Source organism: Muscardinus avellanarius (assembly GCF_963383645.1).
Source record: "Muscardinus avellanarius genome assembly, chromosome: X".
NCBI lineage: Eukaryota > Metazoa > Chordata > Mammalia > Rodentia > Gliridae > Muscardinus > Muscardinus avellanarius.
Window position 1 is genome coordinate 61110139 of NC_137792.1, and position 72089 is coordinate 61182227.

Below are 72089 nucleotides of genomic sequence, written 5' to 3' on the forward strand. Positions count from 1 at the left end.
GTATATTCAAATCCATTTCCCCTTTTTATTTGGGTTCCTTTTATTAGCATTAAGTTTTTAAGCTCTTTATATATTCTAGGTATTAAACATCTATCAGGGGGGTAGCTAATGAATGTTTCATCTGATTCTGTAATTTCAAGAGTATATTGTCATTAAGTATAGTCATCATATTTTAAATATATGTCTTAAATTTACTTCTCCTAAATGAAAATTTTTATTCTTTGTATTATATACATTTTCCAATATGCCTCCAAGACTTCTTCCTCTCATTTCTCTTCCAATCTCTTTCACTTTGAATTTTCTTGCCTATTTTAATTTTACAAAGAATCATTGCTTTGATTAAACTCTTCTAGGTTAAACTGTGTTCTAACATCAGAGAAGAAGAAAGGTAGTTTTATTTTACAGAGATGTCCCCAGTGCTTGAATGCTCAATGTAAAATATATAAAAATGTACTTATTCTAATAGTCTGAAACTATTAGTTGAGAGGATATTATGCTTTGGATATGAAATATCCCCTGGTCAAGCTCACGTATTAGCAACATGAAAATTTGCGGAAGTCAGATAATTGAATCATGATAGTTCTAAACTCATCAGTGGAAAATCCATGGAGAGATTAATAATTTGAATCAATTTATTGGGTGGTATTGTATACAAGTAGGGTATGGCCAGAAGCAGTAGGTCACTGGGGGTGTGGACTTGGGGAATATATGTGTCTCTTGCCCCTTCCCTTTGCTTTTCTTCTTCGGTAATCATACCCTAAGAACCTATAGCTAGACCTTGCTCATTCTTAGTAACCAGAGTTAAAAGGAATATGTATATAAACTGAAATTTTTAGAAATGTAAGCAAATAAATCTTTCTTCTTCTAAGTTGAAGTCATCACATATTTTTGTTAGCAACACTGAGGATGCTATTTGATACAGAAGAACTAAAACTTTCTCTGTGACTCTATAATTTAATGAAGCATTTCATCATTTACCTTACCATTTTGACCTAAAAAAGAATTTCTTATTTTAAATCCTTAGTGATTCTTTCAACAGTTACTTCAAATTATACACCATAAATGTCACTCCAGACATTCTTCACACATTGTCTGACAACTCTTAATCCAAGGAAAGTTTGAAAACCATTAACAACCTTAGGCTGACTGTACCTGCCTTTTAAGATATATATATATATATATATATATATATATATATATATATATATATATATATACTTTACATATATACTTTTTTGCGGGTCTGGGGATGGAACCCATGGGCATTTGACCTCCAAGCTACACCCCCTGCCTTATTTTTTATTCTTTATTTTGATACCAGGTCTCACTGAGTTGCAGAGGGCCTCACTAAATGTCTAAGGCTGTCCGTGAACTGCGATCCTCATTTCTCAGCCTCCCAAATGCTGGGATTACAAGCGTGCGCCACCACGCCCAGCTTAAATACATTTTCTGTGATACATATTTAAAGAGAGGGTATTGTATTTTTCTATTTATCAAAACCGTAAAGGAAAAAAATCACAGACCCTGATTAGTAAGCGGAGTGGTAGGTGGTAAAGATACAGTGGTCATGAAGTAGAAGTTGGGAGAACACTTCCACATGGCCTTTGTTGCTATGGAAACAATGCCTTTATGGGTACTATTTATATATGTTTGAAATAAATTTTCTTTGGACCTTAGCAATCTCATATTGAACCTATTAAACTAGGCAAATATCATAAGGGAATTATCTTAACAAATCAAAAATGTAAGAGGAGCCTGGGCCCCGAGCAGGATCGGTCAGGCCACACCAGACCCGCAGTAAAACCAGGGCCTGGGACTGGGCCCCAGGCAGGTGTTGCGTGGAGCATGCCAGATCCCAGGAAGAACCAGGGCCTGGGCCACAGGACCCTGGGCCCTGGGTGGGGGTCGCACGGGGCATGCCAGACCCCCAGAAGAACCGGGGCCCGGGCTGCGGTGCTAATGAGTGCCTGATCCCACAACCTCCTCAAACCACACATACTGTCTTCTCTTTTTAAAAAAAGGGAAAGTAAAAGAAAAAATAAATGAAAAGTATCGGAGAGTGGTCAACATGGCCACGGCAGCTGTCAGGATACTGGAGATGCAGACAAAACTTATCCAAATGAAATGGACCTTTTGGAAAAATTCCCTGTGAAAGAGAACTGCTACTTCTCTACATCCTTAAGAATCCTGGACATCATTGGATGGAGAATCTCTAATTTAAAAGGGGTTAAGTATCTGAACAAAAATTCAATTTAGGGCAACACTTTCTGTTAGCACAGTTAGCAGTAAACCATGAGTAATCAAATTATTTGCTCCATCACACATCTCCAAGTATGCAAATTGATTAGAACTGTTGTTTGAAGATTATAAATCTGTGTGGGGAAATTATACTTACAAGTTGTTTTATGCTGAGAAGAACTTTGAAAGAAGGAGGTGACCAGCTCCATTTTTCTGAAATAACATTGTCTACTCCTAGACACTTTAGACTAAGCAAATGTCTCCTTTTCTACACCTTAATAGGCTCATCCTGTCCCAGTGTCTCCTCAAGGAGGATTTCATGCTCCCTCTTCGTCCTCCTTCACCTCTTGTGGTGCTCCTTTTGGCAGGAACTAGCTCTGCTGTTGTTTGGCCCAAAAATAGTTTCCAGTGCACTGCCTGGCCCTTTGTACATGCCCTCTGTTTATTCTACCTGAAGTTGTCCCTGATTGGGAAATAACTAAGCAGGATGAAACATACCTAAAACACTGTGCAGAAAGAAGTTAAGACAGAATGTTGATGTATGGAAGCCAAACTGAGATTCTGAGGACCTGAGTTCTAACTCCACATACCACCCAATGTAACTGTGAGCTCTTATATGTACCTCTTGTGAGTCATTATGTTCTTATCTGGAAAAGTAGGGAATTGAGTGAAGACAGGGGTTTAAAAGACAAGCCTAAGAAGGTCAGGCAGGCAAAACAAATTATGGTGTCTGATGGACATAAGGAAAAGTAGCTGTGGAAGTGCATTGATAAAAGACAGTGGGAGTGAGGGACTCCCACATCACCCTGTTTCCAGCTCAGGCCCACTTGTGATACACACTGGCACTCACCTTAAGATGAGAATCTTTTGTATGTATGTTGGAGATGGAACCCCAGGCCTTATGCATGGTAGGCAAGTGATTTATCATTGAGCTACACCCTCAGCCCCCAGGTTGAGGTTTAACCTAAAAGTTCAGTCTGACCACAGATTCTGACTTTTTTTAGGGAGACTAAAGTAGAGATTTCCCTGTAAATCCCGTTTTTCCAAATATTTCTGCACTTTAAAAAGTTACCTTGCAGGCTTAAGAAAATCCCAAGAAAACTTGTCCATGAGCCAAATCTCAGGTTTGTGAACTCTGGACTGGATGGATTCCAAGAACTTCTGGTGGAAGGTTCTGGAGACCTGGTGCTCTACTTTACAAGCCAAAAGTTAGAATGAATACTTTTCATGTTAGTTGAAGGTACAGCTAAGAGTACATTAATATGCATTTTAGGCTACCCCATTAAAAAGTAAATCCATTATTTAAATAATATTAGCAGCTTTGGGTGCAAATAAAATACCCTATAATGTTTACATTTGGGAGGTTTTATTATATGAAAGGCATTAATTGAGACATTTATGTCAATGATAAATTCATGAATTGCTACCTTGTTTAGTTTTATTTGTTCATTTCAGTGCAGAGCCAATTGATAGCCCCAACTGCTCATAGCCAAGTGTAGGACACTGCATAAAACTCACCTCTGAATGTGTTTGAACTAGGACAACAGAAGAATAGACTGGTCACTCCTGTTGTCACCTCTGCTACTCTTAAGATTTATGGCTAGGAAAAGACATCACCCTGTTTCCAGCTCAATACTTCAGTCAACATTTTCCTGCAGCCTCACTTTGACCTTGTGGAAGGTGGACCCCAGAGCTCCATCTCAGAACAAATCTACTTTCTGTTTCCTTTTCCTTTCTTACTGCAAGCACAAGGGAATCTCCTCTCTTGCTGAGCTGCTCCCAAACAGTCCCTCTGCCCTCCCTCTCCCCCTCCAGATGCCTCCTCCTGCCAAGACTGGCCCCCGAGTTGCAGGTAGCCTCCTCTCCCTTTTCTTGGAGGGCCTGGATGCAAGCACACGGGTGTTTCTCTATGCAGCAGCTCAGTGTCAGCACAGAGAAAAAATTCAGTCGATGTTTGTAGATTTCTACTGGGAACATGTTTTGAAAGGGCCTCTGCCATTCTCAGAAATAAGATTCCTCCAGTGCAGAAATTAATAGCAGGAGTAGATAGAGATCTATGTGACTAGAATAGGAGACTTTTGTTGGTGACCCACATGGGATCCTATTTCCATTTGTAATCTTGATTGTTCAGCAATGCAACCATAATTTTTCTAAACAGTCAGATTCCTCTTTGAAAAATAAATGTAAAAATCTTCTCATTTAAAGACAAAATCTATGTAACTGCAAACATTATTTAAAATAACTGATTTCTTATTTGTGAAAATCATGTTACTCTATCCTTGCCAGTGATTGCCTATTCTCCCATTGCCAAGTTTAGCGAGGGTATACTTCCTGACTCTCATCCCAGTGTTTGGAAATTTGGAGACCACTACCCTTGTTTCCCTCCTTCTCCTGGAGAGCTTACCTCCTCCCCCCTCCAGCAGAGTATGTGAGACCCATATTTCACTATATGACATCTTGGCATCAAAAGCAACTGACAGCTCTTGATTCACTTTTAATTTAAAGGGCCTCAGAAGGAGGGTGTCAAGTCACATATGAAACTTGGATTGTGTCCTCTACACAAGGCACAAAGTGATTCTATTAGAATTGGGGGCCTTTATATGTTCATCAAACTGTACAAGACAGTAAATTGCTTCAGTAAATGTGAATATGGAAGGAATCATCACCCGCAATCCACCTTATACTTAAATATTCTTGTGTTAGAAGTATAGGCCTTATTTTAAAAAATGTATGTTCTGTAAAAAATAAAGCAATGCCCAAAAGAAAATATCATATGCATGTGTAAGCAAACAGCAGGAAAATGTTTTTATTGTATTTATTGGAAAGGTATATTTAAAATAAAATTTTTGATGCATCTTAAATGTTTAAGTGAGATAATGAGTTCAATAATCTTTAGCTGAGGCTAGTATACATTAGAATTGTTAATATTTACAAAATATAAACATTCAAAATATCATTAGTTGGTAAAAGAGAATAAAAACTATGAGAATGAAGAACGTTTACCTGATGCACATGGTTAAGTGCATAGTACGGGGTGGGACATGAGTGATACAGATGAAGACTGCCTTTTATGCCAGCACATATACTTTTGACTTTATGGTATTTCTTCTTGATATTGTGGTTTCCTGAAATTTATCATTTAATGATGACTGTGGCTACTGATAGACTAATTCGTAAATGTCAAACAGTGTAGTATTTATAGTACACAAAAAAATTGCTAGGCTAAGAATTGTGGCACACACTTGTAATCCCAGCATTGGGAAGGCTGAGAAAGGAGGATTGTAGTTCGCAGAGAGTCCCAGGTACTTAGGGAGGTCCTTTGCAACTCAGCAAGACCCTGTTTGAAAAAAATAAAGAAAACCAATAGGACTGGCGGTGTAGCTTGAAGGTAGAATTTCCCTGGGTTACAACCCCAGTACCACACACACAAAAACAGAAAGAAAACTGCTTGGTGGTTAAACACCAAGAAACCTTGGGGATTTACCTGGAAATTGTGTGTGGACATTAGTCCTGTTTCTGTCTTTGAGCTGATCATCAAATGGAAGCTTTATGTTTAGAGTTTAGAGGACATTGTAAACCTAATTTTAATCCAGGAATAAGACAGGAAGCTCTACTATGAATAGGTGTGGTGGGTATGTACAGAAACACTACTAGTGACTATTAAATTTCTAACTATTCTGTTTTTACTTCATCACATGAACAAAATAAAATAGCAAAAATAAAATATATTAAACATCAGCAGCCCAAAACACTTTTAATAGCACACTTTTCTCCCTCAAAATACTGATGTCCAGCAAAGGTTCTCAAAAATATCCTCGTTGTTTATGAGGTTAAAAATTCATAATGCTTTTGTCCCCGTGTCCTTTTGATATGTAGAATTGGAAATATTTCTTATTGCAAACTATTTCCATCTAACATGTGGCATTAAAACAGTTTTCATAGTAGGCATACTCACACAGGATCACACAACTTTGCCTTAGGCATTTCAGAAAAAAAAAAGTTAAAATACTGAGCTCTGTAACAACTGACCAATCAGACAACTCATGTTTAAGGAGTCAGGTTCTTTATAATGAGGGTGGAGATCACTTTGATGCATCTTTAAATATTCCAAATATGTAACGCCCGTTTAAGAATGCATTTTCTTTAAATAATGCGTGACAAGAACTGTGTCCTTGTAATCTTGATACTCTGGTACACACTACAGAATCTGGGCCAAGTTTCTGTGCTTCTCCAAGAGTTATAGAGTGAGTGATTTGATGGTCTTCATTCTTTGCTTCTCTCTTTCTAATGCACACTATTCCCAGGCTAATCCTCCAGTATAAGTAAAAAGCCCTCTGTTCTTAGGGGTGGGCCAGAGCAATTAATCTCCCAGATGTTATAAAAGGCATGAGAAAGCTGCTATTCCCAATTATTTTAATCAGTTTTTATCCATCCTATGTGGTACAGTATGCTTGTATAGGTTTTTCTGTTTTTTATTTTCTTTTCATTTCAGGGTGATGTCTCATTACTAATTGCAGGCAAGACACACACACACACACACATTCACACAACAAACATGTAAGAAAACACTTAGGTGTTGGCTTGTGAGAATCTAAATAAGTAGAATTAGTAATTACTAAACAACATTTTGAGTTCACCAAGAAACAGTTATACTTTGTGCTATGGTTTTAACTAGTGTCTCCCCAAAACCCATGTGTTAAAGGCTTGGTCCCCAAGATGATGTTACTTTGAAGTGATGGAACCTTTAGGGCATGGTACTTTTTACGAGGCCCTTGGGTCATTAATGTATTCTCTCAAAGGGGATTGTAGGACCCCATACCCTTCCAGTCTCTTTCTTTGCTTCTTGGCACATGAGATAAGCAGATTTTTTCCACTATGTGCTCCCACAATTATGCATCACCATAAACACAGGATCAAAGAAACAGGACTACTAAATACTGAACTGAAGCTTCCAGAATCACCAGCCAAAATAGTCTTTTTTTACAATTTAATTACCTCAGGCACTTTGTTGTAGTAATGGTAAGTTGACTAATAAACCTTGATAACTGCCAGGCATGGTGGTGCACGCTTATAATCCCCGTGCTTGGGAGGCAGAGACAGGAGGATCGCGCAGGTTTAAAGCCAGCCGCGTGCTGGCTTTGGAGACCCTGTTTCCAAATAAAAATGTAAAATTAGGTCTGGGAGTGTAGCCCGGATGTAGGAGGGCTTCCAGCAACCCCAGTACCACCAAAAAACAAAAAAACAAAAAACAAAAAACAAAAAAAAAACAACCTCGATAACATTTTTTCTTTGGTAGTGTTTACACAGTGGGGATGAAAATGGTGTGAGTGTGTTGTGTCTAGAGGTCATCCAAGCATTTTGGTAGGCCCCTTTTTTAATTTCTGCTGTCTGAGATAAATACTGGAAGAAGAAGCAAGGCTCCTCTCTTGCTCTCTTGTTTTGTTTGTTCTATTTTTTTGTTTTGTTTTGTTTTATGCTGCATGAATTCCTTTAGGGAATGGGATCAGTGTCAACCTGTTAGGGGACTTTAGGAGCATGCCTTCCCTATCCTTATCCTCTTCTCTCTTTTAAGTTTTTATAGTTTTATTCAAAAATAATACATAAATTGAATAAATTTAATCTTCATCTAAGATTGAAAGGCATAGTCAAAGAGATTTTGTGTACCCTTCATCCTGCATCCTGCAACAGAAAAAAATTTCAGAATAACATCACAGTACACTAGCAAAATTACACCATTGGCACGGATACAATTTAAAGTGTATAATCAGCTTGCACCACTTTTTAAAAGTTCCTTTGCCTATTGTAGGTCCTTTGCATTTCCATATTAATGTTATAATTATCCTGTCAATTTTTGGTCAAAACAACTTTCTGGGATTTCTATTTGGATAAGTTTGAATGTACAAAAGATTTTGGGAATAATCGACACATTGAAGGATTGAGTCTTGTAACCCATAAATTCATATATTTATTTTCTTGTATAATTCTGTAATGTTTTTATGGGTTTTAGAGTATAGATCTTTTATATTTTTGGTCAGATTTACACCTAAGTATTTATATAATGTTTGATATTTCTCTCTCTCTCTCTCTCTTTTTTTTTTTTTTTTTTTTTTTTTTTTTTTTTTTTTTTTTGGTGGTGGTACTGGGGGTGGAACCCAGAGGCTTTCTACCTCCGGTCTATACTCCCAGACCTATTTTTATTTGTAAACAGGTTCTCACTAAGTTGCTGAGAGCCTCACTACGTAGCTGAGGCTGGCTTTGAACTTGTGCAGTCCTCCTATCTCAACCTCCCAAGCGCAGGGATTACAAGCATGTGCCACCACACCCAGTTTATGTTTGATATTTTAAATTAGGTTGTTCTCCCTGGGCGTGGTGGCACATGCTTGTAATCCCAGCTATAGGGAGGCTGAGACCAGAGGTTCACATTTGCAGACAGCGTCAGCTATTTAGTGAGGCTCCTTGAAACTTAGTGAGACCCTGTTTCAAAATAAAAAAAGAATAAAAAATAGGGGTTGGGGTGTAGTTCAGAGGTCAAATGCCCCTGGTTCCATCCACAAACCTGCAAATAAATAAATAAATAAATAAATAAATAAATAAATAAAATTGTTCTCAATTTCAGTGTCAAATAAATCCCTTATAGAAAATAACCACACAGCCAGCTCATGTATTGATCTTATATTCTGAAATCTAGTTAAATTCAGATTAGTTGTAGAATCTTTTAAGATTAATTTTTACATAGATTCCATGTAGTCTCAAAAGTAAGACTTTTGTACCTTTTCCAACTTAATGCTTTTTTTCTCATGTCCCACTAGAAAGGAAAACATCAACCCTGGATGTACATATTGGCTTAGGTTGTAGTATCCTACATGAGAACAAAAAGAACACATTTCGGTATATGAGCACATGTTACTCAACACCCTAAAATACACACTGGTAAAATCCATGTCCAGCCAGGCGTGGTGGCAAACGCTTGTAAACCCTGCGCTTGGGAGGCAGAGACAGAAAGATCACGCAGGTTTAAAGCCAGCCTCGCTGGCTTGAGACCCTGTTTCCAAATAAAAAAAAAAAAGTATAAAAATAGGTCTGGGAGTGTAGCCCGGAGGTATAAGAGTTTCCAGGAACCCCAATAACACCACCAAAAAAAAAAAAAAAATCCATGTCCAGACACTACATTTAGGACATCAACACATTCCTCTGATTTGAAATGAGGTTAGAGTACACCATAGAGAAAGTATTTTTCCCCTGAAATTTGAAAAACTGGAGGCTGTGGTTTTAGACTTGAAACAGAAAAGTGAAGAGTTTTCCATTTGCTTTGGTGAAAAGCAGGTAGGATAAAAAACTTGCCTAGAAGTTGCCAAGATGTAAATGGTCTTCATGGAACAAAAAAATGGAATTGTAGAACATGGGGTGATTTACATCTTCACCTACACTTTAATGTGACCGTATTATCTAGGAGGAATTTTCAATAAACATCCAAATAGGTATTTCTGAGGGCTGGGAGACAATGAAATGAAGCAAATAACAGTGATGGCCATGCAAGAGGATTTGTGGGGAATCACTTTCTTTACATCATATGTATTTTGTGAATGAAACATGAGATGAGAAAGGATGATAGGTCAGTTTGAGACAGGTCTGAGGAGTGAAAAAGAAAACACTGACAGTGTCTGGTCCTCCCCCTTCCCCCATATCCTCCCCTACACTTGCAGGTGTCAGGGTGGGCCTTTGTGAGGTCTGAGAAAACCTAGGGCTCCCATTGGCTGGAGCCAAGCATGAGTGACCAAACAAAGTTGAGGGGCGTGGCTACTCACCCTCCCCCCCCCATATCCCACCCACACTTGGAGGTGTCAGGGTGGGGCTTTGTAACATCCAAGGCAACCCAGAGCTCCCATTGGCTTGAGCCAAGCCTGGGTGACCAAAAAAAGCTTAGGGGCGTGGCTCCTCACTGCCCTCCCTCAAGAAGGTTATATTAGAGGAGAGCAGGAGCCCTGGTGCGGACACAGGGAGGCTTAGCTTTAGCTAAAGACATCTCAAGGCAAGAGGATCTAGTGGAATACTGAATAACGATGGAAGAGGCATCACAGAGCTCCGGAGGGAAGAAAAAGGAGACAAAAGTGAAAACGGAGAAGGAAGCCACTGGAATGAAGGAGAAGGAAATTGCTGGAGGGAAGAAGGAGAAGGTGGCCACTGAATCGAAGAAGATTGGAGGGAAGAAGATGAAGCAGGCCACCGGAGGGAAGAAGGAGAAGGAGACTGGAGGGAAGACGGAGAAGGCCGAGTCTTCCCAACCTACCAAAGAAAATGAGAGGGTAAGATGACCTAAATCTATGTCCTTCCTCTTTTTCCCACAGATACACCCCCAATGGTTTTCTCCCCTGCCCTCTAATACAAATCCCTTCCACATCCATGCATTCTTATGAAGCTCCCCTTGTCATCCGTTCTCCATTTCACTAAAACATAATGGCCTCTGTCCTCTCTGTTTTCTTACCAGATGGGGAAAATGCTTAAAAAGGTAAACATGGTCCTTGAGGAAAGTTTCAACAAGCCCCAAAAGCCCAAGATAATAGTTTTATACTATAGAGGAATCAAGAAAAGAACTCCGAATGAAGAACCGGAAGAGCCAGGAACTTCGGAGAATCCCATCGAGCCAGAAAACACCCAGTGAATGGGCAGCCAGATTGTCTCCCTCGGAGTGGCTGTGGAGACAGAGACCACCATTGTGAAACCAATGCTGGCAAATAAAGCACAATCAAGCTATGAAAGATGTTTAAGTGTATTTCTTCATGTTCTTTGCGGATGGGAAGGGAACTAAGGGCAGATCCAGGTGTTTGAGAAAGTAGGGGCATGTGGACCAAAGGGTTGAATGAACCCACAGTTTCAACTATAAGGAAAATGTAAATAAATACAGGGTGTAAGAGTGACTCTCAAAGGCAAACTTCTTAAGAATTTTCATCTCAAAGAATAGTATTTGGTGTAGGATGTGTGTGTGTGTGTGTGTGTGTGTGTGTGTGTGTGTGTGTACGCACGCGCGTGCTCACCCGCCAGTGAAGTTGGGCAGATGGGGATATCCATAATGTCTATGTAGTGATAGTGACATACTTCCCCAAAGTCAGACAGCAAAGGCATTTCCGGAATGTCTATGTCATAATGGTGTATACTGCAACCCAACTAATGCTCTAAGCAAATGAAGACCCTCATGAAGACCAAAATCTCACCTAGCACACATAGGCTGAAATAATGGTATTTGGTGTTCACATTAACATCCATAATTACAGTATTTTCTCGTTGAGAAACTTGGCGAGGACCCTGAATGTGGGAAGAATTTAGATATTGAGTATAAAGTGTTTGCTTAATCTTATTCAGTAATTGTTCTAGATAATTTACATTTTTATACTTTTATTTGGTGTATTATAATTTACATTTTTATACTTTTATTTGGTGTATTGTAATTATACATCATATTAGGTAGAAACATACATGTACACAGCTCTTGGAGCACTTCCCTCTGGGATCCATTCCTTCCCTTCCTGTCCTAGTACTCTCTGAGATTGGAATTGGTAATTTTGTATACATACATAGCATTATTTCAACTATTTATCCTCTCTATGTCTTAGTCATTCTTCCTCCCTTCCCTAATTCCTCCCATGTTACTCTATTGAAGTCTCTAATCTTTGACCTGATGTTACACTTATTTCTGAATTTTTCTCTAGGTTCCACATGTAAAACAGAACATATATCCATTCATTTTTTGAGACTGACTAATCTCAGTATAATCTTGAATTTCTTCCATTCTTCCCTCAAATGACATGATTTTGTTTATGATTGAGTAATTTGTGTGTGTGTGTGTGTGTGTGTGTGTGTGTGTGTGTGTGTGGTACTGGGGATAGAACCCAGGGTCCTTCTGCCTCCGGGCTACATTCTGAGACCATTTTTTTTATATTATATTTGGAAACAGGGTCTCTTAAGCCTGGTGAGGTTGGCTTTGAATTAGCGAGACCCTCCTGTCTCAGCCTCCCAAGCGTAGGATTACAAGCATGCACCACCATGACCGGCTTATACCATAGTTTTTTGGTTTATTCATTAATTGATGGACGCCAAGGCTAGTTCTATAATTTGACTATAGATTATACTGTTGTGAACATGGATATGTATTGCTATAATATTCTGATTTCAATTCCTTTGGTAAGATGCTCAGAAGTGCTTGAACCATATCATAGTTCCAATCTAGATCTTCTGAAAAAGATGCACACTGATATTGTAATAAGCTATACTAGTTTGCAGTCCCACCACCAGTGTCAAAGATTTCAAATTTTGCAGCATCCTTCCCAGCATTAATTTTTGTTTGTGTTTTTGATGAATGCTATTCTAACTGGAGTTAGACGAAATCTCGGATAGTTTTGATTTGCATTTCCCCAATTACTAAATATGTTGAATTTTCCATGTGTTTATTGGCCATTAGTATTTCATTTTTTGAAAAGTGTCTATTTCGTTTAGTTTTCCATGTTTTTGTTTATTTGGGTTCTTTAGTATTAAGTTTGTAAGTTCTTTGATTATTTTATATATTAGTCTTTAATAAGAGTGGTAGAAGGGAAAGATATTCTCCAATTTTAAATGCTCTGTCTGTAAACTTGATGGTTCCCTTTGCTGCATAGAAATTTTTTGTTTTAATTCTGTACCATTTATCAGATGTTATTTTAATTTACTGAGGTTTGGGTGTATTATTGCAGAAGTTCCAACCAGATACCTATATGTTGGAGGGTTGGCTGTATACCCTCTTCTAGCAGTTTCAAAGTTTCTGGTCTAATTTATATATCTTTGATCCGTTTTGAGTTGACTCTTGTACATGGTGAATGGTTTGTATTTAATTCAATTTTTCTACATATGAATAAACAATTTTCCCAACATCACGTTGAAAAGGCTGTTTTTATATAGAAACTCTAGGGTAAGCAATTATACAGAGAAGGGAATCAAAGGAATAAAAATAGAAAATGAAGAAATGAAATCATCTTTGTCCACTAATGGCATGATCCTTTGCACAGAAGATTAAAATATTCAACCAGAAGACATGTAGAAGTGATAAATAGCTTCAGCTTTATAGTCAAATACAAAATCATCTTACAAAAATCATTAGAATTTCCATATAACAATCACAAATTTACTGAAAAAGAAACCCAGAAAACAATTGCACTGATAAGAACATAAAAATGAATACTTAATAAATTTAACCAAGGAGTTAAAAAGACTTTACAGTGAAATTTATACATTACCAAAAAAAAGAAAAAAAGAAAATGACTTTAAAAGATTCAACAAACTCCCATGCTGTTGGATGGGCAGAACAAATATAATCAAAATGGCCATCCTACCAAAAGCAATATACATATTTAAAGCAATCCATATTAAAATAACATGGTCAATTTTCACATACCAAGGGAAATCAGTCATAAAAGTCATATGAAAAAACAAAGGAGCCAAAATAAAGCAATATTTGGTAAAAAAAAAAAAAAAAGAACCATGCTGGAGGAATCACAATACATGATTTTAAATTATACTACAAAGCCAAAGAGCATGGTATTGGCACAAAAATACATGTAGACCAATGGAACAGAATAAAAGTCTCAGAAATAAAGCCTCATATTAATAACCAGTTGATTTTTTGTTAATTTTTTTATTTTTATTTTTATTTTTTATTGGTGCACTGTAGCCATACAGGTAACTTTACATTTTTTTTTTTTTTACTTTCTGATGCCCCTTTTTTTCTTTCTACAGTTTAATATCCTTTCACCTCACAGGCAACCATTGCACTGAAATTGAATCATATCTTTTTTTTTCTGAGTGTTAATTTTAGTCTTATTGCTTATGATAATGAACTATGAAATTTTTCTATTGTTAATATTTAATTTTTTAATTAGCCCTGTTATGATGGTCCATCTTTATTCTTATAAGTATGTTTAATCTGTTCTTTCTTGTAAATGAATATATCCGATACAATATTTTTACTTTGTAAACTTTAGATTTAGGTTTTAACTTTTTTCTCTCACTTTATTGTGCATGTTTTTTCATTTATGCATTCACATTTAATTTGCTTTGTAGTAACCATAAATTGCATCATATATTTAAATTTGTTTCTACAATTTCATTTTAGTATAAAGAATTGTGCTTTTTAAAGGTAAAATTTGTATTTTGAACTTAGACTCCAAACTGCTAAACAAAATACTAGCAACACACATTGAAAACCACATAAAGAAAATTATGACCAAGTAGGTTTTATCCCAGGAATGCAAGGCTGGTTCAACATATGAAAATGAATTCATGTAATTCATCACATAAGTAGAACCAAAGACAAACATCACATGATCATTTCAATAAATGCTGAAAAAATTAACAAAATACAACACCCATTAATGCTAAAAGACTGCAAAGGATTAACATACAAGGAACATACCTTATCATATTAAATGGGAAAAAAACCTGCAAGAATTTCTCCTAAAAACAGGAACAAGACAAGGATGCTATCACCACTTGTTATCAACACTTCTTTTCTTAACTTTTTTTTTTTTTTTTTTTGCTGTACTGGTGATGGAACCCAGGAGTATTCTACCTCTGAGCTACACCCCCAGCCCTATTTTTTAGTCATTTTATTTTTGAAACATGAAGTTACTGATTTGGGAAGGGCCTCGCTTAATAGCTGAGGCTGTCCCTGAACCATAATCCTCTGGTTTCAGCCTCCCAAATGCTAGGATTACAAGCATGTGCAACCACATCCAGATCACTTCTAGTGCTTGAAACTCTAGCCAAAGCAATAAGGCAAGAAAAAGAAATCAGAGGACTACAAATAGTAAAAGAGCTGAAATGTTTCCTAGTTCCAGATGACATGATACTCAACCTAGAAGACCCAACAAACTCAATCAAAAGGCTTATAGAACTGATCAACAAATTCAGCAAAGTGTCTGGATACAATTCAAAAGCTTTTCTGTATTTTGAGGTAAGTGTACATTAATATGCTACTATAAGAAATAATACAGAGAGCAGTGCATGGTGGCACATAGCTGTAATCCCAGTACTTGGAAGTTTGAGAGAGGAGGACAGGTTTATGTCTAGTCCTAGCAATTTTGCAAGAGGATTAGAAACTTAGACACATTTTTAAAATTAAAACTTAAATAGGGCTAGTAGTGTAGCTCAGAGTTAGAACATCCCTAGATGCAACTGCAAAAAAAAGAAGAAATAATTCAGAAAAATCCTAGCATATCCTCTACTCAATTTCTTCCAAAGGTAACATCTCACAAAACTATAGTACAATATCATAACAAAGAAATTGATATTGATATAATCCATGTTATTCATTTAGTTTTATTCTTTTTATGTGTCCTCTTGTGTGTATCTGTAGGTATATGCAAGTTTATCATATGGAGTGATTCATGTGACAACTCATCAAAGTAATGGTGCATGAGAATTTCATGAGAAAAATGATTTATCGTGTTGCCCTTTAATACCACCATCCACTATTACCTTTATGTGTGTGTAGTAGTGGGAATTGAACCCAGAGGAATTCTACTTCTGGGCTACAACTCCAGCACTATTTTATTTTATTTTTTATACTGAAACATGGTCTCACTAAGTTGCAGAGAGCCTCAATAAGCTGCTGAGGCTGGCTGCAAACTTGTAATCCTCCAGTGCTGAAGACCAGGTCCACCCAATTCAGGGTTTCTTGAAGGTGATGAGGAGTCAGCGACTTGAGGGAATGAGAGACAGCCTTTTTTGGAGTGTGACTCTGCCATATAGAGTCAATGCTTTATTTTTATGTGCTTTTACATGGAAATATTTGATATTAATAACTTTGAAAAAACACATTTTCAATACATCTGGATATAAACAACATTTTAGAAAAACATGTTTTCAGTACACCTAGGTACATTTTGTGCTTTATCTAGAAAAATTCAACCTGCCTCAGTGAACTCATATCCCAATACCCAAAATTATCCAAATTAACGTCATACAAATCATTCTGGTTACCTAGCCACAAACGTCAAATTTATTCTAATTATTAACCTAACTAACAATGGAGCTCTTCAAAGCACGTTCAAACCTAAAGCTAAACCAAAAGTACAGAAAACAAGGGTCTTTTTCCATTAAAAGGAACACAAAAATTTTAAAAGATCTTTAAGGGGCACAAAACATTTTACTTTTATATTTTATATTTTAAATATTAAATATTTAATATTAAATATACAATTTATTTTCTTGAATTCTTATGATCTTTGGTCAGAAACACCAGAAAGGGGAGGCTCTGCTTAGCCGACTTCTCTATCACACATAATAAACTTTAACTAAGCTTATATTAACTACTAAATACTAAACTTACTATATCTACTTCTAAAATTAGCTGCTAATTTTATCTCTTATTTTTGACTACTAGGTATTTTATAACTTACTTTGACCCAACCACCAAATTTATACTAAACTTATTCTATTTCTCTAGCATACAATGCCTACATCTAACTTCTTATAATACCTATTAAGTTGTTTACCAAGAGAACTCTTTTGTGCTTTAGTGAGCCGTCACCCAGGAGGTCCCTGCCTGCCCAATCCTCTGTGGGAACGGCAGAGTCCTGACATTAAGCCATTTCCCAGTAATATTAACTCTGTGCTTTCCAGTCATTATACACTCCTGTACGGGAAAGTGGAGGATTGTTGGAGGTGGAAAAGTATTCTGATTAGTGCTAGCCCCTTGACGGGGATACTGTAGTCGACCCCCTAACTTATAAGTAGTCATATGGAGGGCCTTGCACAGTAGGTATAATTTGTCTGAAGTTAACCTTCTCCTTTAATGGCTAAAACCTTAAATGAGTCAGGTAGAGGAGTAAAGAGCTCTTTTCTATGTAGTTTCTTGAAAGTTCTCCCATAGTTATATTCTTTTTAGTGCTATTCCCAGCACAAATCTTAGGGCATTTTCCAGTCATATTCACATCAGTTTTCATATTATTAAAAAAACAGCAATACTCAATCAAAGCAATATTCAAATTTCATTAATATTATCATTATTATAACTAAAATCAAGAGGGATAATGGCTTCAGTTTTGCCAGTCTTCCACCCCTGCGGAATTCTCTTTCTAGCTGCGACCCTGTCATACAGCAGGAATGGCGCTACCTCTGCCTCCCCAGTCTCAGTTCCCCAAGTATTGTAATTATCGGGGTGTGCTACAACTCATGGTTCGCTATAATTTTATGATTTTAAGAATGTTATAAAATTCTAATTATTCAGTGAATAACCTTTTTATTTTTTACCCAGCATAATTCTCTCAGTATTTATTTAGGTTGTTGTATGTATAAATAATGTATTACTTTTTTCCCTGAATATATTATTCTATGATATAGGTATACCATATTTTGCTTAATTATTCCACCTACTGAAAGGCATCTGGGCTAATTATAGTTTCTGGTGATTGCAAATAAAACTGCTATATCCATTCACAGGCCTGCTTTTTGTGAACATGAGATATAGTTCCTCAAAAATAATTATTCAGAGGAGAAATTTCCAAATGGTATGGTAGATAACATAGTGGATTTTATAAAAGAATCCAGAGCTTTCAAACATGGCTGTAACATTTTATATTTTCACTAGCAATTTAATTTATTAAACGTCATTAGGATTTGTATTTTCACTTAAAAATTTAGCCATTCTGAAAGGTGAGCAGTGAAATCAACTTGTACTTAATTTTTACTTTCCTGATTGTGGTACATGTGTCATGAAATTTGTCTGTCATATGTGTTATATGTGTCTCTTTGATATGTGTCAAGAGAGCTGAACATAGAAAGATAAGAAAATTGTGTAGGTAAGTTGGGAACTGATGTTTAGGGGTTGATGAACAAGCAACCACAGAATCTTGGCCTCAATATAATATTCTTTCCCCACCAGCAATAGAGAAGTCAAGGGTGGGGCTCTGTAATGTATAAGCTTCCCAAGGGTTCCCTTTGTATGGAGCAGTACCTGGATGACCAAGCATAGATTAGGGGTATGGGTTCTCTTTGCCTTGTGCCCTTAATAGGGTATACATAGGGAGTGCAGAATGCCCAAAGGAGACCTTGGCAAGAATGCCACATAACTGAAGAAGTCATACAGGAGGAGCCTAGAATAGATATATGATAACTGACCACTAGTGTGGAAAAACTAACCACAAGTACAGATACACAGACCATAAGAGTAGAGCCAATTGTGTTGCAGAAATAAGAATAAGTGCAGAAATACTGAACACAAGCACAATACAATTAACCTTGACTATGGAACAAACATTTCAAAGCACAGACCAGCTGAAAACACAGAAAATGATCACATCAACCATGCAATAACCAACTATTCATGAAGAACAACCAACCTCAACCATGGAATAACCAACCACTAAACCAACTAAGAGACATGCTCAGCTGGAACAAAATCAAAGCAGATTAGAGAACTCCATTGATCTAAGGAATGGATTGTGTGTACTACGGTCAGCACATATAGAGGTGGAAAGCCTCTAGAGGAGCCCAACAAGAAATCACCAACTATTTGGAGACCAAATATTACACCAAAATTATAACCACAGGGATAATTAAAATAAAATTAATGGTATATGAAAAAGAGATGTGCATGTTCCTTTGTGTATTCTCAGTTGGTATGGAAGGAAGATGAAAGGAGAGGCAGATGTGTTTGTACAGGCAAAGGACTGAAGGCCATTTTAGGAAAGGGGGGGTTCTACAGAATTGGGGGCCAGCCCAGAAGGTCCATAGTGAATTTGACACTGGGATATGAGATCATGGTAAGGAGAAAAAATGACAGTCAAATTTGCCTCATTAACATTTTATTCCTTTGGCAGGAAAGCAAATGAAGTCAGGTATTGTGATGACTCCTGCATGATTTTTGTTTTGGAGAAATACATTGGCTACTCTGGGTTTTTTGTTACTCCAAATGAGTTTAAGGACTGATTTTTTTTCTATGTCTGTGAGGAATGATCGTGGTAATTTAATGAAAAGTGTGTTGAATCTGTAGATTACTTTTGAAAAAATGGCCATTTTGATGATATTTATTCTTTCTATCCAAGAAGAGAGAAGATTTTTCCATCTCCTAAGGTCTACATTGATTTCTTTTTTCAATGTTTTATACATTTCTTTGTAGAGTTTTTCTTTTTACCTCCTAGGTTAAGCTTATTCCTAAGTATTTTATTTTTGTGGGATATCCTGAGTAGATTTTTTGGGGTTTCTTTTTTAGTTGATTTATGATTGTCAATCAGGAAAGCTTCTAAATTTTTAAGATTGATTTTGTATACAGACAGTTTGCTGGATTTTTTAATCAGTTCTATAAATTTTTAGTTTATTTTTTGGATCCTCTTTTTTGTGTGTGTGGTACTGGTGATGGAACCCTTCTACCTCCAGGCTACACCCCCAGACTTATTTTATATTTTATTTGGAAACAGGGTCTTCTAAGTAATGTAGCATGTCATCCACAAATTGTAAAAGTTTTAGTTCTACTTTTTCTATTTGTACTCATTTGATTTCCTTTTTTTACTTATTGCTGTGGCTGTAGTCTCAAGTACTATCTTGAAAAAATGGTGATAATAGACATTCTTGTCTTGTTCCTGGTTTGGGGGGAAATTTTCAAAGATTTTTCACATTTAATATGATGTTGACTGTGGGCCCACTGAATATTGTCTTTATGATGTTGAGATATATTCCCTCTATTCTGATTATTTTTAGTACTTTTAGTATAAATGGGTTTCAAATTTTGTCTAATGCTTTTTCAGTATCTATTGAAATGAAGAGATGTAACAAGGTAATCCAGTCCAATGGACCTCAGGAGCTCAAAGACAAGCAGAAGTAGCAACTATGATATCAGACAAGTTAGACTTCAAGCCTAAGCTTATCAGAAGAGAAAAAGTAGGTCAGTTTTTAGTGGCAAAAAGAACAATCCATTAAGAGGACATAACATTAATCAAAATTTATGTCCCAAACATAGGTGCAGCTAATCTCAAAAAACAAACTCTTTGTGAAATTAAGTCACACATTGCTTGAAATACAGTAAGACTGGGAGACTTCAGCACTCCTCTTACACAGTTCGACAAATCATCTAGACAAAGGTCATTAAAGATGTCTCAGACCTAAGAATATCATAATTCAAACGGACCTATTAGACACATACAAAATGTTCCCCTCAATTACAGCAGAGTTCATATTTTTCTCAGCTGTTCACAGAAACTTCTTTAAAATAGATCACATTCTGGGCCACAAAGTGAGCACTAGCAAATTCAAATTATGTGACACAATCTCATGCATCTTTTCAGATCACAATGGAGTGGAACTAAAAATCAACCACAAGAAAACCCAGAGTAACCACATAAACATGTGGAGACTGAACACCATACACTGAAGAATGAGGAATGGGTCAAAGAAGAAGGGGTGAAATTAAGAAATTCCTAGAAGCAATTAAAAATAGAAACACAACATATAAAAACCTGGGCCATTTTGAAGGGAGTATTAAGAGGAAAATTGATCGCACTGAGTGCCCACATGAGAACATAAAATTACAAAATAAATAATCTCATGACACATCTCACCTCAAAGCCATTGAAAAACTGAAGCAGTCTAACTTCAATGCCAGTAGAAGACAGGGAATTATTAAAATCAGAGCAGAAATCAGTGAAGTAGAGAAAAAATATACAGAAAATCATCAAATGCAAAAGCTAGTTTCTTGAAAAACTAAACAAGATTGATAAACCACCAGCCAACCTGACTAAAAAGAATCAATCCAAATTATGAAAAAAAAGTTAAAAAGGAGATAATTGCACCAAAAGTGTAGAAATGAAGATTATCATAAACTACTTTGAAAAACTATACTTCAGCAAAATAAAAAATCTGGAAGAAAGTAACAACTTTCTAGATAAATATAACCTTGTCGACTGAATAAAGAAGATACAGAATTTTTTTTTTCGATACTGGGTCTGGAATCAGGGGCCTATTTTATATTTTATATGGAAACAGGGTCTCACTTATTTGCTGAGAGCCTCAATAAATAGCTAAGGCTGGCTTTGAACCTGTGCAATCCTACTGTCTCAGCCTCCCAAGCGCGGGGATTAAAAGCATGTGCCACCCAGCCCAGATAAGATATAGAAATTTTAAGCCAAACAATATAAATCAGTGATGTTGAAGCAGCAATAAAGAAACTACCACCAAACAAAAGCCCAGGACCAGATGGTTTCCCAAGTGAATTTTTTTTTTATTTTTTTTTATTGGTGCATTATATTCATACAACTTATTAGGGTAAAAAACTTGTGTGTACAAACATGTACTCATCGCTGATTTAACCACTACTCAATTCCCACCCCATTCCCTTCCCGTCCCTCCCTCCCTCGCTTGGCATAGTGATTGACTTCGATATGTTTAAGTACATTGTGTGTTATAGAGATTTTCCTCTTCCCCCCTCCTTTCTCCTCCTTTAGGTTGTCTTGTTTGCCCCTCTATAGGATTTCCTCTTTCAAGAGTTTCTCCTATGACCCCTTTCTCCCTAACTCTCACATATTAGGGAAAAGAGCTAATCCCAATACTCCTCAATCTCTTTTGTGAAATTGAAAGAAATGGGACTCTCCCAAATACATTGTGAAGCCCACATCATATTAATACCAAAACAACTCAAGGAAGGAAGCTACAGGCCTATATCATTGATGAGTTCACATTACTAGCAAGACACGTTGAAAATCATGCACAGAGCCAGGCGTGGTGGCACACACTTGGAATCCCCGCGCCTGGGAGGCTGAGACAGGAGGATCACACGGGTTCGAAGCCAGCCTAAGCTACTTAGTGAGGCTCTCAGCAACTTAGTGAGGCCCTGTTTCCAAATAAAATATTAAAAAAAGTTCTGGGAGTATATCCCGGAGGTAGAAAGCCTCTGGGTTCCACCCGTAGTACCATAAAAAAAAAAAAAAAAATTACAAAAAAAGAAGAAAAAGAAAATCCTGAACATGAACAAGTAGGGTGCATCCCAGGGATACAAGGCTGGTTTGACATATGGAAATAAGCCCACGAAATTCATTACATAAACAGAAACAAAGACAAACATTCTATTTTATTCTTTATTCTTTGAAACAGAGTGTCACTAACTTTTGGAGGACCTCTCAAGTTGCTGACTCTGGCCAGAAACCTGTGATCCTCCTGTCTTAGCCTCCAAAGTCCTAGAATTGCAAGCATGAACCACTGAGCCCATAATTCTGTTTTTATTATCATGTTTATATTTAAATATTTATAAATAATACAAGTTATTAAACATTTTTATCAACCTCTCAGAAATATTTTTGGGGTCTAAAATCAACTGTAGAATGTTGGGTTTATTTTAGCTGCCTATATACTCATGTATTCCTATTTGCCCACTCCTCAGCCCCATCGCCTTTTTAAGCAATAATTTGAGACATATTTCTTCAGCTTTTGGTGTTAATAAAAATGTAGGTTGTGGTTACAGAAATTTGTTTTTATTTATCTATTTGTTGTTACATACATGTTTTCTTATTGTTTGCTTCACCCCCATTTTTTAAGACCTATCCACATTCTCATGAGTATGTCTAGTCTACTTTTCTTTTGTACATGAATGTGACAGGCATAATCTACCTTGCTGTGAAAGCTGGGAAAAGATATTTTGATAATTAATATCTTCACCCATATATGCATATAAGCTTTGTTTAATTGATGCTAAAAATGTATTTATTTTAACTAGCTGAAAATAGCTGGGTGTGGTGCCGCATGCTTGTAATCTGTGCGCTTGGGAGGCAGAGACAGGAGGATCACACAGGTTCAAAGCCAACCTCGCTGGCTTAAGAAACCCTCTTTTCAAATACAAATATAAAAATTGGTGTCTGGATCCATAGCCCGGAGGTAGAAGGGTTTCCAGGAACCCCAGTACCACCAAAAACAAAAACAAAAACAAAAACTAACTAGTTGAAAATAATGATGCCTGTTTAATTTTGGTTTTAGCATTTACATTTTTAATATATGAAAATGTAATCAACTTTAAAAAGATGATGGTGGAGGGGAACAGTTCAAATGAGACTCTGACAACATATAAAGGTATTGCTATCTATCACGCTAACATGCATGGGGAGTGAGTGGGTAGGGTAGGATGGAGAAGGAAGTACACTAAACATTGTGAGCATTTTTGCATCCATTTGAACCTCACTGTGATGTATAATTACAATATACCATAAAAGCATAAAAAGTGACTTTAGTTTTTTGGGGTTTTTTTGGTACATTGTAGTCATACATCTTAACAGAGTACAAGATGGTAGAGGCATCCACATCACTCAATTAGCCCTTACCCAATTCCCACACCATTACCTGTTCACTCCCTTCTTCTCATGTTTGGCTTAGTGATTGACTTTATATGTTTGTGAATGTACATCATGTACATTAGAAAATTTCCCTCTTTTCCCCTCCCATCCCCCTCAGGTTACCTTATTTGCTCATCCATAGTTTTTCCTTCATTTAGAGTGACATTTTAAAGTAAATATTTATTGTGACATTATTTCAGATTTACCTATTTTGTGAGGAATAATATAAATCCCTACTGTATTCTTTTGCAGTAAATGGGTTGATTTGTATTAATAAACTTTAAACTGTCCTAAGTATTCATAATTTTCTTAGATGGCTAGAATAAGATCTGATAGTTTTGTCCGAGTGCTTTCTGCATTAAATTTTAATCATGAGTCATATCCTAATACAACAGAAATTATATTCATTGGTATAAAGTAATAATAGTAATAATAAAATGGCTGCAAAAATGTCTGTTTTGGGGTATTGTTTACTGTTAAATATTTACAACGATGCATAATACAAATATACTTTACATATGTTTGATGTTGTAGCTTATGTCCCTTACAAATATTAACTCCTTTTATTTTCATCATAATTCTATGAAATAGGTGTCATTATTATCTTGAAGAAAACTGTGTATCATTTTAGTATAGGGTTTGAATAGGAATCAAATTAGTCTGACTTCAGGAATGTACAATTTTGATAAAAAAATAAATAGATAAGTTATGTAAATGTGAAGATAGATTAAATTACTTTTTCAAGATTAAAAATCTTCAAAGTAATAACATAGAGGGATGTCAAATTTTATTTTTCATTTATTTATTTATTTATTTATTATTTATTTATTTATTTTGGCACGAGGGATGGAACCCAGAGGCATTCTACCTCCAAGTTATAACTCTAGCCCAATTATTTTATTTTTTGTGCTTTCATTTGTGCATTATAATATCACATCATAATGAAAATCATGTTGACTACTGCATACATGCACATTGTCTTGGTGCCCCCTTCCCCGTTTATTTCCCTATCAATGTAAAATGCTACCATAAATGATGTGTATACATATGAGTATATCAATATTTATTGAATATATAAAATGTATTTATATTCAAAGTTCCAGGAGTTTTTGCCCTTTCTTATTATTCCAGATAACTTTATAATAAATTGTGTCTGGATCAATGAACACAAATCAAGAAAAACTAATGTAATGCATTTTTTTAACCTCATTACTTAGGAGACAATTTGGAGTTCCTCATGAAGGAACCCTATCCTCACGTCATTATACATTGTATAGTTATTAGAGAATGATTTTTAAACAAGTCTTTTGACAGAAAAATCTATGCCAAATGGAAATGCCTAGTAAAATTATTGGATAATTGGATAATCTATTCGTGGTATTTTCTAAATTAAACTTTGCAAGTTTTCTTTATTTTACTCAACACATTTTTTATATTTGATGATTAATAAACCTATTATATGTTGGCAAACATTGTATATTGTGGTTTGTGAACTTTATTTATTTATTTATTTATTTATTTATTTATTTATTTATTTATTTATTTTTGGTGGCACTGGGGTTCCTAGAAACCCTTCTACCTCGGGGCTACACTCCCAGACCTATTTTATATTTTTAATTTGGAAACAGGGTCTCTTAAACCAGCAAAGCTGGCTTCCAACCAGCGCAATCCTCCTGTCTCAGCCTCCCAAGTGCGGGGATTACAAGCATACGCCACCACGCAAGGCTTTGCGGACTCTTTTAAAATTTATATGAAACAATCCTGAAAATTATCTATAATATTCAAGATAATTTGTCAAATAGTAGGTTAATGAAAAAATAAACACTTTCTATAGGCAAGTGGTTTAGCTTATATGAAATTTTTAGTAGTTTAGGAGAGAATCAACTAATTATAGTTTGCAATGGATTTAAACTCACAAATATTAATGCATTCTCTCCCATTATTAAAATATATTCATTTGCTTTCATTAGTATGATTTCAATTTTCTTACTCAATGAGAGTTTTGCAAATTTAAACATTAATTTATTAGAGATTAGAGATGTACTTATTAGAGATTTATGACATTGTCTCCCTGAGTATTCAATGTATACTTGAAATTGTAGCAAAATTTATTCTAATTTCATGGTTCCTGTACTAAAGAATTCAATACTTTACAGACTGTCTTTTCTCAGTCAAGGAAATGTTTTTAAAGAAGTAGTAGACTAATTGTAATCACAGCAGCCACCTGAAACAAAATTCAGTATAATTTAATATGTGTCATAAGATTATTTTGATGTATGGAGTTAATATTTTTGCTGTTGTTGATGGTAATAGGGGTGGAACTCAGGGGCTTTCTACCTCTGGGCTATACTCCCATACCTATTTTATATTTTATTTGTAACCAGGATCTCACTAAGTTGCTGAGAGCCTCACTAAGTAACTGGGGCTCGCTTCCAACTTGTGCCATTCTCCTGTCCCAGCCTCCCAAGCACGGGGATTACAAGCGTGCGCCTCCATGCCTGGATTATGTCTATTACTTGAAACCTGATAGTTAAATCATGTACAGTTAGAGTTATGTTACCTGTCCCCTTAAAAATCATATATTTTCCCACATTATCTCTTGTAATATTACTTGTATTAAAATTTTCTTTATAGGATATTATTATATATACCTTTCCTTTCTTTAGTTTTTGTTTTATGAGTATTTTTATGCTCTTACTTTTAATTTTCAAATGATTTCTTATATAAAGTTTATATCCATGCCTCACTATTTGCAATCCAATTTCTATGTTGTATATTAAGGATTTTAAGGATTTTGTGGCTAATAATTATTATGGATGGATTAAAATATGGCTTCTTACTGACAGTTTTCTATTTATTACATATGTTCTTTATCTTTTTTGTTATGCATTCTTTTGGACTGAATATTTTTATTCCATTTCCTTTCCACCATTAAGCAGAAGTAAGCAGCTTTTAACTATTTCTCCTCCCTATTCTTTCTTTTACTAGGTGTTCTGATCTGTCACTTTTTTTTTTCCTCTCACTTCTATTTCTGCCATATATGGCCAGGTTTTAAAATTTTTGTGCTCCCCTATGTCCTCTATTTCCCAGTTTCTTTCTGTCTGTCTTTTTTTTTTTTTTTTTTTTTTTTTGGTGGTACTGGGGTTCCTGGAAGCCCTTCTACCTCCGGGCTACACTCCCAGACCTATTTTTACATTTTTATTTTGGAAACAGGATCTCCTAAGCCAGCACGCGCAGCTGGCTTCGAACCTGTGCAATCTTTCTGTCTCTGCCTCCCAAGCGCGGGGATTACAAGCATGCACCATGATCCCCGCAGCTCCTGTTCCTCGTTTCAAAACTAACGTTCAGCACCTTCTTAGTCATGAATTTTATAGTTATTGCTCTCCAGTTACTCTATGCTTTGGAAGAGGTAGCAACCACTGGGTGCTTTTAAATGACCATCCTGAAATCCTAGATTTCATACTCTTCATATGGTCTTGCATATTCAGGCTTGAATAGAAATATATTCAATAGCCTTTTCAAAAGTTTAGGTGATTTTGGGTTTGTTCAACCAGATGAATACGAGATCCGAAATTTGCTCCATTTTGCTCAGTTTTGTTGGGGTATAACTGACATGCGAATTTTAAGTGTGGTATTTGATGAATTTTGATGAATAATATCAAGTCAAGGAACAAATAAAAAAGATAATATAAAATATTTTTCACCCCCAAAAAGACCCCCATGACTTTCACAGTTGATCACTTTTGTCTATCTACTGAAAGGCAAAACTAATGAATTACAGTGGTATGCTTTCTACCACTATGGTTTTGCTTTTCTAAAATTTTAAATTTATGAGGGCATGTAGTAAAAAAGGCCACATTTGCATTAAAAGTTAGAAAAAATGTATAAATCTATAGAAAAATAGGTACAACCCTGAAACAATGGAAATGATAAGCAAAGGTAAAAGCTGATATGTTAAAAAAGATTAAAAAGATATACATAAATAAAAAAAACTTTTTCAAAAAAGGTTGGATAATAAAAGACAAATTTTTCTTAGAAATGGTAAAATATCTACAAAATGCATGATATTAAAAATAATTAAAATATATAGAATGAGCACCTGCCCAAAAAAGTAAGAAACTGTATAGGGGTAGGTATGTAGCTCAATGATAGAGTACTTGGTAAGCCTGTGTGAGGCTCTGGGTTCAATCACTTCTGAAGCATGAAAATAATAAATAAGTAAGTAAATTAAATCATGAAAATATTTTGAATACTAAGTTGGTATAAAAAGAAGTAAAAATCTTAAAATAAAATATATTGATTAAAAGTTTAATCCTAGATTTCTTCCTGTTTCTTGAACCATGGATTTTCCTAATATTAGCCTTTAATTTTTTGAACTAGAAAATTTCCTATGGGGAGCTGTTTTATGCATTTAAAGATACTGAGCAACATTTCTGGTCCAAACTCCTTGTCACTTCATTTCATAAATAATTTTTATGTGTATTGTCTGTGCTATAAAAATGACTATAAAATGATTATAAAATGACTATAAAAGACTATAAAAATGAGAATTGCTTTTTTCACCTTCATATTCCCAGTGTTGCACACATAATAGGTGTTCACTACATGTTAATTGTAAATAATTGTTCTAGATTAAAATTTTAACATTTGGGTAAGCAAAATTGATTGGCATCCGAAAAATAATACGAGTGAAAGAATAGGGAACTAAAGACATAGTTTCCTAAATCTATTAGAGAATACATTTCTTTGAGGGGGGTGCTGTACGTCTCATTTCAGCATATTTTTAATTCATAGTTCTGAAAGAAAGCATTCACAAAGTCTTATTGTATCTTATTCTAGGTATCTTTTGAATCTTTTTCATGTTTTTTTTTATCCAGAAACAATGTAGAGTAGAATTATGGTAACGTTAATAAAAATATACATGTATTGAGCATGCATTATTAGTAAACTTCTTTATATTCTTTCTTTTTGTCTTTTAACAACACTAAGTAAAAATACTATCATCCTAATTTAACAGTTAAGTAAACTAAGCCACAGAGAAGTTAAATAAAGTGTTCAAAATTCTACAGTAATTTTGGTTGGAACCAGTAGAATTGAGACTTTAGTCTTAGTAAACCTAACTCCAAATTATCTACTATAACTTTTGCACATTTAAAGAAAAATAACAAAATTAATCAGAGAGGTTGTAGTGTTATAGTTTGAATTTAGAGTATCCTCCCAGACCTCACAAAATAATCAGCCATGTTGAAGGCAGAGTTTGGTTGCTAATGAGTTGTCTCTGTAGGTGTGGCCTTGAGATAATATATGATTCTCACTGCTTGTTGCTGGCTGTCTTGTTTCTGGCCTCTGTGGTGTGAGAGCAGAGCCCTTGTGTTTTCTCTTTTTCTCTCTTCCTTATAACATTCCCTGAGTTCTGTGATACTTTTATGGCCCAACATTGGCTGAAACCCTGAAATTTCCAAAACTGTGAACAAGTAAGTTTTCCTTCCACTAAGTCATGATAAGCAGTCTTTTAGATTATAGCAGTGAGAATGCTTACCAAAATATTTGTCATGTATAAGAATCTGTATGGTGCCTTTCAAAGTAAAGAATTCTTATGAATTTTAAATATTTATCTATGTGTATAAAAACAAGTTTATCTATGATTTAAGTACCAAATATATTATTATGAGTTTTTATACTGGTATGTTTCCTTAACTTTTATTGCATTCTGAGAATGCCCCTCTCATAATCTCAGCACTGAAGAAATATTACAGTATTTGTTTCAATTATTTGTAGTACACAACCATTTACTTCCTGTTTTGATTTATTCTTCCTTCCATCAACCACTTGATCTTCAAAAAGAGAAAGTTATTTCTGCTAAAGTGAAAATATATGGTACAAGTTGAATTTATTTCAGTTTCAGTATTACTGTTTTCTGTATTTTAAAATATTTAAATTAAATTAATAGATACAAAGATAGATGGACTATATATTTGTATACAGTGTTCCCCACTTGTTTTTTGTTTCTATTTTACTGTCCAAATATTTTTTTTTCTGGTAAAACATTTTTATTGGTACATTGTAGTCATACATCTTAATGAGATAAAAGATTTGTGGAGACATTCATGCATACATCATCCAATAAGCTCTTACCTGATCCTCAAATCATTTCCTCCCCTTCCCTCCTACCCATGCTTGGCTTAGTGGTTAACTTTGATATTTTTGTTTAACTACATCATGTGCTTTAGAGAGTTTCCCTCTTTCCCCCTCCCATCCCTTCAGTTAGGTTACCTCATTTGCCCCTCTATATGCATGGGAAGAAGAAACAACAATGGAGCAATGAGCTCCCACAATCCTTTGTCCAAAAATACTGAATGAAAAATTCCAAAAATAAACTATGTTTAATTTTTAACTTGAAAGTCATTCTGAGTACCATCCTGTTCTATTCCATGTAAGATATGAATCATCCCTTTTCCAGCAGTTTATATATATCCCATTATTAGCTGCTTAGTACTATACCAAATATTAGATTTATTCTTGTAGTTTTGCAATTCTTCTATCCAAGTAATATTTATTTTACTTAACAATGATCCCAAAGCACAAGAGTAATGATGATAGTAATTTAGCTATGCCAAAGAGAAGCTATGAAGTTTTTTTTTTTTTTTTTTTTTTTGAGAAGGTAAAGTTTTCCACTTAAGGAAAGCAAAGAAGTGTACTGAGATTGCTAAGATCTACATTAGTAAAACATTACTTTCTGGAATTATGAGAAATAAAGAAATTCATGCTAATTTTGTATTTCAAATTACAAAGTTATAGCTACATTGCATGGTTATTGCTTAATGAAATGAAGAAGGCATTAAAATATAGATTTCAGTTATAGCCGTGGTTCTCAGGCATACATTAGTGTTTCTTAGAATATATCCCATGTGTAAAAGGGGTAATTATCTTAGTTGTGTTTGAATAATTTCTAAAGAACCATTTATTCAGAAATTACTTATTGCTAATGTTGAAATACATTGAATATATTTTTTAATTTTTTGATTTTATTTTTTGCAGTACTAGGGATTGAAGCCAGGGGCATTCTACCCCTAAGCTACACACCCAGCCCTATGTTTTATATTTCCTTTTTGCAACAGGATGCTATTAAGTTGAGAGGGATTCACTATATCACTAAGGCTGGCCAAAGAACTGTAATTTTCCTGTCTCAGCATCCCAAGGACTGAGATTGTAAGTGTTTATCATCAAATCCATCTTATTTTTTCCAAAAGGTAAATTATACCAAACTTTTTTAGAGTGTGATTGTATCTTTAAGAGGGAATATAGACTTTAAAAATGTGCATTTATTGGTGCATTATAATTATAAATCATAATGAAATTCAAAGTGACAGAAACATACCTACACACAGCTCTTGTGTTTACCTGTACATTCTACCCCACTCTTTCCCTTTCTCTGTACATGTTATTGAGATTAGTATTGATAATTTCATGTATGTAAATAGTATTATTTGAATGGTTGCCTTCAAGATTCCTTATCTCTTTCTTAAACTCCCTCCAATGCTCTATTGTAGTCTCTCCTCATTTATTTGAAATGTTTTTTGTTATCCAATTTTTCTCTAGCTTCCACATATGAGAGAAAACATACAGCTGCTTGATTATAGATAAACTAATTTTATTGGATTATTATAATTTTACATGATGATGGATTTATAATGATACATTTATTTACCTATAACATTATTTGGAGAATAGAAACCTCATGAAAATTAGAGATATTTGTACAATAGTGGCAGGGAATTGAGGAAGGCAGAATGTTAAGAAAGGAGAAGGTTTGGAAAGGAAAGAGACATCAAAATGTTTTTGTTATTACTAGGGATTGAACTGAGGGATATTATAACTCCAAGCTATACTCCTGCCCTTTTTATTTTTATATTTAAACAGGGCTTCACTAGGCTAGGCATGAGCCTGCACTCCTCTTGTCTCAGCCTCAAAAGCGCTGGGATTAAAGATATAAAACATAATATATGGCTATGATTTTTGGTCAATTTGTTTCTTTTAATCTTTTCATTAGCTGATATTCACATCTATTTATTTTTTAAGGAAAGGTCCTGATGGAGATAGAAATATAGCAAAGATGGCTAGTTTTTAGCAGAGGGAACCATTTAATTCTCTAATTCATAAACTTTTAGCAGAAGTTTCTGAGAGATAGAAATTGAAATTACATTGTTTGAATTCAAGAAATAAAAATTTTGAAATGTTTCTTTAATATTATGGCAATGGTAAATGAACCAGCCTACTTATACCACACTCAAAATAGATCAAGCCTTTCCTTAGCATGTGACAAATGCATTATTCTTGTGACCAGAGTTTGAGTTTTAGGATGGTTCTGAAGTTACTTTTCTATGTCAGTACTTCAAACATATACAAGAAAAGCCACTCTCTTCTTTTCTTTCTAAATTTATTTGTATTTTAAGGAAGCTCTTCATATGAAGACATATTATTTAAAAGTTTTATATTTTTAATCAAAAGCCATATTAAAAATAGGAATAATGGTTAACCAGTTATGTCAACACCATTTGTTAAAAAGATTATCTTTTTTACAGTGTATGCTTTTGATTGCTTCATCAAAGATTAATTAGATGTAAGTGTGTGTATTTGTTTCTGAGTCTTTCTTTCTGCACGATTGGTCTATGTGTCTGTTTTTGTACCAGTATTATGCTGCTTTTATTACTGTGGCTTTGTAGTTTAATTTGAAGTCAGGTACTGTGATGCCTCCTACAAGATTCTTATTCCTTAGAATTGCTTTGGCTCTTCTGATTTTTGGTGTTTCAAATTAATTTAATGTCTAATGTTTCTGTGTGTGGGTAATTACATTTGTAATTTAATGAATATTGCATTAAATCTGTAGGTCACTTTTGGAAGTATGGCCATTTTGATGATATTTATTTTGCCTATCCAAGAACATGGAACATCTTTCCATCTCCTAAAGTCTTCTTTGATTTCATTTTTAATGTTTTATAGTTTGCTAACGGTTTTGACCCTCCTGGTTAGGTTTATTCCAAAGGATTTAATTTTTCTGTGGTATATCTTGACTGGAAGTGATTTTTTTTTCAATGGGTTTGTGGTTGGCATACAGGAAAGCTTTTGGGTTTTAAGACTGATTTTGTATCCAAACACTTTTCTAAATTTTTTATCAGTTCTCTTAGCCTCACTTTCTCACCTTGCACAAATATCAACCCAAGATGGATCAAAGACTCGGAATTAGGACAAAATATCTTGCAGCTGCTTGAGGAGGGCATAGATCTACTTTAACATGTAGGTATAACATTGAAATTGAGTTGGGGGTGGTGAAGGAGGAAAATATCAGCCAAGTTATTAAAGGCCTCTTTAATCAACCGGCATTTTGGGGTGAGGTATGCCAACAATTGGGGAAGGGACCAATGACTGAGCAGTAGAGTCACAAGGTCAGCAGAATTGGTCAGCACAGTCGTGGTTGGTCAGCAGAGTTATGCATCATAGAGGAAGTGAGAGAAATTTTGTAGCTAGGGTCTTGGGGTAGAGCTAGCAGCATGGGAATGCTGATTCTTTTGTGACAGCCAGAGTCTCATGACACCTGGGTTCTTGCGATATCTCCACTTCTGGCTTCCATGGTTCGGCCTCCTGTCCCTCCTGCAGGGTCCTGTGGGGGAAGGGAGGGACCAGACCTATCAAACTGGCTATTTGGTTATATTTGGCAATAACTGTGTCCATAATGACTTCCTGCTGATAGGGAGCATTGTAGAGGGCCCCTTGGCCAGGAGAGGTCAGGTCCTTTGGAAGTAGGCAGGTGGGTATATGGCTGCAGGGAGAGTTGATTGGAGGTTACCCTGGACAGCTCAGTAATGTGCATTAGAATAAACTTGAATAGATGAAGAACTACTTCCCTGATGACTGTGATCTATATGGAAATTGGAGTTTCTAAGAAATGCCAAGTACTTGTGCCACCTGTTGAGTAACCTTAGAAATAAAAGTGGGTACATTATAAGACTGTAAGGAATTAGGGATACTAAACCGAGAGATGATGTCAAAGCATAGAACATTGGCCACTGTGCTGGCTGTCTCATGCTTTGAGGGAGAATCCTCTACTCAATCGGTTAGGGTGTAGCCTCTCGTTTGATGAGCAGGAAGAGGGGGAAAGGCCTCCTTGGGGAGAAACAGCAGCACAAGTAGAACAGGAGGCAATGACTTTACTAATCAGCTGTTGCAGGAGGTGAGAATAAAATCCCATTGTGTAGGAAATTGTGTATTAGGTTAATGACGGCTTTGGTGTGAGCCTCAGGCAGGGAATTTTGTCTTTTAAAAGATAGCCTGTAATGTGTGGGCAGGATAGGTTTCCGTCAATCCTCTGTACCAAGATTGGAAAAGGAAAACTATCACCCAAAAAGGATGGAATGGCTGAGACAGCAACAAAAAAGGAGATTGGCTTATTCACTACCTTGAGAGTAACCCTGGACCTGTCAGTCTTCAGCAGTGTGGGGAGCCATTAAGTCTTTCCCCTAGATTAATATCTCTGACTCAGCTGACTGTCCTTTACTCAGAGTCAACAAGGCTTGGGGAGAAGATTAGATGGTGATGGCATGAGGGTACTGATTAACCTATCTGTAATATATGTGTTTTGTATTGGTCTTTATTGTATTCTGGCGGTGGTAGCATGAGAATGTTGATTGACCTGTGACTGTATAAATACCTCTGGAAAAACAAACCCAGCATCTGCGCAATAAAGATGAGATTGACCCAGAAGTAGGCGTCAGCCAGGAGCATTGGGGCAATAGAGAATACTGACCCAGGCATAGTTGTCGACCAGTAGGGAATATTGATCCAGGAACAGTGGTCGGCCAGTAGAGATATTAGGCTGGCGGCTCCCCCACGTTAGAATTAAGAAGTCTTTATCCTCATGCCTTTCTTCAGAACTCATACTTCTGCCGGATGGCTCTGGCACAGCAGGCCACGTAGGGTCATGTGCGGGGCCTAATCTGAAAGGGTGGTCCCCCTTTGTTGAGGCACCTGAGGCTCAGCACTTTTCCAAAGGCACTCACTTTCCAGTGTCCCCTCTGGCCACATGCTGGACATGGTCTGACTGGTTGACATGGCTGATGGCAATGCGTGGCCCAGTGATCTTGGTGGCTACATTGAAAACAGGCTCCTGGCCAGGTGTGGTGGTAAACGCTCATAATCCCCATGATTGGGAGGTAGAGACAGGAGGATTGTGCAGATTCAAAGCCAGCAAGACTGGCTTAAGAGAGCTTGTTTCCACATAAAATATTAAATAGGTCAGGGAGTATAGCCTGGAGGTAGAAAGGTTCCATCCCCAGTACCACACACACACACACACACACACACACACACACACACACATAAAAAACAGGCTCCTTGTCACTGCTGTCCTATACACCTAGGTGATGCTCATCATCCTGAGAGCTGAGCCTCCACTGTTGGCTGCAGGGTAGCCACAAGGGTTTAAGGTTGCAAATCTGTCTTTTGGCAAAGTCACAGTGTATGGTCCACCTCCACTTGTTCCTCTCTGGAATTAAAGACTAAATACCATGTTCAATAAATCTCAGATAGAGTTTTGAGGACTGTCTTCAGCCTTTTTATTTTTTTTTCAAATATCAGGGGCTGATTGCCCAATGAAATGTGTTACTAACACCACACATCCTTCTTCATTAAATAGATTTAAATGGATATAGAGGGTAAAAGCCTCCTGAGTTGATTCCCTCAGTGAGAATGGCAGGGGGAAAAGGATTGAGTTAGAGAGGGAGGCTGTCCTAGAATAGGTTGGTGGTCGAGACAGTGAGGAGAGATCATGTGGTTCAGGTTCCTCATTTAGTGGTGTTTGCAACCCACCAGGGTCAGATGCTGGTAACTGCAAGTAGCCACAAAATGGCAACTCTGCCTGTGAATCAGTAAAATCACAGGCTGGTGACACAGCAAGACCACCGCACTGCCATGAGGTGATCAAGATGGTGACTATGGCTGGGGATAATCCTAGCCAGCTGTATTTTGCTGGTGGAGCAAGGGAAGTGGGAAAGAAAAGGCAGGAATGCATAAAAAAGAAAGCATAGATATAAAAAAAAAAACTTCCGACTATTTACTGGACTGCCTACAAGCATTGCTATCAGTAAGAATATTAAAATCCAAAGTACCATTCATTGGCCTCCATGACTCATTATCCAACTCGTATTGAGGCCAAACTCTAGTGCAAGAGAAATGTAGATGCTCAGGCCATAAATCCACCACTAGACCCAGAGTCTGGAGATTAGCGAGGAGATTACCCAGCAGGGACTGGGATTCTGTTTTGGAGCTTTGGCTTTTCATAATTGGTCCGCAGGTGAAAATAAAGTAAAGAAAACAGGCTTCTCTATTTCCTAATCAATCGTTCGTCAGTGGAGATTAAGAGATCGGGAAAGACGTCTCTCAATAATTTCTCAAACCCGGAGTATGACCTGGTCCTCTGGGTACTGACTTGTTGCAGCTGTGAGTTTTGAAAATTGAGGAGCCTGAGGCAAGAAGCCATAAGGCAGAAAGCCAGAACCTGCTGACAAAGGGAAGGAGAAGAAGCTTACCATATCTGAAAGACCTCTGCAAGTTGAGTGGTTGGTAGGTGCACAACTCCGGAATTGGAGTGTAGGCAGCAGCCAGGCCCGAGTGGTGCAGAAGGATGGAGCCAGAGTGGTGGTGGTGATGGCAGGGACCCAAGTGCATGCCACCCAGCGAGCCTGCTGCAGGACCTCAGGGGCAAACCCAGTATATAAGAAAGTGGTTGGTCCAATTGAGGGTCGAGTTTGAGAGTCCGGGGCTGAAGGAGGAATACAGAAACCAAAGCAACAAAGAGAAAAAAAAAATTAAATCCTCAAGGTTTCATGCACCAGATATAATGTTGGAACTGAGTTGGGGGTGATGAAGGAGGCAAACACCAGACAATTTATTGAAGGCTTCTTTAATAAATTGGTTCCTTTGGGCAGGGTTTTCCGACCATGGGGAAAGGGACTGATGACCAAGCATCAGTCACGTGATCAGCAGAGTTGGTCAGTAGAGTCATGGTCAGTCAGCAGTTAACAGAGTCACATGGTCAGAGAAAAAATATGGATATTTATAGCAGTGGTCTTGGGGTGGAGCTAGAGGTTGGTCCTCTTGCGACATCTGGAGTCTTTCTTCTGATGTCTGGAATCTTGTGATGTCTGGAGTCTCGTGATTTCTGGAGCCTTGCGATGTCTCCACTTCTGGCTTCTGGGGTTCTGGCTCCTATCCCCACTGTCGGTCTTGTGGGGAAAGGGAGGGACTTGAACTAACAATAGGCACAGATAAACTTTTTCAACAAAACCTCAAGGGCATAAGAAACTAAAAGGTGGAGCAATATGTGAAATTGCATTAAACTAAAGAGGTGCAGCACAAGCAAAATAAACCACCAAGTACCTCAACAGACAGCCTACGGAATGGATAATTTTTTTTTCTAATTTCTAAACTATACAGAGCACTCAAGAAACTGAACATTAAGAAAACAAATTACCCAATCAACAATGGACATGTTAACAAAAAAATCAAGTAGCCAATAGACATATAAATAACTGTTCAACACTATTAGCAATCAGAAAGATGCAAATCAAAAGTACTCTGAGATTTCCCAAACTCTAATTAGAATGGCAATAATTCTAAACACAAACAATAACAAATGCTGGTGAGGATGTGGACAAGTTGGAACTCTAATACATTGTTGGTGGGTTTTCAAATTGATGCAACCACTTTGGAAAGCAGTATGGAGAATTTTATAAAAATGGAAACAAAACTAAATATGATCCAGCAATATCACTTCTGGGTATCCACACAAAATAATGAAAACCAAAGTACTAAACTAATGTTAGGCTATCTATGTTCATAGCTGCACAATTCACAATTGCCAAATTATGGAACCATCCATGATGTCCATTAGCAGATAAATGGATTACAAAACTATGGTACATGTACACAATGGAAGTTTACTCAGCTATAAAGAACAACATTATATCATTTGCAGGGAAATGTATGGAGGTAGAGAATATTATGCTAAGTGAGATTAGTCAGTCAAAGAAAGTAAAAAACCAGATGCTCTCCCTAATATGCAGAAGCTAGGGAGAAAAGGGGTCATATAAAAATTCTAGTGGAAGGAGGAGAAACTATAGATGACCAAAAGGTGACCTATCTGAGGGGGGATGGAAAGGGCAGGAGGGAACTTCACTATTTTACATGATGTACATTCCTAAGCACATCAAAGTCAATCCATAAGCCAATTATGAGGAGGGAGGGGTGAGGGAATGGGGTAAGAATTGTGTAAGGGCTGATTGGGTGATGTGTGAATGTATGCTTGTATCATGTTATGCTCCATTATTATGTATGACTACAATGCACCAATAAAAAGAAGAAAAAAAATAAAATATAAATAAAATGGGAATAAATCTTGGAAAGGTAAAAGACATAGGTGATAGGCAAGTGTCATTTATTAACATTCTAGTCACTAAGAAAAATACCAGTTCTCTGGCATGAATTTGTTGCTAATACATTTCTTGGAGACTCAATTGTCTGATAAATTCATAATAGATTAAAATAAGTAAAAATTTTGACTCTATGTCATATTAAATACTGTATTATGAAATGATTTTGAAAAAATGTATTTTCTCTTTGTAAACTTTTAGAAGCACATTAATCTCCATGTGGCAGGTGTTAAAACAGGTGACCTTCAGGAGGCCTGCTATTGAAAGGAACAGAGCTTCAGTGTATTCTAGAAATAATTATGAACATATAGGAAATATTCCTTGAATTTTGACCTTGACAAGATAGTCTACTTTATATTTAACTATGGGGGGTGCTCAGAAATTATTTTTTAATGTATAACTATTATATTTAAATATTTTATTACCAGGAGGGATATAAGTTTTAACATTGTAATAACATATTAATATATTAAAATTTGATCATTGCATTAATAATAATCTATTGATATTTTCAGATTATCCCACTGATGTTCAGAGACATAAAGACACTTTTTTGCTTAAGGTCAAGTAGATCATAAAGTTATCCTCTATTTTGTATTTTATTTGGAACAGCTATAGTAAGACATTATCAGTATACAAAGAACTGTACGTATTTAGTATGTATAATAATATGAGTGTGGATATATGCAAACATCTATAAAACCATCACCAAAATAAAGGTAAAAGACATATACAACACCTTATAAAGTTTCCTTATGTTCCCTTTTGTATTTTTGAATTTGTGTGTTTTGTGATTTTATTCATGTTAAGAAATTGTAAGAAGCCAGGCATGGTAGTGTACACTTGTAATCTCAGCATTATGGAGGCTGAGAGAGGAGGACTGTAGTTGTGGCCAGCCTCAGCTATTTGGTGAGGCCTTTGCAACTCAGTGAGATACTATTTCAAAATAAAGAATAAAAAATAGGTCTGGAGGTGTAGCTTGGAAGTAGAATGGCTCTGGCTTCAATCCTTAGTACCACAAAAAACAAAGAAACAACAACAACAAAAAAGAAATCTTAACAAATGTGGTCTAATGATAGAAAATTTAGTCATCTGGGATAAATGAAACAGTATATCCTATGAACAATGTAACAAAGTAAGAAATGTGTGTGTGCCTTCAGTCATTGACACAGCTCCAAAAATACTCATAATTTCTTTACTGATAGATCTACTAGAGTTACATTTTTTCCTAATATTTGTTTTTGACCCCAGTCCCTAAGCTCCTAATTCATTGATTTTTTCTGGATGATAGGTATTTTCTTATTTTTAATGTGGTTATTGTTGATTATTGTTGGTAGGCTTTTATATGGGGTCCCATTTACAAGAAAGACAAAACATGATTAGAAATTTGGAACTTTCAGGCATTACTTTACTCATTTCCCACTAGAAAGAGAGAAGAGGATGAAGAATAAGTTAATAATTAATAATGTCTGTGTAAAATTTCTAAAGTATGGGTTTTATAAAGCTTTGAGAAGGTTGGTGAAGATGTAAAAGTATTCAGATGACATGCCTAGAGAGGGCATGGAACTTTTCTGTCCCTCCTTATACCTTAGCTTATTCATCTCTCCCACATGTCTAATTTTTATTCTTTACAATAACCCAGTAAATGTAAGTAAATAGTCTTCTGATTTTTGAGGAATTCTAACAAATTAGCTAAACTGAGAATGGGTTTTGAACCCCTCATTTAGAGCAGGTAAGTCAAAATAATCAGAGGCACAAAATTAAGACTGGAATTGAAAGTTGGCGTAGTGTTATGGGGCTGAGTTCTGAACCTGTGTGGCCTGCACTAACTCTAGTTTGTCAGAAATGAGTTAAATTGAAAGCCAGTTCATGTTAACTGTTGATTGGAGAATTGGTTGTGTGAGAAGAAACATTAAAATGGTATCACAAGCATTGTATGAGTAGAATAAACTGAATTTATTATATTTATTTTAATTTTGGTACTGGGAATAGAGCCATAGGTGATTCTACCTCCAAGTTATACCCCACAGCATTCATTTTCATTCTTTATTTTGAAACAAGGTCTCACTAAGTGTGGAAAGTCTAAGTGGTGGAGGCTGGCAGCAAACCTGTAATTCTCCTCTTTCAGCCTCATGAGAAATGTGATTACAAGTGTGTTCTACCACACCTGACTGAGATGATTATCTTTAAACAGCAGAAACACCTCATTTCCTCATTCTTCATTCCTGGGAAATCAATAGTGTGTTATTTACTTTTATGTATTTGATGATTATAGTGGATGTATGTAGTATTTGACTTTTTGTGTCTTATTTTACTCAACATGCTGTCTTCTAGATTCATCCATGTTGTTACAAATGGAAAGATTTATTTTCAAAGGCCAAACAGTGTATATAGAATGTATTTTTCTTTATTTGCTCATGCACTGATGGGCACTTGAGTTTCTTCTAATTAATATAAGCACAACTCCTTTAAGGTCGGATTATTATCTATGATTTATACATGAAATAATTAAGAAAAAGATGAAGAAATTTGCTTAGTCACCCAGACAATAAATGAGAGAGCCAACTAAATGAGAAATATAGCATCCTGTGCACTTTATCAGTAAACAGTCAACTATAGAAGGATATAGTAAACTTGGACATTTCTTACATGTTCAGCATCTTATTTTCCTTACATTTTATTTCAATAAAAGCAATAACTCTGTACATACTTTCTACCATTTTTGAAATTTCTACAATTTTTAGCTGCCTTATAAAGCAAATTAGAACATATTATCAAACACTCCAGTTTAAGTGCTTGAGTACTACATAGAAAAATTTATCAGCCAAATTACACCAACACACTGACCAGTTTTTTAATTGTACCTGAAGGAATAATATATAGTGGGTAGGGATTTGGTGATGTAACATTATGCAGAAATAAGTAAATAGAAAGAGACAACTATTTAGAATGCTACTATAAAATGAAAGGATGATAATCTAAATGGGTAGAGTTGGAAGTAAAAAATAGACAGAAACACATTATGAAAAATATCAGAAAAGCATAATTTATACTGTAATTGTGTATAATTGTTTTTGTCTCCTTAATTATGAATATCTGTTTAGTATGTAAATAAAGTATTAATGATAAAGTAAAATAAGCTTATGCTTAATAATTAAATATTATAGAATATATACATTTAATTAAGGTGAGTAAAATGCCCATAAGCAGCTTGAAATCTAGGAGAGATAAACTACACATATGCAATACATTCTACCTATCATAATTCTGATTTTCTCCTCTGTGGCTTGGGTTAAAATGTCTTTACCTGCACTTGCCAAATGTTTAAATTTTAGTGAATATCTTTATTTCTGTACATTTCTAGATATTTACCTACATAATATATAATAATCATGCTTACTCTATGTGTAGGCTTGTAATAAGAACTCAATAAGATAATGTCTATACTGTAAATCTGTAAATACTGTAAATTAGAAAGATTCATATATACACAAATAAAAAGGGCTATATCAAATAGTATTAGTAGTAAAAAAAACAGTCTGATTACTTGTTTTAATTACTTTTTGTGGTACTGTGGATAGAACCCAGGGGCATTCTACCTCCAGGCCACACCCCTAGCCCTATCTTTTATTCTTTATTTTGAAGCAGGGTTTCACTGAGTTGCAAAGGGCCACACGAAGTAGCTGAAGCTATCCACAAACCACAATCGTCCCTGTCTCAGCCTCCTGAATACTGTGATTACAAGTGTGTGCCACCACACCCAACAATAATTAATTATACAATAGTTCTATTAATAGGTATGGTGGTTTGAATAGTGCCTCTACCCCACCCCAAATTTTTATATTCAACCAGAATATCAGAATGCAGCCTTATTTGGAAATAAAATATGAGAAATTTTAACTAAATAAGAATGTTAAGTTCAATAATCCTGGATTTAAGAATAGTGTGTTTGTCAGGAAAAGGAGAGAGGAATTTGGACACAGAGGCATAGCGATGGCCATTTGAAGATGGCCAAAGACTGTGGTGATATGACTTCCAACCAAGAAAAGTGAAGAATTTCTGGGAACCACCAGCAGCTGGAAGAGGCAAAGATTTATTGTTACATAGAGCCCTCAAAGAGACCATGGTCTTCACAGAATTCTAACCTCTAGGTCTGTAAAAGAACAGATTTATATTGTTTTAAGCTACTTGGTTATGATACCTTAATATAACAACCTTAGAAAGCTAATACAATATGTTTATTTAGTTTTGTCAAATGCACGCTCTTCAGTGAAAAGAAATTATTCTGTAATACCTAACTTAATTTCAGAGACAGATAAAAATAACTGCTTATAAAAATTATGAATGGAAGGTTGGGGTTATATGATAGCGAACTTGGCTACTATGTGAAATGTGCTGAGTTTGATACTTAGCACAACAGATCAAACACAATCACACAAATAACAAAACAAAAACACCACAAAAACCCAAACCCAACACTAATGAATTGAGGTGTCATTTATAATACATGGGCCATTTTATCATCATCCACAAACTCAGAGTTACTTCTTGCATCACAAGACTGCTGTAGAAATCAAGAGATAGACATAATTGAAAGCATTCGGCAAAATTTGTCATTTATTATTTATTTAATTTATTTATTGTAATAAATCTTCCCATAATTCCCAATATGCCTATCATTTTCTGTTTTCATGTTTTCTCTTACACACTCCAATTTTTGATGATAGGTATACTGAACACATTGCTTTAAAAAGGTGTGAATATTAATTGACTCAGTGACAATTATAGAAAACTAAATTTTTCTGTAAAGGAGTAGTAAAACTCAGAGAGGTTTATAATTTTAGAAATATCATTTCACATTTTAAATGCATGCCATCAAAAATAAAAGACAAATGCTGCCCAGTGCCAGCTTTCATATTTCAGAAACTATTATACAAAAATAATTTTTTTGCAATAAGCGGGGGTGGGGGGTGGGACCCAGGGATATTCTACCTCTGGTTTTACTGAGTTGTAAAGGGCCTCACTATGTAGTTGAGGATCTCTGAGAATAGTGATCTTTCTGTCTCAGCCTATCAAATGCTGACATTACAAGTGTGTACCATCATGCTTGGATAAGAATAATTTCTAATACCATTACTTTAGAGTAACTAAGATATCTTTCATGTATCTGATAAACACTATACATGGTTAGAAAGAAAAGTTATCGCTTTGCCACTGAGAAACTGATGCATAGAGGGGTATGATAGCAGATTCATGTAATTCCATTTCTTGAGAGACTGCATCAGGAAGACCGTAACTTTGCATCCAATTTATAGCAGTAAGTGCCCACATAAGAAAAACGGAAAGTCACCAAACAAACAACCAAATGACATACCTCAAAGACCTAGGAAAATAGCAGTCTAATTCAAAAGCCAGCATAAAGCAGAAAATAAATAAAATCAGAGCAGAAATAAAATAAAAAATAAAAATACAAAGGATCAAATAATCAAAAATATTTTTGAAAAAATTAACAAGATTGGCAAACCCCTATCAATGTAACACAAAGAAACAACTCAAATTATTAAAATCAGAAATGAAAAAGAAGACATCACCACAGACAGTAGAAATATTCAGGAAAGCATCAGAAACTATTTTAAAATTTATATTCCAATAATCTGGAAAACATGGAAGAAATCTTGACAGATATCCAAACACATACAAACTCCCTAAATTTAACTAAGAGAATATAAAAAGCCTAATCCAACAATTAGCAAGCAAATAAATATAAATAACAATAAAAATTCTGCCATCAAAGAAAAGCCCAGGTTACACAGCTTTTCAGCTAAATTATACAAAACTTTTGAAGAAGCAAACCTAAAACTTCCAAAGAAGATAATCTCATACTTCCCAAGTAAACCTAATACTTCTCAAAGTTGTTGTGTAAAATTAAGAGGTGGAATTTTTTCAAAATCTATGAGGCTATTATCACATTAATACCAAAACCAAATAAAGATATTTCAGAAATTACAAACAAATATAATTGATGAATATAGATGTAAACATTCTAAACAAAATATTGTACACAATGAGCAATATGGTTTTATTCCAAGAAAGCAAGGCTGGATCAACATACACAAATCAATACGTGTTATTCACCACATAAATATAACTAAGAAAAAAATCACATGATCATATCAATAGATGTTGAAAAGACATTTGACAAAATACAACAGCCATTTATATTAAAAACTTTGCAGAAATTGTAATTGAAGAAACATAGCTTGACATCATTAAGGCAATATACAATAAACCCAAAGCCACCATCATATGGAATGAGAAAAATGCAGAAATTATCTCTAACATCAGGAACAAGACAAGGATACCTACTATCACCACTGCTTCTCAGTTAAATCCATAAAACTCTTGTCAGAGCAATAAGAAAAGTTAAATATATCAAAGGAATTCAAATAAGAAAGAAGAATAAATTTATATGTTTGCAGATGACATTTTCCTGTATTTGGAAGACCAAAAAAATTTAAAAAAAACGACCAAATGAGTACTAAAGTTGATTAACCAAGTTATCAAAATAGTGGGATTAAAGATTAAAGTCCTCTACAATAAAATTATAAAAAATTCAATAAAGAAACTTAAGAGGACCTCAGAATATAGAAGCTATTAGAAGAAGGCATTGGTTCAACATTTCAACATATAGGCAAAAGGAGAAACTTTCTTAATAAGACACCAAGCCTCAGGAAGTTAAAACAAGTATTAATAAGTGGGATAGCATCAAACTAAATGGTTTCTGCTGATCAAAGAATATCATTGAATCTAAAGAGAAAGCATTCAGAATGGAAGGTCTTTACCAGCTATTCCTCTGACCAATGACTAATACATAGAATATGCAAAATCATAAAAGACTACACTAGATAAACAAATAACCCAATCAGGGTTACTTGTTTGAATGGGCAATTGAATTGAGTAGACATTTTACAAAAGAAGAAACTCAAGTGGTGAGCAGATAAATGAAAAAATGTTCAACACCATTAGCAATCATGGAGATGTAAATCAATACTACCCTGAGATTCTAGCTAACCCAATCAGAATGAAAATCATCAAGAAGTCAAATAACAATAAATGTTGGCAAGGATATGGGGAAATAGAAACTCTTTTACACTGTTGGTGAGATCACACACTAGTTCAGCCACTATGGAGCTCAGGGTGGAACGGATCCACCATATAACCTGGCTATACTACTAGTTGGTATCTTTTCAAAAGGGTTGAAACCAGAGAACTATAATAATATATGCCTACTCATGTTTATAGCAGCACAATTCACAATAGCCAAATTATGGAACAAACCTAGGTATCTATAAGTAGATCAATGAAGTACAACATTGTTGGAAATATACACAATGGAATTCTATTCAGCAATGAAAAAGACCAAAATTACATTATTTGCAAGAAGGTGGAAGGAATTTGAGAGCATGCTATGTTAGATTAGCCAGACACAGAAAATAAATGGTCATATGTTTTCTCTAATATGTGCAAGATTGAGAGGAAATGGGAAACAGGAACGACTCCATATGATGGAGGAAAACCTCAGTAGAGCCAAAGAGGAATGATGAGGGAGGATAAAGATTGAAGTTCAATAATGGAAATACTACCATCTACTATGTTTATACATGTGCATATATTAATGTTACTGTGGGTACTCTGTATTGAGAGGGAGGAAAAGTAGGAGGTGGGGGGTACTAAGTGCTGCGTGCATACATGTCATTGTAAACATGATTTACATTATGATGTGAACTATAATGCACCGATAAAAGCATAAAAATAAATTCTATTTTCAGACACATTTCTACTTTGGATTTATTTTTGTTTCATATTATTATAGGGAACTTCCTGAACCTGCTTAATAAAACACAGAAATTGAGCCAATATCCTTTAAAAATTACAGTGATGCTTAGGAAAAAGCAAGGACCACCCCTTGCCACGGCCTGCCTCCCTTGGAGTCTGTGTGCGTGACCCTGCACGCATGATGTAGCACATGATTAAAGAAAGCAAGCCTGAGGAAGCCTGGTTCCTCTTCAGACTACTTCTTGCTCTTAGATATTCTTTCATAACTATTGTTCTTTTGGTAATGATTCTATTAACTTTCCACACAAATGGCTTCAGTGATGTAAAACGAGGTCCCAAAAATCAGGACTATGGGAGAAACTGAATCCGTGGAAGATAAAAATTCTGGTAAAATATGTCTGGGCCCTAAGACTCCCCCTGCCTTGCTCCAAGCTATAATAAAATTTAGTCAGAGCTTAAGTGCTGTGAAAGCATTCAGGCTGCAGCAATTACAATGCAGAGTTCCTCTCTATCTTTGCCCTTCATTCTAATCATTAACCTATAGTAAAAGCCTTAAGTGTCAACTGAGGCCATTAGCCCTAAAACTACAAGAAAGGTAACCGGTGCCTCTGTTTACCTCCTCTGCTCTCCTCTGTGTCCGGCCTGGATATAGGAAAGATAAACTTTGTGTGCAGCTTCAAAGAACTTTTGTTGATGAGCAACCAATACTGCCCAATACAATAAAGCCGAGGGCCTGGTAGATTCTTGACCCTTGCACTTAGTACATGCAGTGCCCAGAGACAAGGAGGCACCACCTGGCTAAAGTCAATAAGTATGTCAGAACAAAAGACAAATATAATAAATGTGCAGGTATGAAGTTTTGATGGAGATAAAGAAAGGAAATCTTGTGAGAATAAGAAAGCATTTTGTATGAAGTAAAGTTTATCCTAAGATTGTCCCAAATGGGAAAATGAAAGGACCAGGATAAAAAAACAGGAAGGTTAAAAAAGCAAGTTACAGAAGGTTTGTGGTATGTGCGGAAGATGGATTATTAAAAGAGGAGTAGGTTTCTAATAAGCCTACCGCTTGTGTATTCCCAAGAGGAAAGTGCTCAGCAGCAAGATAGTAGAGGCTAGAGGAGTACATCTGACAATTAAATCTAAAGACTCCAAAGTCTGCAATGATATTTATCAGAGAATAATTACAGGAATCAACTCACCTGTGTCTTCTTGTCATGTTGCTTTTTGGGCCCTGTCTGCTAAAATGTAATGTGAGTATTGTTTCATAGGATTGAAGCTTTCACACTTCAAATGGTGTTACAGATAAGACCTGACAGACAACTATTGCTGCCCTTTGGATCGTCATAGATGTACATGGCTCAGACCCATCTGATTTCCCTATGCCAACTACATGCATGAATGTTACCCTAAAGCTGGGACCCCCAACTTCATCCCTGTCCAGCTCAAAGAAGTTACTAGACAGAGGAGGACATGGATAAAGCCTAAGGAACAGAAGGTTCCAAAAGAGTTAAAGGAGATTCTAAAGGCTGAATTATCCAAATGACTCTGGGTGTGACTCTTGTTCTTTCTGGAATTTGCCCTCTAAGGCCCACCTGTGAGGCCAGAGATCCGATCTTAATCACAAAGACAAGGGGCTGACTTTAATCACAAGGTCCCAAACAGATCTTAATCACAAAACCTGTGACGCCACAGTTCTTCCTTTTATCTTGTTTACACTTAATGCATCACTATTGTTCTTTGGTGTTTACACTTTTCTACTAGGGAATCTCACTGGGGAAGGATATAAAAATCTTGGTTTGGGGAAATAAATTTTGTCAGTTGCATGAGAGGCAATTGTCCGTGTCCAGTCATTTCAGGTTTCTCTCTCCCAAGTTCCGGGGACGAATCCCCACATTTAGCGCCATGAACAGGGATTTGAAGGAGTTTATTTCAGTAAGGGGAAGAAATCACTGCAGAAAAAACCTCTGCAGAAAACAGCTGAATTTCTTTGCCCATCTTCCAAGAACCCCGTCCCAGTGGTCTCCAGTGCTCCGACTGAGCCAGTCTGTCGCAACCCCTAGAGGCCAGAAGCAGGGAGAGAACAAAAGAAGGACTTGATAACCATGAACTGCTGATGTTCCTAGCCTGTCTTGTGGTAAGTTTTTTGTTGTTGTTGTTGTTGTTTTATTTTATTTATTTATTTATTTTTTGGTGCATAGTAGTTATATATCCTAATGCGGTAGAAGAGAGTCAAGACAAAGTATTTTTAAACATGTCGTGTGAGTCTTGGATCAGAAAGCTAAGACTTTGTAACAGAAATAAAGCAATAAATAATACACTGTCAAATTCACAAGGATATGATAAAGAAAAGAAATTTGTCAGTCCCTACTGGGCTTGCATAGGAGTTGGAATGCATGTGGAGCAGGACTTACCTTCAGTGCCTTTTCAGGTTAAGCTGACTGTCAGCAAAGCATAAAAATGCCCAAGCTGAGAAATTAATATCAAAATAGTTCTAATGTGTAGAAGCAAACACAATATTTATTTTTAGAGAACTTTAGAAAATAAATTACTAATATAAATTTTGCAAAAGTGTTCGGTTTAAAATAAAAATATATTAAATTTGATATGGAAAGTTTATGATAATAAGAAATTAGACCTGGAGAATAGTAGAAGTAGATCAGGATAGGGAGGAGAGTAGAGAAAGGATGCTTGGAGAAAAAAGCAAGCAAAATACTATTATGTCCATATTCAAGTGTATCATTTACAAAAAACGTTACTAGAATGCATGGGGAGGGAGGAAAGAAGTAAAGCAGGATGGGTTTTAAGGGGAACCACACCAAGGAATGTTATGTGCATATATAAATTAATTACTGAATCTCCTAACTTGTGTACAATCAAATTACAGTAATAAAATTATAAAAATAATAATGTAAAAATATACAAATAAATAAATAGAAAATATGATATAAAAACAAGATATTTAAAAATTGGATTAGGTATACAAAAAGACCAATTTAACTTCTGAAAATAAATTACTGAAATTTAAGTTTAATGCCTCACCTAAGTAAATAGCATAAAGTCATATATATATATATATATATATATATATATATATATATATATATGTATTAGCCTTCACTTTATCAAACCCTTTCTAAGATTAACAAAGACCCAAGGGCTAATTTAAAATCTCACACATACCCTTAAGTGTTATGTAAAAAATGCTCAGTTAATTTAATATTACTTAAAAATTTTTAAACCCAAAACTCAACAAGGATAATGGAATAATAAATACTATGGGATACTATTTTTAAAAATGTATATACTTTTATTAATGCAATGTAATCTCACATCATAATTTAGTTTAGAGCAAAAGAGACTTACATCCACACAGCACTTGATGAGCTTATGAACAGAGAAACAATGTTTATTCTGTTTGTCAGCTTTTTCACACTATAACATATAACTGAGGTAATCAATTTATGATAGGAAATGAGTTATTCTTCACTCTAATTTTGGAGATTTTGGTCCATGATTTGTTGGTCATGTTGCTTTTAGTTCTGTGGCAAAACCTCACAGCATGGCAGAAGTAAGGCAGAAACAATTCACTTCAAGAAACAAAAAAGAATGAAATAGAAAAGATTCCTTCCATTCTATTCTTTATTATGCAGAAGAAAGAGAGAGGGTGGGAGAAGCAGGGGGGAGGGGAGGAAGTGGAGGAAGGGGAGAAAACAGAAATGGGAAGGGATGGGAAAAAACTGGAGGACAGAAAAAGAAAGGAAAGGAGATGGAATGTATTTCACAGTCCTCTGGGTCTCTTCTTGTTCAAAAGCATGTTCTTATGACCTATCTTCATCCCAATAGGCCCAACCTCTTAAAGGTTCTACCACTTTCCAGTATTGCATCATGGTGGACTAAGCATGTACCACACGGACCTTTCACAAGATTTCAGCTTTAAACCAGAGCAATAATTAACAAAATATTAGCAAACAAATGTAATATTGTTTCTTAAACATTAATTTTTCTTTTTGCTGGTTCAGATTTTCATTTTTTATTGCTATATTGTAATCATATATCTCAGTGAGATACAGGAAGGCAGAGGCATACTTGCACATACCACTCATTTAGATCTTCCCCAACTCCCACTACATTTCCTCCCCTGTCCCTCTTCTCTTATTTGGCTTAAGGATTGATTTTGATATCTTTGTGAATGTAGTATTGTCTTAATATGATAAACTTACATATTCAAACTACAAAGAATATTTTAAATTTAACATTTTTCTCATCAATATTTGGGAGGTCTTTACGTTAGAATATCCACAAGTTCACTGTTTATTTATTCAAGGTGAAATAATATAATAATAGATGCAAAATAAAATATGTGATTTGACCTCTACTCATTATTTAAAAGTAGCCAAGCTATGGAACTAGCTTCAGTGTCCATATGGTATATACATACAATTGAAACTTAGCCATAAAGAAAAAGTAATGTGCCATTTGTGGGGAAATGATTAAAACTAGATAACATTATTCTGAGTGAGATTAGCAAGTTTTAGAAAATGAACAGGTGTGGTGCTAGGTGTGGTGGTGCCTTCTTGTAATCTCAGTCCTTGGGAGGTTGAGATAGGAGGATAACAGGTTCAAATCCAGGATTGGTAATGTAGTGAGGTTCTCAGCAACATTGTGAGGCTCTCAGCATCTTAGTGAGACCCTGTTTCCTAATAAGAAATAAAATCAAGCTGGGAGTGTAACTTGGAGGTAGAATACCTTTGGGTTCCATCCCATGTACCAAAAATAAATATAGTGTGGTATAGTCATAAAAGAATATGTTTAACAGTTTAACAGTAGTGAAAATGAATAAATTATAGCAATGACTCTACATGGTAGAATATCAGAAAGAAAAATATGAGTAAAGAAAAAAATAACAAAACACTTTCAGTATTTTTGTTTATAAAACATTCAAAAACACAATATCAAACAATCCAACATTTGGGTCTCAAATGGATATGAATTAAAGGAAATAACTTTCTCAAATTTATATCATTTATATGCCTAGAATGGTGGGAAGATGAAAATGGGCAAAACACATATGGAATTATGGTCTTGGTGATGGTTTATTTCTTAAGCCAATTGGTTTTCATTGATATCAGCTGGCTTATTGCTTCTCATATGCCACACTTCTTTTTTTTTAACATTGGTGGATGGAATTGAACTCAGGTGTATTCTACCTTTATGCTACAACCAAGCCATTTCCATTTTCTATTTGGAAACAGGGTCTCACTAAATTGCTGAGGCTGATGTAGAACCAGTGACCCTTCTGTCGCAGCCTTTCAAGTACTTAGGTTACAGGCATGAGCCACAACATTTGGCTCCACAATTCTTGTAAATCTTTCTTTTATATTCCTATGATAAATTAGCAACAACACAAAAAGTAAACAGAAATGATAAAGTAAAGCCACTAAAAGAATATGAATGCAACATTATAACTCAGAGGGACTCATGAGCATGATCACTAGGGAATGCTGGAAAAAGATGATTTTTAGCTTGCACTCTTCATGGAGTAAGGTAAATTGGTGGCCTACATATTTGAAAAAAACAAGAGTTGGATATTACCTTAGCTACTTCAGCAGTATACCATGAGCTAAATAGTTTATTAAGAAAAGTAGTTTTCTCAGAGTTCTAAATCTGGAAACTGTAGATTGAAAGGCCAGCAAGTACATTATCTGGTGGAGATTAATTTCTTGACATTTACATGATATCTTATTTCTGTATCTTTTTTGGGGGGAAGGTACAAGAATATTTTCTGGAGTCTCTTTTAGTAAGGACACTAATGTCATTAACTAGAGCTCACTTCTCATATCCTAATCAATATCTAAGTCTCTCTTGCTGGGCATGGTGGCACACGCTTGTAATCCCCGTGCTTGGAAGATGGAGACAGGAGAATCTCGCAGGTTCATAGACAGCCATGATGGCTTAAGAGACCCTGTTTCCAAAATATAAAAAAATAAGTCTGGGAGTATAGCCCGGAGGTAGAAGGGCTTCCAGGAACCCCAGTACCATCAAAAAAAAAAAAAAAAAAAAACTAAATCTCTGCTTCCAAACACTATTAATATGGTAGTTAAAATAGTTTTGTTTTGTTTTGTTTTTGTGGTACTATGTATTGAACCCAGAAACATTCTAACCCCAACTTTTTTATTATTTGTTTTGAAATAGGTTATCTCTAAGTTGCTGGGTCTCAGTAAGATGCTAAATTTTTGAGGCTGACCTTGAAATTGTGATCCTCTTGTCTCAGCCTCCCCAAGTACTGGGATTGCAATTGTGTGCTACCATGCTTGGCTGGGGGTAAGGATATTAATACAGAATTTTTTGTGCGGAACAAAAATATTTAGACCACAGGTAAGTAACAAGCAGATGAAAGACAATATAAAACAAAGGAGCTTTCTAAAAAGATGCTAAAAATGTCTCAAAAATGTAAGAAAACAATGTTTTAATTATATACTCACTTTTTCTTCTTAGCATAAAACCTCTCCTTCAAACAAAAGTCAGTGAACTGCATTTACTTGTTAGCAAAGGGTATACTCAGCTGTTGTGGAATAACATATGACATATTACATCAGAATATTTTATGATTTAAAAAAAACTGGTAAAAGTATGCTATGTGTATACAGTAAACTTTTTCAGCACAAAATTATTTTTGACTGAGGAATGAAAGAAGATTAACTAAATTAATATTATTACTGCCTGCTAGAATTCTAATTAAATTGGCCACACGAAGTACAAATACTACCTAAATAAACTGTTTAGCATTCTCTTCACCACTTTGTAGTTAGGGTTGTCAAAATCTTGATCTACAATAAAAGTCCTTAATCACTCTATTCCCCCATTATTGGGTGATTAATAGCACATCGTAGAAATTTGTTTTTCTTATCTCAGTCCTGTTGTAGAAGAAATGTTGTTTTTGAGATTGCTTCAGGAAGAATCATAGTTGATTTCTGTAGGCTTTCTGGATAATTTAGGCTCAGAAGTAACAAAAAAGTGTGTGAGAGATAAAATGCTATATTTATCCACAACAGATCCCACCTGACATTGAAAATGCAAACACTGAGTTAGCTTTCTGTGATCTGACCTAGAGGGAGGTAAAAAATTTTACTTCTTTTAGATCATTATTTAAAACCATGAGTATTTTTTTTATCATCACCACACATTTGTCAGGAGATATATAACTTCTAGTCTTGCATCTGGATTGACCATACTATGTACTTTGGGAATGTTATTTTCAGGGCCTCAGTTTCTTCATGGATAACATGGGTGATTTCAACCAGGTAATTTTTAGTCTTTTATTCTTGTCTTTCTGACATATAGTGATGAAATAATACAACTATTTTAAATAAATAAAACAGAAACAAAATATAGGCATATTGTGACTATGGCTCTCTAACATCTAATATAAAGCATACAATAAGAATTGTTATCATCACGAAATTTATGTTGGCATGCAGAAAATCTTCTGATTTTTATTATTGATTTTGTATCCAAACTATTTGTTGAATTTGTGGATAAGTTTTATAAGCTTTATGTTGAGTTTGTTGGGTCTTATAAGTATAGTATCCTGCCATCTGCAAATAGGGATAGTTTTAATTATTCTTTCCTATTATTACTCTTTTATATCATTCTCTTGCCTTATTGCTCTGGCTAGAGTCTCAAATACTATATAAGGGAGAATTGGAAATAATGGATATCTTTGACTTGTTCCTATTTTGAGGGGAAAGTCTTGTAGTTTTTCCCTGTTTAATATGATGTTGGCTGTGAGCCTATGGTATATTGCTTTCAGGATGATGAGGTATGTTCCTTCAATTTCAATTCTCTGCAGTGATTTAAGCATAAATGGATGTTGAATTTTGTCAAATGCTATTTCAGCATCTACTGAAACGATCATGTGATTTTTGTCTTTGGTTCTGGTTATGTAAGAAATTACATGGTTTGTTTTTTGTTGAAACAGTATTGCATCCCTGGGATGACTCCTACTTGGTCATGGTGTAAGGTTTTCTTAATGTGGTTTTGAATGCGTATTGCTAGCATTTTGTTTAGCAGTTTTGCAATAAAGTTCATCAACAATACAGGCTTATAGTTTTCTTTACTTGAGCTGTCTTTATTTTGGTATCACTGTGATGTTGGCTTTGTAGAATGTATTAGAGAGAGTCACATTTCTTTCAATTACATGAAATATATTGATGAATTTATTCTTAAATCTATTAGCTCTTATATAAAGGTTTAGTAAATTTTACTTTTGAAACCATCTGGTCCTGGGGTTTTGTTTGATGGTAAGCCCTTTATTGCTGCTACAACCATTTTGATTTCTATCGATCAGTTTAACTATCCAATGAAAAAGAAAAGGAGAAAACACTTCCACTCAGGATTTCCCATAAAAAAAAATACTTAGGAATGAACCTAACTTTAACAAAGAAAATTATAAAAGATTGATAAAGAAGAAGTAGAAGACCTTAGAAAAATAGAAATATCGTCCATGTTCTTGAGTAAGGAGAATAAATTGTATTAAAATAGACATTCTTCCAAAAATGATCTACAGCATCAACACAAAACCCATTATATTACCAAGGTCATTCCTCACAGATATAGAACAAAATCAATCCTTAAATTCATTTGAAAGAACAAAAATCTAAGAAGAGCCAGAGTAGTCCTCAGCAACATAAACTATGGAGAAGGCATCGCACCTGAAGTCAAACTATACAACAAAGCAATAATCATAAAAACACCATTTTACTGGTACAAAAATAAGACACATAGACCAATGGAGCAGAACAGAAGACTCAGAAACAAACCTGCACACTTATAGCCAATTAACTTTTGACAAAGGTTTCAAAAACATACACTGGAAAAAGATAGCTACTTCAAAAATGTTGTAGCCCAAACTAGTTAAGCATATATAGAAAAATGAAAATAAACCCCACTTTTTCTCCTTGAACAAGAGTCAATTCAAGATGCATCAGAGACTTGGAAATCAGACCAGAGACCTTGCAGGTTCTTAAAGAGGACATAGATCCAACACTTCAGTACAAAGGCACAGGTAAAAACTTTCTCAACAAGACCAAAAATACACAATAAAACAAAAGGAGAATCAGTATGTGAAATGTTATTAAACTGAAGAGGTTCTGTACAGCAATAAAAAAAAACTATCAAGAACCTCAACAGAGAACAAACAGAATGGGAGAAATATTTTTTAAACTATTTCTCCAATAGAGGACTATTATTGAGAATATACAAAGAGCCCAAGCATCTCCCCACTAAGAAAATAAATACCTCAATCAAAAAATGGGCAAGTGATCAAATCTCTAAAACACACAATGTACTTAAACATATTGAAGTCAACCACTAAGCCGAGCAAGGGAGGGAGGGATAGGGAAGGAATGGGGAGGGAATTGGGTAGGGGTTAAATCAGTGATGTGTACATGTCTGTACACACAAGATTTTACCCCAATATAATGTATAAATATAATGCACCAATAAAAATTTTAAAAATGGTCAAGTGAACTAAATACATGCTTCACAAATAAAGAAATTCAAATGGCCGATCAATGTATAAAATAATGTTCAATAGCATTAGCAATCAGAGAAATATAAATCAAAATTCCCTTGAGATTTCACCTAACTTCAACTAGAATGGCAGGTCTTCAAAACACAAACAATATCAAATGCTGGCAAGGATGTAAAGAAATAGGAACTCTAATAAATTGTTGATGGTATTGCAAATTGGTGCAACCACTTTGGAAAGCAGTGTGAAGGATCCTCAGAAGAATGGGAACAGACCCACCAGATGATCCAGAAATACCACTTCTGGGTGTCTACCAAAAAAATGGAAACCAAACTATCCACCTAATGTCTGTGTATCTATGTTCATTGCCTCAAAATTCATAATTGCCAAAGTATGGGACAAGCTAAGATGTCCATCAACAGATGGATGTATTACAAAACTATGGGACATGTACCCCATAAAATTTTACTCAGCTGTAAAAAAAAAGAACATAATTATGTCATTTGCAGGGAAATGGATGGAAGTAGAGAACATTATGCTAAGTGAGATCAGTTAGTCACATAAAGTAAAAAATCAGATACTTTCCTAATATATGGAAACTAGGGAGAAAAAGAGTCATAGCAGGAACTCTAGATGAGTAAGGAGAAACCATAGATGAGCAAATAAGGTGACCTAACTTGGAGGGATGGGAGAGGGGAAGAGGAAAATTTTATAATGTACATGAGGAACAATAATAAACATATCAAAGTCAATCACTAAACCAAACATGAGAAGGAGAGAAGGGGGAGGAAATGGGGTGGGGATTGGGGAAGGGCTAAATGTGTGATATGTGCATGTGTGCTTCTATCATCTTGTACCCCTTAAGATGTATGACTACAATAACCCCACCAAAAAAAAACAAACAAACTCATATCACTTCTGTACCATGTTATCTATTTTTGTATTTTTACCAATAGCCTATTTACATATGAAATATGAACTAGTTGTAGAAATACATTTTTCTATAAAACTTAAGAGTATTGGTAGTTTTTAATTTTTTAATTGGTAAAATTAATTTCAAAAGAGAGATTTCCATGTAGAGTTTTTTAAACCATATTGTTCTTCTGCCCCCTTGTGGAATATTTTATATATCATAGTATTCTAATTCTTGCATCCTTTGCAAAGCAAATACAACTGAGTCCTGAAGAGGTATTCTGTATCTTTGCAGAACATTTTACTTTAAATTTTATTGTTCCATTTAAAGAATTGTTTGTTGAATGACTTCTACTGAGAAATTTAAGGAGTTAAAATATTTTAACCATGATCAAATCTGAGAAACTACTAACATCATAAATTGTTTAGAGATTTCATTTTGTCATAGTTTAATAAAACTGTATAAATTAAATATAGGTAAATATTATTCACTATAATTTTTTAGGAAATAAGTATGTTTTTATTATAAAATACATGTTGATTATATAAAATTTTAAAACTAGGGGAAGTACACAATATGTCCAAAAGCCACTATGGACTTTTAAAAATGATTTTATTCTATATATTTAAAATATATTTCCCACTGTTACAGAGAGTAAGAAATTAGTAAGTGCCTGTTAAAAATATAAATATATACGAATATATTAAAACATGATTTTAAACTTTAAATGTGCTTTTTAAGCAGAATATTAACCTCTTAATATATTCTTTTAAATTAAAACCTACTTAGTCTGGTCTCATATTTTTATGGTAATGTTAAGTCTGTAAAGTATATTCCAGATTATTTGTATCACTTTTTATCCATACTAATAGGATATAAACATCCATGGATTAAAAAGAGACAGACAGTGAAATTTACTCATGGTAATTTAAATATAATTAAATTTACATGAGTTACTAATTTGTAAATATATTTATACATATATGTATTCATGTAAACATGTGGACACACATACATACAATACATTTGTGTATATTTGCGTCTGGGGTATATTTGTCTATTGTACATATACATATACATATATATAATATATGATTTAATTTACATTTTGTGGCTTTGAAAAAATAATCTAATTTTTATGTAATGAAAAATTCATATGTTCATTTGTAATTTCATCAGGTTCTCTCAACCTTTAAAAATATCACCAACAACAACTTTATAATCACTTGCCATTTTTATGGATTAAACTTTAAAAAGCATTCATGTGATATATCCATACAAAAAAAAACTTCGATGAAGAAAAATTAGTAAAATAAATATAACCCTTGAGAGAATATTTTATTTTATTTTGTTTTATTATTTTTTTTTTTATTTTGGTGGAACAGGGGGTGGAACCCAGGGACTTTTCTACCTCTGGGCTATACTCCCAGACCTATTTTATATTTTATTTGGAAACAGGATCTCGCTAAGTTGCTGAGAACCTCACTCAGTAGCTGAGGCTGGCTTTGAACATCTGTGATCCTCCTGTCTCAGCCTCTCAAGTGTGGGGATTACAATTGTGCACCACCACACATGGCAGGGAGAAAATTTTATATTTATTAAATTATTATATGATAATTATTTATTAATTGAATTATATAAATCAGTGAAGATCATAACCTTGATTTTTTCCAAATGTAAAATCAGAAAAATTTACAAATTCTAAAAATTTCACATAAATGTAAATTAGTTTTATAAAAACCTCCTTGTGAAAAGCGGGGCTTAAGAGCCCCACTAACAACCAATCTCCATTACGACAAAATCAGCGCCTTTCATAGCCAGAAAACACCATCACCAGAGAAACAAAAAATCACCAGGCTCCAGAGAGAAAGCAGACTGAGAACAGAGCTCAGAGCCACAGAGGAGATACACAGGCCTCACGCCCAAGGACGCGGCAGCAGCGCCATATTGCCAGCGGCAGCGGCGAATTCACTGGACGGCTACAGCAAGCCGAGGTGAGCCGCTGTGGAACAGCCAGGCGGGATTTTTCAGCGCAGGGAGCATCTAAAGCCCCCAGTGGCTGAGCTCAGCACACGCTGCAGGGACTCAGAGTGGAACTCAAAACCAAGAAGAAATAAGCCAGCCTCATGGACGAGGGCATAGCAGCGGCGCCAAATTGCCACCGGTGGCAGCAGCAGCGAATTCACCGAGTCCAGTACAGCTGCATCTGCGAACTCAAGAACAGTGAGTCAAATTGCGGGACACAGAGGAGAAATCCCAGTACTGTACTTCCTGGGACTTGACCCAGTGGGGGAGGGGCGGTGGCAGAGATATCACACCATAGGAGAACGTGTAACCTGGCACCCCCCATAGTTTAAAGCAGCCTCTATCGACTCCCTGGGTCGGAGACTCTGTGATACAACCCAGTAAAGGAGTAGTGGGGTCTGAGATACTACAGACTCGAGATCAAGAGCACCTTAAGTGAAGTCATAGTGACCCAAGGGAAGACCCCAGAGAAGGTACAAACTTCCCAAATCATGGGAAAGAGGAATAACACTGGAGCAATGAATGCCCACAACCCCTCAACATCAGAACCTGATAAAACAAAAATTCAGAGATTTCTAGAAGATCAAATAAGGAAAATAACTGTAGAAATAATAGAGGTGTTTTGAAAAGAATTCAGAGAGAGCCAAAAAGAGATAAAGGATACAAGTAATGAAGTAAAGACCTCAATTCAAAGCACACACAACTGATTAAACAACATGGAGAATAGAATCTCGCTCTTAGAAGATGATCATTCCAAAAATGAAGTGAAGTTATAGTGACCCAAGAGAAGAACCCAGAGAAGGCACAAACTTCTGAAATCATGGGAAAGAGGAATAACACTGGAGCAATGAATGCCCACAACCCCACAATATCAGAACCCCATAAAACAGAAAATCAGAGATTTCTAGAAGATCAAATCAGAAAAATAACTGTAGAAATAATAGAGGTGCTTTGAAAAGAATTCAGAGAGAGCCAAAAAGAGATAAAGGATGCAATTAATGAAGTAAAGGCCTCAATTCAAAGCAAAAACAACCGATTAGACCACATGGAGAACAGAATCTCGCTTTTAGAAGATGATCATTCCAAAAATGAACGCATAGTTTCTAATCTAGAAAAAAATATCCAACAGCAGGAATCTGATATTGAAGAAATATGGACCCATTTTAAGAGAGCTAACCTAGGAATAATTGGAATAGAGGAGGGAAAAGAAGGTGAAACCAAAGGGATCAACAATCTCTTCAAGAAAGTAATAGCAGAAAATTTTCCAAACATAGAGCAAGAGGTCGATACACAGGTCCAGGAAACTTATAGAACTCCATTTAGACAGGATTGTAGAAGAGGATCCCCATGCAACATAATTGTTAAAATGACCACTGTGGAAGCCAAGGAGAGAATCTTAAAGGCAACAAAAACAAAAGGCCAAGTGACATTCAGAGGCAAACCAATTAGAATCACTCCAGACTTCCCAAACCAAGTCATGAGAGCCAGAAGGGCTTGGAGTAACATATTCCAAACTCTGAAAGAAAACAACTTCCAGCCAAAAATTTCCTACCCAGCAAAACTTTCTATCAAATTAGATGGAAAAATAAGAAGCTTCCATGACAAACAGAAACTGAAGGAATTTATGTCTTCAAAACCAGCGCTAGAGAAAATACTCAAAGAGATTAACTACAAAGAAGAAATAGGTAACACACACCAGAAACAGAGAAACAAGATTTTCCATCCAACAGACAACTAAGATTGGTTATCTGTGGAGATTCATTATTTATGTTAGTCTTTTACCTATCTCTAAATGGTATTGTTTGCCTTTATTGTTGTTAATTTTTAGGATTTCTAGTTGGAATATTAATATACCTTCAGATATAGAATTTGGAAATATTTTATCCCATTCTATTAGTACTTTTTAACTCTATTTACATTGTCTTTGGGTATATAATATATTTTTTTATTTTTTAGGGAGTTTGTATACTCTTCTGTTGCCTGTGCCATTGAAATCATATCCAAGAAATCACTGCCAATTTCAATGTTGTAAGGTTTTATGACCCAGATTTTCTCCTAAAAGTTTATAGTCTTAAGATTTAAATTTAGGTCTTTTATCTATTTTGAGTTAATATTTGTATATGGGATTAGGTAAGGGTCCAATTTTATTCTTTTCCATGTAATTATTATTTTTCAACAATATTTAGTTAAAAGATTATTATTTCCACCACCAAATGTTCGTGGAAACCTTGTGAAAAATAACTTGACAATATAGGGAAGGATTTATCTCTAGGCTTTTATTTAACTCCAATGGTTTATATATCTGCCTTTAGAACAGTACTACCCTGTTTCAATTATTGTAGCTTTATATGGTTTGAAATCAAAAAATATATATCTTCTAGCTTTGTTCTTTATCAAGATCTTTTTGGGTATCTAGAATCCATATTCCATGTTAGGATAGATTTTTTTCTGAAAAAATAAATATATAAATATATGATAGTTTCACCTAAAAAAATAGAAAAAATATTCTCTGGTAAGAAAGAAAGCAAAAAGAAATATTGATATGTTATCTTTTAGTCATCAAAAGCTTGGTATCAGACAAATGAAACTGTTATGTGAGATTATCATTTTTAATTTTGGATAAATTGCTATAATACTAGATGTCAACCACTAAGCCAAGCATGGGAAGGAGGGATGGGGAGAGAATGGGGTGGGGATTGGGTGCGGGCTGACTGGGTGATGTGTGCATGTATGTGTACAAAAGTTTGTATCCCACTATGATGTATGAATACAGTGCACCAATAAAAAAAAAATAAAAAAATAAAAACCTTCTTGTGGATCTTCACCAGACTGTTAAGGCTGGATATGTCTGACTATGGGTGGGAGTTACAAAACAGTTTATCTCTATTTTATGAATTCTAAAAATAATGATGTTCTGTCAAAATTATGAATTTTGAAAGAAGAATACACAAATTTCTACCCTATGTATATGAAAGAAGCTTCATCAAAGTTATTAAGTTATAAAAAGATCAAAAAATGATATTTGCAAGAAAAAACAAAGATCTTAAAACATTCTGTAGAATACATTAATTTAGATAGGCTCTGATCCTCTGAACATCTCTAGAAAACAGCATGATATGTACTAGATATTAACTATCACATTCCTGGAGAAATAATAGGCAGAATAAGGTAAAACTTTCAGTTGTTAGGATAGAAGAAGTGAAGAGTCAAAAAAGCAAAAGATTTGTTCCTTTGTCTCATTCTGGAAGAAATTTAGTTTGGTCTGTTTTCTATTCCTGGCCCATTTTGAGTCATTTAATTATTTATTTGTTTTTTGCTTTTCCCTTCCCCCAAACTTCCCTTATCCCTTTTATTTATAATTTAAAATAAATTTGTTTCCATACTCTTTTTTGCCCAGTTCATAGTCATTATTTCTTCTTACCTTCTACCCTTATCCCTTTTAAAAGACCTTAAATCCTCTGTTTCTCTACTCATCTTTCATTTAATATTTATTTTCCTAACCCTCATTTGGCTCTAAAAATTTTGGGGTGCAGTTAAAGTTATTATTTTTCTTTTGTTTTACTGAATATTCAACCCAAGGTTGTTCCAACTCTGAGATACATCACCAGCTCTTATTTTTATTTATTTTATTTTGAAACAGACTCTCACACTCTCAGCCTTTCAAATTACAGAAGTGCACCATATTGCCTGGCCTAAAATTATTTATGTATCTAAAGGATACATAAATAAATACAGGATAAATACAGGATAAATAAAGGATACATAAATAAAGGATACATACTATCTAAAGGAAAATTTAAAATATTTATCTAAAACAACTACTAAGTCTATTTTACTTAATATGAATAACATCATCACTGTTCTCTTGCAATAACATCCTTCTTGTTGTTTCTGGATTTTTTAAAGCAGACTTCTGGAACATTCCAATTAAGTCCATTGTTTAGACCTTCAACACTTTACAATGTCCTTATCTCACCTATATCAGATCTCTAATTGGTCATTCCCTGGCTCCAAACAATACCACTAAACATACATGTTCTCACATTTATTACTCTGTGTCTATATATTTTTCCATAGCATATTTCAATATAAATTTTCATCTTATACATTTATTTTTTATTTATTTTTTTATTGGTGCATTATATTCATACAACTTTTTGGGGTAAAAAAAAACTTGTGTGTACAAACATGTACTCATCACTGATTTAACCCCTACCCAATTCCCACCCCATTCCCTCCCCGTCCCTCCCTGCCTTGCTTGGCTTAGTGATTGACTTCGATATGTTTAAGTACATTGTGTGCTTCAGAGATTTTCCTCTTCCCCCCTCCTTTCTCCTCCTTTAGGTTGTCTTGTTTGCTCCTCTATAGGATTTCCTCTTTCAAGAGTTCCTCCTATGACCCATTTCTCCCTAACTCTCACATACTAGGGAAAGCATCTGCTTTCTTTCTTTTTTTTTTTTTTTTTTTTTTGACTGACTAATCTCACTTAGCATAATGTCCTCCAATTCCATCCATTTCCCTGAAAATGATGTAATTGTGTTTTTTTTTTTTTTTGATGGCTGAGTAAAATTACATTGTGTACATATCCCACAGTTTTGTAATCCATTCATCTGTTGATGGACATCTTGGCTGGTTCCATAGTTTGGCTCTGGTGAATTGTGCAGCTGTGAACATAGATACACATGCATTAGTTTGGTAGTTTAGTTTCTTTTCTTTTGGGTAGATACCCAACAGTGGTATTGCTGGATCAAATGGTAGGTTTGTTCCCATTCTTTTGAGGATTCTCCATACTGTTTTCCAAAGTGGTTGCACTAATTTGCAATCCCACCAACAATGTCTTAGAGTTCCCACTTCTCCACATCCTCGCCAGCATCTGTTGTTGTTTGTGTTTTGAATGATTGCCATTCTAGTTGGAATTAGGTGAAATCTCAGGGTAGTTTTGATTTGCATCTCTCTGATTGCCAGTGATGTTGAACATTTTTTCATGCATTTATTGGCCATTTGAATTTCTTCTTTTGTGAAGTGTCTATTTGGTTCATTTGCCCATTTTGTTATTGGATGCTTTGTTTTCTTAGTGTTGAGTTTCTTGAGTTCTCTGTATATTCTAGATATTAGTCCTCTATCAGTGGCAAAAATCTTCTCCCATTCTGTTGGCTCTTGATTGAGGTTCTTGATAGTTTCCTTTGCTGAACAGAAACTCTTCAGTTTCATGCAATCCCATGTATTGATTCTCCTTTTAATTTGTTTTGCCTTTGGGGTCTTGTTGAGGAAATGTTTTTCTGTGCCTATGTGTTGTAGTGTTGAACCTATGTCCTCTTAGTCAACTCACGATGGATCAAAGACTTGGAAATTAAACCATCTTATACATTTAAAAAGATTTATACTTGAGTTCTTTTTGTGTGGAGGGGGCTGGGAATTGAACCCAAGTAAATTCTATGAGCTCTACACTTAACCTTATGTTATTATTTTTATTTTGAAATAGAATTTTGCTAAGTTTCTGAAGTCCTCACTGAATTGCTGAAGCTGGCCTTAAACTTGAGATTCTGCCATCTTAGCCTCAACCTTAGAGGCATATTTACAGGAGTGTGCCACCACACCTGACTGTTATGAGTCCTTAGGAAATGTAATTATCAAAAGTGCAGTACTTTTTTTCTTAGCTTTTGTTCATCATTTAATTTCTGCTGCCTAAAACAATATTTGGCATAGAACACATAATACGTATATGCGTACTGAAGGAAATAATAAATTAATGTGTAATATATCTTCTTATAGATGGACATCACATAATATATATATATATATATATTTTTGGTGACACTGGGGTTCCTGGAAGCCCTTCTACCACCTGGGTACACTCCCAGACCTTTTTTTTTTATTTTTTATTTGGAAACAGGGTCTCTTAAGCCAGCGTGGCTGGCTTCGAACCTGCGCGATCCTCCTGTCTTCACCTTTCAAGTGCAGGGATTACAAGCATGTGCCACCACACCTGGCTCATTAAGAGTAGAATTATCTTTCCTGATAATATAGAAAAGAGAAGTAAATCTGCAAGCTTAAATTTTCATTAGCTATTTATAATATATTTTTCAAAGTCATTTAGGTATTTGTGGCATAAATTTTAGATAAATTTAGATAAATTTAAGATAAATATAAGCACACTACACATACTGGCCCATTATTTAAGTTCTTATTTACCATTATATTCTGAATATATTCTATGTCAATATATACAGCCATAGCTCATTTTATAGTTCATGATTCCAACATTTTTAGTTTATTGATGAGACAATGTATTTAAGAAAGATTTATCAATGATAATATTATAAATATAATACTAGAATGAACATCCTTTTATGTAATTTTTGAAAACTTGCTCTTTTACGTATTAAAGACATGTTCTTATATTTTTCTAATGTTAGATCAAAGGGAAACCACATTTGATTATATGAAAAAGACTGTGACATACATTTTCAGATTTACATTATTATTAAGTATGTGAAGGCTGAGTATTGTGGTACATGGTTGCAATCCCAGCAGCTGGGAAGCTGAAACAGGAGGATTGCAGTTTTCAGACAGCCTCAGCTACTCAGTGAGGTCTTTTGCAACTCAGTGAGACTCTGTTTCTCATTATAAGGCTGGGGATGTAGCTAAGAGGTAGAATACCCCTGGGTATCATCCCCAGTATCACAAGAAAAAAAAAAGTGTATGAGAGAAAGCTCTTGTTCTTCTTCATCCTTATCTCCTTATGAGCACTAAAATTTACAATTTTTTCAAAAGACATTGCCAGTAATAAATTTAAGATATTAGTTTATTATATTATTATTTAATTTATTATATTTGTAATAAATTTAAGATATTAGTTTATTATATTATTATTTAATTTATTATATTTGTAATGAATTTAAGATATTGATAAAGTTCATTATATTTGCAGACATTAATAACCACTTGTATTTCTCCTTTAAATGATGTGCTTATAGACATGAATTTGGCTTCTGCTTTTTAATTATTTTGTTCCTTTGATACTATTTTTACCACAAATTTCTTTAAAGCAGAAAAATTAAGTTAGCTTTCCTACAAATAATACAAAAACATAAAATTTGTTAATTATTGTGCTACACTTAACATGTTGTATCAAGAAACAATATTTCTTCAAGTGGGTGTATATTGGTCATGTTTATATATAGAATTAGCCCTAAAGAGCTCATGTATTAAGCCCAGAGTTGATCTGACTAAATCATGATAGTTGGAACCTAATCAGTGGGTAAATTTAATGCATTTATCTGGGTGGAAATCTGGAAGAGCCTGGCTGAAGGAGGTGAATTCCTGGGCATATGGCCTTATGAATTTTGTTTTACTTCTCTTTCTTGTTCTCTGTCTCTTGCTTCTGGTCTCCATGATGTGAGAGCAAAGACTTGCACTCTTCTCTCAGTTTCCTGCCGCCATGCCCTGATATCCACAGTTCCCAGCCTCACATGGACTGAGCCCAAGAATTTCTAAGGAAACCATGAGAAAATAACTTTTCCTTCCTCTGAGTTGTATGGGTAAGCTTTTTAGAATAAAGTAGTGAGAATACCAAAACAACATTTTACTTTTTCATTGGGCTAAAAGAAATAATCCTCATTAAAATTAATGTTTAGTTTACAAAAAATTAGTGAGCATCCCCATGTTGTATTAAAGAATGTTGTAATGTAAAATGAATATTTTCTTCATTGCATTGGATACATTTTAAAAGTTCTATAATACACTGAATAATTGTCTTAGGTATTTTGTGGGGTGTGTGTGTGTGTGTGTGTGTGTGTGTGTGTGTGTGTGTATGAGTGTGTGTGTGTTACCAGGGATTGAATCCAGAGAAATTCAACCCCTGAGCTTCATCCCCAGCTGTTTTTTATTCTTTATTTGAATTAGCAACTCACTAAGTTGCAGAAGGCTTAATAAAGTAGCTGAGGCTAACTGTGAACCTGTGATCGTCCTGGCTCAGCCTCTCAAGTACTGGGATTAAAATTGTGTGCCACACACCTGGCTTGTTGTTTTAGATATTTTGTTCGTGTGTGCACGCACGCATGTGTGTGTGTGTGTGTGTGTGTGTGTGTGTGTGTGTGTCTTTTGCTAGGGATTGAACCTAGCCTTAATCTACCTCTGAACTACAGCCTGGCCCCTATTATTTATTTATTTATTTTTTGTTCAATAAAATTTTTTATAAATTTATTTTTTAAATTGGTGCATTGTAGTCATATATCTATCACATTGGAGTACAAGACTTGAGAGGATATACAAGCACACATCATCCAATTAACCCTCCTCCAGCCCCCATCCCATTCCCTCCCTCTCCCTCCATCGCACGCTTCTTTGGTGATTTACTTTGATACATTTGTTTATGTACCTCCTGCGTTTTAAAGAGGCTCCGTCCTCCAGTATTACATACCCTCTGATTGGTCACATTAGTTGCTTCACTATAGGGCCCTTTCTATAGCTCAACCTCTTCCTGTTGCCCTTTTCCTCCTAGTTATTGCTGATTAAGAGAAGCGTCTGATTTATATTTTCTGTGATATTTTTCTGTGCATGCTGAGTTGCAAGTACCGATCCCACTCTTGATGGTCCCAGTAGTGGCCTGGCTACTCAGTGGACTGATCCAGACCTCGCTGGCTCAAGCAGTGGCCTTGCCACATGGGAGGCCCCAGTTCTGTTCACGCTGGCCCCTGCACCGGTCTAACCCCTAAGCTGGCTTTGGTCCCAGCCTTGGAGGCCACAGGAGTGAACTTGCCTCACGCCAGGCTCCGATGCTGGCCAGTGGTCCCTGCACTGGTATAACGCCTTGGCAGGATTCCAATCCCGGCCTCGGAGGCCCCAGCACTGGCCTAGCCTCACAGCAGGCTCCAATGCTGGCCTCGTTGGCCCCAGGATCGGCCTAACCCCTCGGCAGGTTCCGTTCCCGGGTTAGGAGGCCCCAGCACTGGCCATGTCTCATGGCAGGCTATGATGCTGGCCTCGCCTCATGGCAGGCTCCGATGCTGACCTTGCTGGACGCAGCACCGTTCTAGCCCTTCGGCAGGTTGTTATCCTGGCCTCGGAAGCCCCAGTACCGGCCTTGCCTCAGAGCAGGCTCCGATGCTGGCCTCACTGGCCCCAGCACCGGCCTAATGCCTCGACAGGCTCTTATCCCGGCCTCGGAAGTCCCAGTACCGGCCTTGCCTCACGGCAGGCTCCAATGCCAGCCTCACTGGCCCCAGCACCGGCCTAACCCCTCGGCAGGCTCTTATCCTGATCTCGGAAGCCCCAATACCGGCCTTGCCTCAAGGCAGGCTCCAATCCCGGCCTCGGAGGCCTCACCACCGGCCTTGCCTCACGGCAGGCTCCAATGCCGGCCTTGCTGGCACCAGCATCGGCCTCACCCCTCGGCAGGCTACAATCCCGGGCTCGGAGGCCACAGTATCTACGTTACTTCATGGCAGGCTGCGATGCCGGGCTCACTGGATCCAGCACCGGCCTAACCCCTCAGCAGGCTCTTATCCTGGCCTAGGAGGCCCTAGTATCGGCCTACTTCACAGCAGGCTCCGCTGCTGGCCTCGCTGGCCCCAGCACATTCCTAACCCCTCAGCACGCTCTTATCCTGTTCTCGGAGGCCCCAGTACCAGCCTTGCCTCAAGCAAGGCTCCGAGGCCGGCCTCACTGGCCCCAGCACCAGCCTAACCCCGGGGCAGGCTGCGATCCCGGCCTCGGAGGCCCCAGCACTGGTCATGCCTCACAGCAGGCCCCGATGCCGGCCTCGCTGGCTCCAGCACCGGCCTAACCCCTCAGCAGGCTCTTATCCAGGCCTAGGAGGCCCCAGTATCGGCCTTACTTCACGGCAGGCTCCGCTGCTGGCCTCGCTGGCCCCAGCACATTCCTAACCCCTCGGCACGCTCTTATCCTGTTCTCGGAGGCCCCAGTACCGGCCTTGCCTCAAGCAAGGCTCCGATGCCGGCCTCACTGGCCCCAGCACCGGCCTAAGCCCTCGGCAGGCCCCGATCCCAGCTTCGGAGGCCCCAGCACTGGTCACGCCTCACAGCAGGCTCCGATGCCGGCCTCGCTGTCCCCAGGACCGGCCTAACAAGTCGGCAGGCTCTTATCCTCGCCTCCAGGCCCCAGTACCGGCCTTGCCTCAAGGCAGGCTCCGATGCCGGTCTCACTGGCCCCAGCACTGGGCTAACCCCTCGGCAGGCTCTTATCCTGGACTCGAAGACCCAGTACCGGCCTTGCCTCAAGCCAGGCTTCGATGCTGGCCTCACTGGCCCCAGCACAGGCCTCACCCCGCTGCAGTCTCCGATCCCGGCCTCGGAGGCCCCATCACTAGTCATGCCTCACAGCAGGCTCCAATGCCGGCCTCGGTGGCCCCAGCACCGGCCTAAGCCTTCGGCAGGCTCTTATCCTGGCTTCGGAGGCCCCAGTACCGTCCTTGCCACACGGCAGGCTCCCATGCCAGCCTCGCTGGCCCCAACACCGGCCTAACCACTCGGCAGGCTCTAATTCGGGCCTCGGAGGCCCCAGCACTGGTCATGCCTCACAGCAGGCTCCGATGCCAGCCTCGGTGGCCTCAGCACCTTCCTAACCCCTCCGCAGGTTCCCATCCCGGCCTTGCAGGCCCCAGCACTGGTCATGCCTCATGGCAGGCTGCAATGCCGGCCTCACTGGCTCCAGCATCGGCCTAACCCCTCAGCAGGCTCTTATGCTGGCCTCGGAGGCCCCAGTACCGGCCTTGCCTCAAGCCAGGCTCTGATGCCGGCCTCCCTGGACCCAGCACCGGCCTAACCCCGCGGCAGGCTCCGATCCCGGCCTCGGATGCCCCAGCATTAGTCATGCCTCACAGCAGGCTCCAATGCTGGCCTCGCTGGCCCCAGCACCGGCCTAACCCCTCAGCAGGCTCTTATCCCGGCTTCGGAGGCCCCAGTACCATCCTTGTCTCATGGCAGGCTCCGATGCCGGCCTCGCTGGCCCCAGCACCGGCCTAACCCCTCGGCAGGCTCCAATTCCGGCCTTGGAGGCCCCAGCACTGGTCATGCCTCATGGCAGGCTGCAATGCCGGCCTCACTGGCTCCAGCGCAGGCCTGACCCCTCAGCAGGCTCTTATCCTGGCCTAGGAGGCCCCAGTATCGGCCTTACTTCACGGCAGGCTCCGATGCCGGCCTCGCTGGCCCCACCACCTTCCTAACCCCTTGGCAGGCGCTTATCCTGGCCTCGGAGGCTTCAGTACCGGCCTTGCCGCAAGCCATGGTCCGATGCCGGCCTCACTGGCCCCAGCACCGGCCTAACCCCGCGGCAGGCTCCAATCCCAGCCTCGGAGGCCCCAGCACTGGTCATGCCTCATGGCAGGCTCCAATGCCGGGCTTTCTGGCCCCAGAACCGGCCTAACCCCTCTGCAGCCTCTTATCCTGGCCTCGAGGCCCAAGTACCGGCCTTGCCTCAAGACAGGCTCCGATGCCGGCCTCACTGGACCCAGCACCGGCCTAACTCAGCAGCAAGCTCCGATGCCGGCCTAGGAGGCCCCAGCACTGGTCATGCCTCACAGCAGGCTCCGATACCGGCCTCGCTGGCCCCAGCACCAGCCTAACCCCTTGGCAGCCTCTTCTTCTGGCCTCAGAGGCCCCAGTACCGACCTTGCCTCAAGCCAGACTGCGATGCCGGCCTCACTGGACCCATCAACGGCCTAACCCAGCGGCAAGCTCCGATCCCGGCCTCAGATGCCCCAGCACTGGTCATGCCTCATGGCAGGCTCCAATGCCGACCTCGCTGGACACAGCACCGGCCTAACCCCTTGACAGGCTCTTATCTTGGCCTAGGAGGCCCCAGTACCGGCCTTGCCTCACTGCAGGCTCTGATGCCGGCCTCGCTTGCCCCAGTACCGTGCTAACCCCTCCGCAGGCTCCGATCCCGGCCTTGCAGGCCCCAGCACTGGTCATGCCTCTCGGCAGGCTGCGATGCCGGCCTCACTGTCTGCAGCGCTGGCCTGACACCTCAGCAGGCTCTTATCCTGGCCTAGGAGGCCCCAGTATCGGCCTTACTTCACGGGAGGCCCCGATGCCAGCCTCGCTGGCCCTACCACCTTCCTAACCCCTTGGCAGGCCCTTATCCTGGCATCGGAGGCCCCAGTACCGGCCTTGCCTCAAGCCATGCTCCGATGCCGGCCTCACTGGCCCCAGCACTGGCCTAACCCCGCGGCAGGCTCCGATCCAGGCCTCGGAGGCCCCAGCACTGGTCATGCAGGCTCCTATGCCGGGCTCGCTGGCCCCAGCACCGGCCTAACCACTCGGCAAGCTTTTATCCTGGCCTCGAGGCCCCAGTACCGGCCTTGCCTCAAGACAGGCTCCGATGCTGGCCACACTGGCCCCAGCACCGGCCTAACCCCTCGGCATGCTCTTCTCCTGGCCTCGGAGGCCCCAGTACCGGCCTTGCCTCACTGCAGGCTCTGATGCCGGCCTCGCTGGCCCCAGCACCGTCCTAACCTCTCCGCAGGCTCTGATCCCGGCCTTGCAGGCCCCAGCACTGGTCATGCCTCACGGCAGGCTGCGATGCCGGGCTCACTGGCTCCAGCACCGGCCTAACCCCTCAGCAGGCTCTTATCCTGGCCTAGGAGGCCCCAGTATCGGCCGTACTTCACGGCAGGCTCGGATGCCGGCCTCGCTGGCCCCACCACCTTCCTAACCGCTTGGTAGACTTTTATCCTTGCCTCGGAGGCCCCAGTACCGGCCTTGCCTCAAGGCAGGCTCCGATGCCGGCCTCACTGGCCCCAGCACCGGCCTAACCCTGCGGCAGGCTCCGATCCCGGCCTCGGAGGCCCCAACACTGGTCATGCCTCACAGCAGGCTCCGATGCCGGCCTCACTGGCCCAAGCACTGGCCTAACCCCGCGGCAGACTCCAATCCCGGCCTAGGAGGCCCCAGCACTGGTCATGCCTCACAGCAGGCTCCGATGCCGGCTTCACTGTCCTCAGCACCGGCCTAAACCCTCGGCATGCTCTTATCCTGGCCTCGGAGGCCCCAGTACCGGCCTTGCCTCAAGCCAGGCTCCGATGCCAGCCTCACTGGACCCAGCGCCGTCCTAACCCCGCGACAAGCTCTGATCCCGGCCTCGGAGTCCCCAGCACTGGTCATGCCTCACAGCAGGCTCCGATGCAAGCCTCTCTTGCCCCAGCACCGGCCTAAGCCCTTGGCAGGCTCTTATCCTGGCCTAGGAGGCCCCAGTACCGGCCTTGCCTCACTGCAGGCTCTGATGCCGGCCTCGCTGGCCCCAGCACCATCCTAACCCCTCCGCAGGCTCCGATCCCGGCCTTGCAGGCCCCAGCACTGGTCATGCCTTATGGCAGGCTGCGATGCCGGCCTCACTGGCTCCAGCACAGGCCTAACCCCTTGGCAGGCTCTTATCCTGGCCTAGGAGGCCCCAGTATTGGCCTTACTTCACAGCAGGCTCCAATGCCAGCCTCGCTGGCCCCACCACCTTCCTAACCCTTTGGCTGGCTCTTATCCTGGCCTCGGAGGCCTCAGTTCCAGCCTTGCCTCAAGGCAGGCTCCGATGCCGGCCTAACTGGCCCCAGCACCGGCCTAAGCCCTCGGCAGGCTCCGATCCCGGCCTCGGAGGCCCCAGGACTGGTCATGCCTCATGGCAGGCTCCGATGCCGGCCTCACTGGCCCCAGCACTGGCCTAACCCCTCGGCAGGCTCTTATATTGGCCTCGAGGCCCCAGTACCAGCCTTGCCTCAAG